The following is a 72,089-nucleotide window of genomic DNA, read 5'->3' as shown; positions in this document are numbered from 1 at the left end:
AGTTACTCCACATGTTAGTTAATAACATGTCAGGCAGGAAATCCAAAGTGTGGGATCATTTTGAGAAGGTGAAGGACGAACCCAAGGTGATATGTAAACTCATCTTCATTGGTCGACTACAAACATGACGTATCATCTGAAACATGGAAGTAGCTACATGCCCATTAGCCCACAGCGTCATTAACAGGCGGCTCGCTCAGTGTGTGACGTGCACTTGTAGATAAAATATAGGCCTATATTAATGAAGGTTCATTAGTACGGTTTTGTATTTCTCTGTAATGTAGCACAGTGTTGACAGCGTTACTGATACTATTCTTTCTCACACCTTCAACTCAAACCATTGTGTTGCCTCACCCAAAATATATCATTTAAGAATTAAACTGACATCATAAACATGCGGGCGACTAGACGACTAATGGCCCAAAATGACAACTATCAGTCAACTAGGAAAATTCTTATCAGGGCAGCCCTAGTGCGAGTAGCAGTTAGCGCCTAATAATTGTCTGCAATATAAGAAATAGAAACATTGATTTTTTAAAAAAAGGAAACCAATTAGTTGTTTATTTGAGATACCTGTCCTATTTCTCTTTTGTATATTTGCTATTGGTATTTAATAAAGAAAAAGCATTTCTTATCTGATCACTTGATGGATTTATCAGTAGAATACTTGATTAGGAAAATACTTGACAGCTGCAGCCCTACTGATAAATAACAAGTGCGTATACATCGCACAGGGACAACAGATCCTCAGAAACATCTTAAGCTAATATTAAAGACATAATACTTGAATACACATTATCTTTTTGTCATGCATGATACAGTAGTTGTGTGCAGCTTTTAAACCAGTCAGCGAGGGTCCTCCAGTGCAATTTAAAAACGTACCACGAGATCAACATATGACAGTATTTGTGAAATAAGTCATGAAACAAACTGTTGATTGGTTCATTCTGCCATGTTAATGTGACTGCAACCCCTGCATGAAAAGCAGTGTGGTGCATCCACTTCAAATCAGGTGAAATGACACAGAGCTATTATTCAGTTGTGACTGACCGTGGATATTTGAAATCAAACAGTGGGTTGTTAACAGGTTTTGAGGGCTCATGAGTGTGGTGCTTGGAATTTAAGTAGGTAAAAAGATGTATGCCAACAGCTCACAGTCTTAGATGAATACATACACACGAGCACACATTATGCATGCTCACTGCAAATAATTCAAATGGTTTAATTTTTCATATCAAGAAAATTCCTCGTGAGTATCTTGCAGGAGGTGGTCACTGTGTGTTTACAGAACAGTAACAATTCAAGGATGCAGTGGCATTAGTGTTGTTCTGATCAGTGAATACCAAGTGACAAACATTTTGGGAAAAAAAACACTTCAACACATGCTAATTAAACAAATGGAGTTTTTTTTCTCATTTTCAATTAAGCCAGTCAGTGTGCTTACTCTGTCTTTTGGTGGCCGCAGGACAGAAGGAAGCGGTTGAGGAAGGGAAGCAGAGTCTTGAATGCAGATTGAAATCCCCAAACAGAGGCAGCCCTGTGCCTCTGCAGCCAGCAACTCTTAACCTGAATTGTCTCTCAGTACAGTTTGTAGGACATTAGTTCTGCACAGAAAACTCCCAGGATAAAGCCTTAAGACAGCATGGATTGCATACACTGCCAGGAGCTAAGAATGATAGAGTGGTCTGTGTATTCACACTGTCTCTCTCACTAGTATTATATGTTTATTAGTCTGTCTCAAAGCCAGCCTTATAAAACTGGCCAAGGACCTCTCTTGTCATACAAACCATTTTTCACTCCACACCACAGCACCACTTTTATAGTGTTGCTCTGCCCTCTTAAGAAACGGTCAAAAAAATTCAAATGTGCTCGCTTTTCAGCCGTCAGCCGGCAAAAGGAATAGCTAAGCACCCGGTTGTTTGAAATATGAGGTCACTGTCGCAATATACTGCAAGTCTTCAACTCCACTTTATCACATTTTTAAAAGAATAGGTTGCAGCGGCTCCTGCAAGACTAATGTAAGACAGATGCATTGTGGGAAGACCTTTACCTTTGCTATCATTACAGTATTAATGCAGTATAGATGTCGAGAGAGGGACTTACCACTGCAGTATAAATGCAATATAGATGAAGAAGCTGGGACCTCTACCATGGTTACCTCTATAGTATTAATGCAATATAGATGCAGTGGAGAGTTTCTATCATGGTTCATGCCACTGTAGAGGTAATTAAACACACATACGGTTGAGCTTTAATCGCCTTTTCGTTACAGCTGTTGGCAATTGCTTTGGCCCTTTCAGCGTTTGAGTTACACTGAAGCTCCACTGAGGAGAAAGTGATGAAATTTTCAACAAGATCAATTGTTAAGATTGTAAAAAGTAAGAAAATAAGGCCCACGTTGAAAACATCCCTTTAAAATCGACTAAAGAAATAATCTCTGACCCGGGTCTAATGCCCATCGAAGAGCCTCAGAGCATTGTCATTCTCTAAATGAATGGCAGGGAAATGATTTATCTGCTCTACATAATCCTGATCACCCACATCATTAGTTATAATAAAATGCTAATAATGTATCATATGTCTTCAAGGGAAACTCATTTGTCAAACGTTCATTTGAATACGACAAGAATCTCTGCATATTTTCCTCGCACCTTTTGCAACGAAGGAGATTATTACTTTCAACACTGCGACGATAATCATCCCATGGTGTGAACGATTAGGACGCTTTATTCACAGGTTGCTGAAAAGTTACACTGAGTCTGTGCAGCTTCAAGGGTAACTTCAGTCATTTTCAAACTGAACCCTATTTTCTGATGTTTTTCTGTCAAAGTGATTCATGGGAACAACATTCTTGAAATTGGTCCAGTACCTTGCAAACCGCATCGGCAAAACAGACTACAGTGTAACCATTTGGGGCACTTGGCTTAGGGCTGGGTAATTAATCACAAATTAATCGACATTCAAAATCTCTCACTGACGTAATCTTGCCCATTTCGGTAATTTCATTTGTTTTCCATTCTCTTGATACCTTCCTCACTGTGTGTGTTCAGGTAGCGTCCCCCTTAAACTCGTACTACTGCCCTGAAACTCGTACTACTGCCTGTGTAGTCACGGGACTCCATCTCATCCAGTATGCGAGCTGAAAGCGACATGGAGAACTCAAACAACGAGCCTACTTATTAAATCAGCAGCTGTGGAAATGTGTAAACTGCACTGTTAAAGCAGACGAGCTGAGCATTACCTGGTAAACATTATGTTTATTCACTTTACATGGAGCTAAAAGTATTAGAGAATTGTGGTAAATGTTTGTCGAATGTGTTAACATCTGGAGAGTCGTAAGATCATAAGTCATCTTTTAGGACGAACAGAAGCTCGAGTGGGCTCTGTTGAATTTAGCAACATGCTAACGTAGCAAGGCAAGCTAATTGCTAATGCACCTGGTAATAAAAAAAACAATCAATGCTTTGAGATGGCTGTCAGAGATGATAGAGGTAATATCACGTCATCCTGTCTAAATGTTTCATGTTTTATTGCCCAAAATGTTCTCGAAAAGAGGATTAACATACCGTTGTATGCCCGAAGGTATCATGGGGGCTAAGAAGAAGGTGGATAAAGATTATATTCAACATGAAAGATATGTAAATCCCCTGATCATATCAATTCCATTTAAAAGAACTAATTTCACCACAAAATTGTGAATGCTGGTGCGACTGGGCCTTCAGACTTCCCCCTCTTCCCCATTATTTTGGCACTACATTGTGAAGTGCTGCTTACAATAATTGAACATTTCCTGTTCTGCAATCAGCACAGTGGCTGAGGGTGAAAGAAGGTTACAGAAGCACAAAATAGAGACATGAGAGAACAGATAACAGCTGCTAAAATGTCCTCCAAGACCCTGGAAGACTTTACAAAAGATAATGTGTTGCTGCATACAGTAGAATCGCCCGGTTACGGACAAGTACCACCTGAACGCGGTGCATGTGGTTTACCGGCCTTAAAAACAGACGTAGAAAACCCAGGTGCTGCAGCTTCAGTCTGTGTCAAGCAAATTCCACGGTATCATCCAGCCACTGGCTTCCCATCTTAAACCACTCATGGAAAATGAACAGGCGTGATAGGATATATATTGCTGCTCCCCACTGTTGTCAGTTTGGCTGAATGTACAGCCATGTTATCTATTACCTCCTATAAATTCCAATTATCTCCCTCGTCAGATAAGATCACACACGCACATACGCCCACATGTCAGCGTGGCAACACGCACAGAGCAGGAGGCAACAAAAATTCAGTGATAGCAATAAAATAATCCTGTCCTTGAATCTAATCTCTACCGCCTCAACTGTAGACAAATTCCACACCAGTGTAATTAAAGCTGATTTGGCATGATTTACACGCTATGGGCAAGATAAAATAAACATGATTAGGTTAGACAAATACTGAGGTCAATATTTTTTAAGGCTTGGAAATTAATAATACATTTCGTATGATAAACACTTGCACCACGGGCTCCAAGCATGGAATGCTAAACAGTTAGGTTGCTGTGCCAAGCAAGGATCTGGGGCCCCCTGCTGTTATCAACACAACCTCTTTGTTAATTGCACAAAATATGCCTCTTAAGGCACTTGTTATGCCTCGAAAAAGGGGCATAATGTGCTTTGAATTTGCAAAATAAACGATTTTCTGTCACTTTGTTCCCCCTTCTCATTTTGGAACAAACATTTTCAACTGCGACACACTATTACCGTCTGTTCTTTGAAAAGCAAACAGCTGTACAGCATTTGTTGTGTATAAGTGCAGACATCACAGCCAAGCACAACTTCTGTACCTTTACATCTGAACCTTTAAACAAGTAGAAAGGAAACAGACGTGAGATGTATGGCAGACGCAAACTCCTAAACTTTGGGTAATGATGCAAAATATGCTCTGCAATTTCTGCAATCTACAAGATCTGGGACACGCTGTGTTTACAGTGATTTCCACCTGAGAAGGACTGGAACCTGAGAGAGAAAGAAAATAATGTCCCGCTCATTGTGAGCTGCTTATCGCAGGCACTCAGCAGTGTCATCCTCTAAAATTAGCTTGTGCTGGCTGAGCACTATCTGGTGAAGATAAAATAAGGGAGGGGGATCAGTTATGCTGCATTATTAATCTTGAGATGTGGAGGGAAAGAAAGAGAGGAAAAAGAAAGGGAAGGGTAGGGAGAATTGAATTGAGAGAGGGCGATGTGGTGTGAGGAAAGGACAAGATAACTTCCCTTTGAACTCCCTTTTTTACAAGCTGGGAAAAAAGAAAAACATTTAGCTAAATGAGTCTGCCACTCTCACCTGGCACAGCTGCAGATTTAGGTGGGCGGAGAGTCTGCCACTAGCTTGAGGTAAAGAAAAGTTGAGGAGATGACTGTCCCCTCTAGGCTGGTGGGAAATCACTGCAGCCGTGGACACACATATGTACAGTGGTGCTCTCTCTCTCACAGACACAGCCACACACACACACATACACATACACACCAGCATAAACATGACTGGCTGTTTTTCATTTTCTACCCCAAGAGAGATTTTGGATGGCCCCGTTGCACCCAATCCCACCTCTTACTCAGGTTGCTGCCACATTGCAGCTCTATATCTATTCTTGAGGTCAAAATTCAATTACATCACAGTATAAACGCCTCAATTCAATATAGTGTTTATTTTGTGATAAGCCACAGCCATGAAAAGTTGATGTGTGGTTGTATTATACCTTGACTAATAGCTTGGGGTCTGAGGATCAACTTTTTTCTGTTTTTTTTTCCTCCCTTCCTAACAGAGTACCTGTTATATAAAGGCATTTATCTCATTTGATATTTTGGTCATTCAGTAAATAGCTACTTATTCAGAGCAGCTATACAGGAAGTGGCTTCAAATGAGGCTGACTCAACAGACACCTAAGAGCATATAACCACGCACAGTCAATTAGTGATGCACATGCATTTGTATTCCCACTGAAAAGCATTTGCTGTGCGGCTGGGGCAAAATAAACCATGTGGGCTCGCTGCAGAAGATATGCAAAACAGTGCGCATTCATGAAAAATGTCTGTTTTTTTGTGGCGTTTTGAAACACTTATAGCATCATATTTACCGTGAGAGGCGGTGGTGTGATGCTGGTGAGGTAAAGTGACATTTTGCACTGTGAGCCATGTATGGAAATGTCATCAGAGAAAACAAGGGAGTCCATCAGTACCACATCCACAATTTATGAATTCATGCATCTGGGCAGGTCAGGGGGGAAAAAAAATGCCAGCGTGGCACTTCATCCACCAGTGATGAAAATCCAACCGTGATCCAGCAGGGTGGTTCAGGACAGGAGAGGTTTTTCAAGATAAAGCTGCTATAAAAAATGAATGACTATTTGCAACAAACACAGTGGCTCCTGAATCATTCATGGGTCATGTAATGGAAAAGGAATGAATGACACAGGAAACCCTTTACCCAAACAAACTTCCATGGAACAACAGGATTAAGGGGGCAGATGACATTGAATCCCAGCAAAACCTCTGACCAGCATGTTTATTTCTATAGTGTGTTGGCGGTGCAGTGTTGTGGTGGGCTGGATCAACGGGAGGGAGGATTATCAGCCGTGTCTGCCATAAAACATGTCTGTGATCAACATGCTTTATTTATGGGCACAAGCTAAAGATTCTAAATGTCAAGTGACTGTGTTTGCATGCACAAAATATTCTGTTTTTTTCCCTTGGTGTGAAAAAGACAATGAGTCTCATCTACTGATACATGCATTAGGGATGGGGGAAAAAAAGGAATACAGTATAGTATCACAAAATTTTTGTGTGGCAATATCATATCATCACACAGTCCCAAGTATTGATATTTTATTAGCCTACCTATTCGCCTTTAGATTGCCTACTTGAATAATATAATCAATTGCTCCTTCAGTCCACTGGAGACATTTTGCTGCAAAAAAATAATTGAACTGAGATGAAGAGACCAAAAAGCTTTATCTTGTTAAATAAAACAGATGTTGACAAAGTTTTCCTTTGAGGACATAATTTACAGTTGAAAGAAGGTATTAAATCGCAATATATTTTCGTGCAATACTCAGCATATTGCAAAATATTTAAAATTGCTATAATATCATATCATGACTTAAGCATCTCGATAATATCATATCGTGGATCCTCTGGTGATTCCCACCCCTTATATGCATCAAAATGCATATAAGGGGTGGGGTGATGCATTGGATGTGCTGAATGTGCATATTAAGGCAGTACAGGAGGAGGCGCACATTAATAATGCTCCAGGACTGTAACATGCTCATGTTTAACCCAAACAATGTGTCATGTGACTGCAGTTGGTTCAGAATCAGATCCAGGTCGGAACATGTTCTCACCACAAACGAACTGCACCAGAGTTCATTTGTAACTGAATCGAGACCAACTCTTCAAGAAGGTCTTGGTCTGGTTGTTTTGGTGCACAGTGTGATTGCTGTGTTCACACCTGCCCAAACGAACCGCACTTAGGGGGCAAACAAACTTGAGTTCGACTGAACCGTACCAAACAGGGCAGGTGTGAAAGCACCCTCAGAATCAGTGTGTGCCTGCTACGTATCTGCAATCAGCTTACTGCCACGCCCCCATTTCTCAACACAAGGAAATATCTTTAACTAGAGGTGTATCATGAAGAAAGTGGTGAATTTGTTTCTACGCACATATTAGTGAATTTCTTTGCAGTTGGAAACATCTGATAAGCCGTTTGTTATTCTCTTTAAATGTGTTTCTAGATATTCCATCTGAACAGCTGCTTGGGGGTAAATAAGAATCTTTTATATCCCCTTTACATATACAATAGCCAATCATTATGATAGTGAGTGAATAAAAACAACTAAAACCCAACTGTTACATTTTATTGTGGAAATTCTCATATACTCCACTGTAAACTAATTGGGACAATCAGTGTTTATGGTTTAATACTTTAATTATGACAGCAGTTAATGAGGATGAATGGGCATCAGTTTCATAGTTATTTAAAACATTTGGCCTATGTATTAGTAAATTAACGTTTTTAATTTTTGCCTTTAAAGCCGTTTTTAATTATTGTGGTTTAATATGTGATGCATTTAATTAAAATGTGTGTGTTTACATTTTCCAAAGATAGCTGGTACTTCATCATTTGTTGGTTCACATGGTCTGAGGCTATTCTAAATTTGTTTGCAGAGTATGAACAAATTCAGGTGGAAAAAACATTAAAGAATCCCATATTTGTTTGTAAAATGTACAGGGTTTAAGCTTTGTGCGTAAACACTTTTTTGTTTTCATCTGTGGCTAATTCATCGGACCATACAAACACAGCCTCCCCCTTTCATTCCTTCAACCACCTTCTTGAAAAAAGTTGGCAAGTATTATTTGCTCATATCTAAGAACCTGTTGATATCCAAGTCTTTCATTTTGTTTGAAAGTAGGTGCGTTTCTCCTTCCGACCAGAAATGTGGGCTGGTCTTGTGGGCATGCATCTTTACCCAATGGCCTTGCAAACTGTTGGCTAGTTGGGCTGTGTACAACACACAGAGCTAACCATTAATGAACAAAAGGCTGTGTGTTGCAAAACTGAGCATAGCGTTAGCTCAGGCAGGACACGATGTCAAGCTCAGCTCACATCCCAGCTACATCAACTGATCTCTGATTGATGGAAGGCAGTCAGCTGATAGATCACATGATTCCTTTCTATGCAACCACTTGGTGAATCTCATTCAGGGCGCCCTATTTAAACTGCTCTGGTCTGCCTACTGTTGCTGCTTCCTCTGCGGGTTCCTCTTTGCAACGCGCCTCCACCCCAGCTCCTCGTTTTCATGCTGTGTCTGACTTATCAATGTCATTTCTGTTTGTCATTGATGCTGCTCTGTTCTGTTCCTGGGGGGGGGGGGGTCTTTGCTGCTGCTCTCCCTGCCTTAGGCTTTCCATGTAGGCGTATGGAAGGGCAGAGAGGTGTGCTCTCTCAACCTTACGCTTTCTATGTAGGTGCGTGGAAGGGCAGAGAGGTGTGCTCTTTCCACCTTGGGCTTTCTACGTAGGCGCGTGGAAGGGCAGAGAGGTGTGCTCTCTGCCTTAACGCTTTCTACACAGGTGCGTGCAAGGGCAGAGAGGTTTGCTCTTTCCGCCTTTGGCTTTCTGCGTAGGCCTATGAAAGGCAGAGAGGCCCCAGAGCAGAGCCATACCTCGTTTGCGCATGGAGGGGCAGAGAGGTGTGCTCTCTCCATTTTAAGCTTCCTGTGTAGGCCTAGGAAAAGCAGAGAGGACCCAGAGCACCATACCACCAAATATAATACTGGAAAAGGAAACAAAGTTCTTTTGGGTAAAGTGGTCCTCACTGAACTGCGGTAAAAAAAAAACCAAAACAAACAAAAAAAAAAAAAACAGCTGAGATGTATATTCTAAATGCGCTATATACATGTCTAAAGAATATTTGGAAAACCTGAATAATACCAGCATATCATTGAGAAAAAAGGACAATTAACAGAATATGCTGGATGTGACTCATATCAATTTCAGAATATTGTCATATTCACAATAATAGTGGAATATTAGTGTGCATGTAAACACAGTCACTGTTTTGTGTGCAAATTACAGGCAATAGTGACCTGAAACTCTCCTCCAAAAAGGAATTAAAGGTTTGCAATGCACCATGATAAAAAATTGAGTTAAATCATGTCCATGATGTCATTACAGTTTGCTTTTCCACATGTACGATTAATGCCGAGGTGGTTTGTTCCGTTACTCCTCAAGGTCCTGCTTTATGTTAGCTACACTGTAGATACGAACTACTATCTGTTTTGAGGATTCATATGAATTAGTCTCTTAAAACTAAAAGGCTCTGATTACCGTGTGGCTGTGATATTTGTGTCTTCTTTTATCAGCTGAGAATTTTCCACGTCTCTTTAGCTTTAGCTTCTCCCCTAAAGCCTATTATAGCGTTGATGATTTTGTGCATTCTTTTATATATTCTTATATTATCTCTTGATTTGATCCATTTTCTACGCTTTGTTCGCACCTTTTTTCTGAAAGCTATTAAAATCAATTTCACCTGATGTGAAAAAAGTGAGGGAGAAGTAATATGGTCATTACACAGATAACTTTCTGCCTCTAACTTTCTTTAAGGCAAGTCACTGAAATGGTTCAGTGCATAAACCTCAGCCAAAAAGAAATTGCTTTCTTGTTCAGAAACTGAAAGGATATAATTCAACTGACCAAAAGCCTAAATGCAAGAGATTAGATCACCATAAAGATCCCTGCCTCAAAGAGATGAACACCTCCCTGCCAACACCGAGGACACAGAAAAGCCCGAGATCTGTCTAAATCGCTCTCTCAATTATCATAGCAGAAAAGCTACAGGAGGACTCAAGGTCCTTGGATGATAAAGATGTCACAGTAAGAGTAGCTCAAGTCACCAAGTGCAATGAATTGAATTTTATTCATGACAGTGGTGCTGGAACATACAGTAAAAGACTATCAAAGTCATGTCAAGTACACAAATGTAGGTCTAACTTCCAGTACCACACACCCTCAGTTACAGTGCAGGAGGACAGTGCCACACATAAAGCAATAGATGATGCATTTCTGGGTCCAGTTTATTGTTTGTTGTGTTTTTCACTACTCCTGTCGTCAGATACTTATCACATGACTTCACACTGAGCCATTTCTTGTATGGCAACAACAGCAGACATAAGGTGTCTGAGAGTTTCGCACTATAAATAGTCTTTTATGACGCATAATTTCCTGATGAGTAAATATAGCTGTGTTCACTCTCCACCACAATGTCATTCTTGATTCTACTACCAGATGAAGTGAGGAATTTTCTTGTCTAAATAAAGTGGCTTTAATTAAATGACACAAAAATCTAAACAATCATGTATCACATTGTATGATGTCGTAAATCAGAGTCTGACAGTGGAAACATATGTCAAACATGTGGGAACAAATCTGGTTAATAATCAGCTTAACCTACCAACAATTACATGCTCATATTTAATATTTAATATCAGATTATTGTTAATTAGCATTTCTGAAATATCCAACATGTTAACATGCTAAATGACAGTTTGTTAATATCCAACAGCTGTTAAAAATCATGTCGATTATGTGAGGCACTTTAAAGACCCTTCACACCCCACACAGGTGTTTTCACTTACTGTGCTTGATTAGACCTCGTGCCAGGACTGTGGGGCTGTGTGCCGTCCTTGATTGACATCTGCTTCGTTCATTAATGCAGAACAACCAGAGGAGACTCCAGGAAGTCACTGCACCGCAGGAACTAACCAGGGAAGCTGTTTCCTCCTACTTTCAGTCATTTATGATTAATGAACAGATGAATAAGAACATTTACTTACAATGTTGAACTATTCCTTTAAGTTGTGTGATTCGGGCTGCCCCCCGATAGTCACCAAACGTTAGTCGATCAGAAAGGTCATTAGTCGGCAAGATTTCATTGGTCGTTTAGTCACAGAAAACAAACATGAAACGCTAGTAGGAGCTGCACCTTGCCAAAATAAATCCAAACCTATATGACTGGACCATGTGGGAATTTAATTTGAAAGGACAGCAACAGGAAGTGGCCACGCTCAGCAGTCAGACAGGAGTCATGTTACAAACCAGTCACAGCCGACAGAAATCTTTTGCTTCTTCTGTAAATATTCAGTCTGATAAATATGGAAAAGTTGATCATGTTAGTGCAGGGCTACCCAGAGCTTTACATCTGTCCCACAGACGACAGGCCTACACACTTAGAAACAGCGCCTGGAGGAAGATCAGCTCTGTACTCAGGATTTCAGGTAAACAGACTATACGTAGGTGGTTAAAGATGCAGCATTTGTATGGCCTCAAATTTCCAGGGCTGGTACCTGCAGTTATTCCACAGGCTAGTTAATAACATGTCGGGCAGGAAATCCAAAGTGTGGGATCATTTTGAGAAGGTGAAGGACGAACCCAAGGTGATATACAACCATGACGTATCATCTGAAACATGGAAGTAGCTACATGCCCATTAGCCCACAGCGTCATTAACAGGCAGCTTGCTCAGTGTGTGACGTGCACTTGTAGATAAAATATAGGCCTATATTAATGAAGGTTCATTAGTACGGTTTTGTATTTCTCTGTAATGTAGCACAGTGTTAACAATGTTACTGATACTATTCTCTCTCACACCTTCAACTCAAACCATTGTGTTGCCCCGCTCAAAATATATCATTTAAATAGTAAATTTATATCGTAAACATGCAGGTGACTAGTCGACTAATGGCCCTAAATGATGACTACTGGTCGACGAGGAAAATTCTTGGTTGGGGGCAGCCCTAGTCATTAGTATGTCCAGTGGTCGAATTGTTAATTTTTAACAAGGGGGATGCAATACAGACAAAAACATTTTAGAGTATAAATAAGAGTAGTTCAGAAATAGCTGTGAAAATTAATCTTAGAGTCACTCTTATCCTATAGACATTTCCTTAGCCAGTTACAATTTGTCCTTACCTGTGAAGCCTTGGGCTTATAATTGGTGCTGCTGTCAGGTCCCTGTCCTGATACCTGCCTGGTTTCTCCCTGTCCCTCTTCTATCTATTGCAATGATATAGATAATAAATGTGCAAAGCAAAATTTATAAATACACAGTCACTTTTGTGCTCTAGATATTTTCTCTCAGCCAGTTATAATCTCTCCTGTGAAGACCCTGCATGATCATCCTTGCTAGCCTCTGGTCCACTGTCTCCTCCCTGACCCTGCTCTTTCTATTGTGGCAATAAATATTTAAAAAATATGTGCAAAGCAATAGTGAGCACAAGTTCTTATTAAGGAGGAGTGGGTTTTTTTCCTAGAATGAAACTAGCTAGCAAGCGATTTAACGTAAGTAACAATAACATTAGAATTCTTGTTAACTAGCTTAACTTGATATATTGGCATCTATTAATTAGTCATCATTTAGCTAACATTATCTACATGCAACAGCATTACTCAACTTACACGGTTTGTTTGGAAGAAACTGTGCAAGGTTTTTTGCTTCTTGCTGGCTGGTTTGCTGAACATAGTTAACACAGAGGTACTGCCCAGCGGCACACCTCTCATCTGTGTGCGCGATTGATAACAACATGACAGCGTGTGTCTGCCACCTGGCGCTGCCTACACATGGTGTGTTTAAAGACAGCTCGGAAAAGCATGTTACCACATGTTAAAAACGAATTGAACAGTTGTAACGGCTGTAAAAAGTGCGGGGGACGGAGGGCACAGACACGGGAAGTGCGGGGGACATGTCCCCTGTGTCCCTCTCTCAAATTATGTCTGTGCACACACAGATTATAGATTAACAAGGGGGATGGTTTTTGGTCAAGGTTAACAAAGGGGATGCTTTTTGGTCAATTTTCTAACAAAGGGGATGGCATCCCCCCTCATCCCCCCTCAATTTGACCACTGCGTATGTCCCAACTGTATGCATACTCAATGTAGCAGTACAGGGCAGCTACAGCACATACTGACAGTAAAACAACTTTAATCTGAGCTTGACTGTTTTTATCAAATATGGTGTTTCAGATCTAAGAACAGCAAAGTTGTCTATGCAATTTTTATCCAAACAAAAATTTGGTTTTCTGGTGTGCGAGCAATATTACTGTCACTGACTGTCTAACCACGGATAGATCAGAGCACCTCTGGTTGTGACACAAGATGCAGTCTGAGAGATAAAATATAGCACTGTAATGTATGATAACAGTGAATGTAGCATCAAATGAGAAGTTACCGATAAAGGGCATCTGTCACTCTCTCTCAAACACACACACACACACACACACACACACACACACACACTGTAACATACCACACACAAGCTCCTTTTTAAGATGAAGCTTTAATCCAAAGGGTTTTGACATCTCCGGCTGCAGAGAAAAAATATGCCGTTATATGATGTTGGACTTTGTTTATTTCTCATTTCAAATACAAGGTGGCTTTTTCCTTTTAGCAGCAGAGGGGAGAAAATCAATAGGCAGAATAATGATGCTGTTGTCTGTGCTGCTTCCACGCCTTTACATTCACTGTCATCAATTTACGACACAGCCTTTAGACCTCAACCTCGGTTTTTATTCATCTGCTCTCTTATTTATTTGTAACAGCTGCAGGTGTGGGGGCGAGGGAACGTGTGTGTGTGTGTGTGTGTGTGTGTGTGTGTGTGTGTACGTGTATGAGGTGGAAGAAGCAGGAGATGGCAAGAACATGAAGAAACTATTAGAAAATTAGAGAGGAGGAGGAGTAGGAAAAACGAGAGGAGGTGTGTGAGAGAGAGAGAGAGAGAGGAAGTGAGAGATCACAGAATATAAAGCGTCTTATGAGGTGAGATTTTCTGACAGACCTTTTGAACGCGCTACATAACTGAAGCTACAAGCAGGAAGAAAAAGCAGGAAGGCTTTGGTTCAAGAGGTTGGCTAGTGGTCCTCCTGCTTGCCAGCCTGTATAATGATGGGAAAAGAGGAAATGTTCTTACTCCGAGCCGAAGATAAAAGGATTTGTAAGGGTATGTAAGTACAGAAGAGGAGTCGAGAGAGCGATCAATAATTAATTTACTTTCAACAGTCAAGGGCAATTAACACGCTTTTTTGCCCATTACCCGCCTAAAAGGCCCGACTCTGTGGCTCTAGCCCATAATCTCGCTGACCATTGTCACAATCGAGGATTACACAGCTAACAAATCGATGCACACACACGCACAGGCACAGAAAACACACCCGCTCCCCTAAACACTGGAGACTTGGATTAGCAGCAGTTTTGTATAGTTACAAATGTCGAACATGCAGGATTTTGTTGCATTAACCTCCGTCTCGAAGAACAGGACGGCTGAGCGGCTCGCTGCTTGTTTGCACAAACAATGAAGGGCCTCTGTGATCCATCACAAAAATGCAATTGCTAAAATGTAATAGCCTATCAATATCTGATGTGGCCTGAATATTTAGAGCAGAATGCGGAGAGTCACTGCGGTGTGACCGTATGTGTCCAAGTACAAACACATTTTTGGGGGGCTGAATGGACTTTTTGCATGGATACTGGCTGCAGGGTGTGTTGGAGTCTGAGAGAGCTTCCCTTTCAGGATAATGAATCTGGGCCAGCCAGTGGATGTTTCACTCTGTCTCTTCTTTATTTACACTGACTCCCTATATGTTCCTACCGCTGCCTCCCCTACTGAAAAGGTCTACACATTCAAGTATGTAGTTTCATTTCAACACTGCTGGAGATCCACATGAAACACAGGGGTGGGGGGTCCACTTAATTTTTATGCATCAATATTTTATCAAAAAAAAGTCTTCTGCTACTTTGATGTTTTTTTATTACGGGGGCACGAATGAATCACTCCACCCAAACTCTATGCCTATGTCAAGGGCGTAGACAAATGCACATTAAAAGGGGGTTTGGGGTCCTCCCCCAGGAAATTTAGAGTATGTTACACTTCAATGCATCAATTTTTGCTGTATCTGCATTCATTTTTGGTGGTAATATCTTTCATTTTGTCAAAATAAAAGTGCCCCCCATATCATCTTGTTTTTATTGAGGGGGACAAATGCACAAACGGGGGGTTTGGGTTCCTCCCCGAGAATATCAAACATCTAATTTCCTGCATTCTGGTTAACTTTAATGCATCAATTTAGGTGGAAATGTCTTCAGTTTTGTCAAAATAAAAGTGCTGAACTACCTTCATGTTTTGCACATGTCTACATAAATCTGAATCTACTCCTATGTCAAGGGCACTGGTTTCATGTCAACACTGACGGGGACACATATGAAATAACGGGTTTGGGGTCTTCCCCTAGGATTTTCTTTTTTTTTTTTTTTTTTTTGCATCAAAACACTTAATTTCCTGCATTCTGGTGAATTTTTATGCATCGATTTTTGCCTTTTTTGCATTAATTTAAGGTGGAAATGTCTTCTGTTTCATCAAAATAAATGCTACTTTAATGTTTTTATTGGGCGGTACACGAATGTATTTGTTGTATTCCTGCCCCCCAAAATATAAGCTTATATTTCATTTAAACTTGTGGTTTTTTTATCACTGTATAATAAAGATGGATGACATGATGACCCCCTGGTGGCTGGCTGCAGTATAGGTCATAATCCCATTTGCAGATCACAGCACTGGTAAATGTTTATCTGTAAAAACAAACTTCCTGCCGACCTCTGCACCCTTCTGTGTGTCAGCTCTGGTAGTTAGAAGCTACGCTCCTCCAAGTGGTTACTTTGTAATGTACTGTGGGTTTTAACAGATCTGGGGGAAAATGCATTCTCCTACTCTGCAGCTTGGACGTGGAACAAGCTCCAAAAAGATCTTAAATTAGAAACACTTATATCCATCGATGAATTTATGGGCATCATAAAGAATGTGGTGACAGAGACATGTGCTTGTTTTTCTGCAAAGGCCACTAATGTTTGAAAAGTCATTGTTTTATTGTGGAGTTTTGTATTATATGTTGAATTTGCTGCATTTTAAATGTGTTTTGATTGGCTGCTACCTCAGCCAGGTCTCTCTTGTGAAAGAGATTTTCACTCTCAATGGGACTTTGTGGTTAAATAAAGGTTAAATGAAACATAAATAATAATTCTTATCACGCTGGTCTGTTCAAGTGTTCGTTTTACTTAGAAGTTTTGTTTTAATTAGTTATTTGATGGCATAAAAAGGGGGTTTGATGTCATGATTGACAGCTGTGTGAGCCAATCAATGTGCTAACGATCCATGGTGCTGTCCGTGGCTGGTCAGACGGATGTTTGGGTGGGAACATGATACCACAGATATTGCTACTGCGCAGACTCTAGCTCCAAATTATGTAATGAGGACAAGATGGCTGTAGCCGTATCCAGGATATTTTGGCTTCAGTTTTGTACAGTGGGAGTAAGCAAAGATGCATCATCCATCTTTATTCACGGTCTAGGGGGAGGACACATATGTTATATGAAACAGGGTAATTTTGAGCATTAAGTACCTGAATTTCCTGCATTCTGGTGAATTTTTCTGCATCATTTTTTACCTTTTCTGCATCAATTTATGGTGGAAATGTATTTAAGTTTAGCAAAATAAATGTCCTCTCCTAGTTTCATGTTATTATTGGGGTTGGGGGGCCAAACGCACACGTCCTAATTATAGAGGGGAATGTGTCCCCCCCAAGTCATCTATGTACATGATAACTGTGTGTGTGCTGAATTACAATACTCCATAAGTCAATTATGTCCTATACTCTGAAGTATTAGTCCTCTGAGATCGTCATCATAAGCTCTCACAGCCAGTGAATGATTTTCTAGATACAGATCTCCACTCCACTCACTCTGCTGCGTTCATCAGCATTTCTCATATAGAATATGTTGCCAGGGAAACACCATTTACGCATGATGAGCTGACCTCAGAGTCAAGATCAAACTCTGCCTAAGAAGCATATTTCAGCAGCTCAGTATTACCTGATGTAAATGTGGTGCAGATTTTTTTTTTTAAACTGGGTCAGAAAACCCAACTTGTCCAGGGAGGCAGACTCAGAGATGGATGATACCCAAAGCTTTGGGGAATAGATTTAACATAGACCAGATTCTGGAGCTGTGACACCAGTGATTACTGCTGAACCGACAGGAGGGAAAGCTCATTTAACTAAGTAACTGCCAGGGGATCTTTTTCCTGCCCAAACTGAGCATGTGTACTGAAACCGACGAAGGGGAATGAGATGCTTTTTTTTTTTTTTTTCCCAAAAACAACTTACTCGCTATGTTACACACATACGCATTGCCGTTTCACCAGATGGGTCAGAGCACAAAGCTGCCAAGAGCAGGTAGGAGTTCATTGTCTTGCTCAAGGACAAATCAGCATGGATGGAAACATTGCTCAGAATATGGAAGAATCTCTGTTTATTTCTCCGGTATAATAAAGACCTGAGGTTGTTTGTTTTCTAACTACTTTCTACCCATTTTACAAAGTCTCATTCCTTCCCTCGGAGACTAATCAGATTTTGTTAGTGTTAATTACTGGCTGTTATTCAGAGGGACATTTCTTATTACTAGTGGCTCTTTTTCAGCAGGCATACAAAAATCAGTGCTATCGCATTTCATTACAGTACTTAATGCATATGAAAAAAGGCAAAAGCAAACTGTAAGACCGATTTTGTGGATACACTTGGTTAATGATATGAGTAAAAGTCTGCACTGCAGAGGAAATTAAAGACTGATTTCTAACATTTAAGATGATTTGTGGGTAAAATATCTGAACTAATTAAAGGATTTAAAGACAGACTCAATGAAGAAGCTTCTTACACTCTTTATTGAGTCGAGATCTATAGAGGCTTGGCCCTGGGCTGCTGACGTGTTGAAGGCTGACTCATAGTATTTTTTTCCGCACTTTGTACTTCACCAGTGTGCGATTTATTTTTTCTTTTGTCATGTAAGTTGTAGCATGATGTTTGTCTGCAGCCTGCTGATTATGATGCTGCTTTCTTGGCCTGCTCTCGAGACAAATGTATTTTTAAATCAATAGGACTGCCTGGGCAAGCAGTGGAAGCATACATAAAAAATAAAGCAGCTCTCCAACACAAAATCACTTATAGGGAGCAATACTGCAGTTATTTTGAATCTAGTGGACCTCACAATGAGCTGAACAGACAAAGGTTGGTATTGAAAAATCCAGGAAAGTATCGGAAGTAAACAACACGCTGTTACGGTGGCTCCCTACATACAATACGTGCATGTTTGCTGTCCTCAGAGGTTTCTCCTTTTACCACTTTCGATGTTACATCACCTTTAGAGATGCCCAAATAAAAACCATTTTATTGATCCCAGTACCTGACCTTGTGTATCAGCCGATAAAGTATCGATTTTGATACTGCTGCCCGGAAACAAAAAGACATCCTGTATGGATGTGAATTGATCGCTATCATTGTTGTACGGCATGACTCAGGCTGAACCTTTATAAAACATGTGGACCAGTGGATTTGTTCTTTTCGCGACAACCCAACACTAATGGAGTACAACAGCAAAAGGGCGGCCATGTCACATTCCATTCGGTACAGTAAACCCTATTTCCACCAAACACTTTCAGTATGGTACCTTTGGAACCAACAGTAACCCTTCAGACATGGTACCTAGACCCTAGAGTTTCCACCGCACACAGTACTCTTTCATGCGGGTGGGGTTGTTGTCACTCACTGCTCCGTCCAACATTCACTGTATTTCCTCATCAGCAGTGACACCGTTGAAAGTCTTGTTTATCGTCCACAGAACAAGGCTGAATGCCGACATTTTCATAACAAAACTGAGCAGGCACAGTGAGAGTCTCTCTCCATGGGATATTTAAAAATAGAAGGTTTATACATTTAGTCCTTCTTAGGAAAACTCAGGGTTTGACGTTGATTAGCTGAGTCGATTTAGAAAATCGGCAATCTTTGCTGCAGTGACTGTCAGCAGGCAGCAGTGCGTCGCAAGATGGCAGAAGACACAAAGCAGTCATCAGATTCAGGTATGAAGTTTCATGATGAGCCACACAGACGAATTGAAAATTAAGTTCAACAGCATTACAATGCATTGTATTCTAACTCACATTGATTTGCCATGCTGTGTAGTTATTAATCAATTTCCCTTTTTAGCAGATTTCAATTACATGAATGATAATTTATGTTTATCAACTCTACGCAGAAGAAAGACTTAATTACACTTAATTGCAGCTGTTTCTTGGTGCGTGACAGCCGTGTAGGCGCACAAGCAGCTGTCCGCATGTAAGCACCAAAGAGGGACGGCCGTCGAGGACAAGCATACTGTACTCTCACGCTACAACTCAGTGAACTGCCATATAGATTAGCTTACAGTGGCTGTTCACTTCATTGAGCAAAGTCATTTTGCAAGCACAGATACACTTAGTCCATCTTTGTGGTGCAGGGCACAGGCAGCTGACTAACACTACTGCCAGGCTCTGGATTAAAGACATATTAGTGTTTGCTGTTTTACAGTCTGTTCACAGAGGAGGCTGAGATATCTGTGAAAGAACACGGCTAATTTTACCCTACTTCACACATTAGGTTTATTTGTGATTAAAAAAAATATTCAGGGTCTGTGATTAACCATTACTGTACTGCTGACACACACAAACAACAAGAACTATTGTGGCATCTTCGACAAAATTAACAATGAAGTGCGACACTAAGAAGTGCTTGAATGAACTGAGATCTCAGAGCACGAGACACGGGCAGCACCGACAGCAGCACCAGAAGCTGAGCCTTGTTTGGGTAGCAAAATGCCTTCTGCATACTTGAACATGGCTCTGTTTGAAGCAATTATGAGTGTAAATATGAGCCACACATCCCAGTGCTGGCTGCTTTTAGCCCTGCAGCCTTTCCATTTCCAATGAGTCAAGAAAAAGTTCAATTTATTTGCGAAGCCTTTGCTATCAAATAAGTCTGCCACAAAGTGGTTTACAGAACAAAGCACATCAGTGCAGATTAAAACGAGACAAACACGGGGAAGAAGAAGCAAAGTGCACATTTGGGGCGAGGTTCACAGGCTTTACATCGTTTCAAATCATCTGCTTTAATACCAAAATCAATTCACAGTAACAGATGTAACAAACCACATGAATGTTGTTTTGATAGAGTAACTGTGACAAATATTTGTTATGCCATGTCTATTTTAGTTTTGAAATGTAGATGTCACTAGGAATACCTGTAAAGTCGCCTGGCTTTTCTTCTTCTAGAAATCCTCAATGATATTGCTGCTCGGCCAAGCGGTCACAAATGTCCATACATGACATCTCAAGTATAAGATGCAAGATGTGACTATCCTGACATGCACACCAGTAGCTGAATGCTTCCTCAATTAAAATTTTGACTATTAACATTGTTATGTAAAGGTCCAGTGTGTCTGATTTAGGGGGGTATACTGGCATAAATGGAATACAATATAATAAGTCTGTTTTCTTTGGTGTATAATCACCAAAAAACAAGAATCATCCAGTTTTCGCTACCTTAAAAAGAGCAGTTTATGTCTACATGGGGTGTCGGTCCTCATCCACGGAGTTCGCCATGTTTCTACAGCAGCCCAGAAAGGACAAAGCAAACACTGGCTCTACATAGGGCCATTTGTGTTTTCGCATCAGCCACTGTAGTTAGCAGCCCCTCCACGACCAACAAAGGGAGAAAAACACTGATTATTATTTATTTTATTTTTTTTAAACATGGAAGTGCTGTATTCTATTTTTCTACTGGTTTAAAATCACCAGGGTTCTCATTTATAAAACAGTGTGTAGGATCCATACTAAAAATGTAAGGACAGACAAAGCCCAAAAATGACGTGCCAAAAATATTCCACAGTTTCGACAACCAGGCTTCCACCTCACCATCTGCGTCTCCAATTTCCTGTCTCCGAAATGTTCATAAGCACAGGTCAAAGTTTCTCCCGTCAACTCTGTTTATACAGATCACAACTTTTCTATGGGAAGTGGCGTACGCCTCTTTCAGGCCTCATTTTGTGTGTATGCAATGTTTACAGATGAGACCCCAGGTCCATCTGTTTTGGAGAGGAGGAGACTTCTGCGGATAATTTAGCTCCTGGTAAAAACTTCCTGAACCTCCGGATCTTAAGTTATCAGAGGGAAAAGGTGTGCACACATTAGCAGGTGCTGGGCTAGCAGCCTTACTCTGATGAGCCGAACGTCAGAGAAACACCGATTTGTGATGTAAAACTGCTTTATGCAGTGTTTTTATCAGTTTAAGTTATTTGTTTTTGGGGTTAGGAGACCTCTGCGGATAAAATGGCTCACAGTAAAAACCTCCTGAACATCTGGACCAATTTATCAGAGAAAAATAGATGAGCACACGTTAGCAGTCGTTGCAGACAGGACAAACAACACTGGAGAAACACTGATTTATAATATAAAACTGCTTAATTCCATATTATTACTAGTTTAAATCACCAAGTCTGTTTGTTTTAAGAGGAAGAGACCTCTGCAGATAATTTGGCACGTCATAAAAACCTGAAACCTGAACTATGGACACTGAAAGAACATCAGAATTTTAGCAGGTTGCAATCTGCAAACTTCGTCGCTAGATGCCTCAAAATCCCCTTAAATTTTACACACTGTTCCTTTAAATAAACCATGATTCAGAACTCCATATTCTCAGTTTATTAGCATATAATTCAGATTTGGGGACTGTCTGAGTCATATGTCAAAGGTCACCAGATGTCATACTGCAGATGTTGTATTAACAAAACACGGTGCTGTTGACTGCCAAGTAGCAGAATGATTATGTGGTATATAAGCATATTTATGAGACTAATTGATGAAGCGAAACATGAATACATAATCAAAATATTGCATGACAGTGACAAATAGTAGTAATCCATGTTCATGTGAAAATATAACAATATATCTCATACAAATGCCCATGTACTACTTCTACCAGAGGAGAGACAGAACTCCATGCAGCTTCTTTCTGCTTGTTGCACTGATCTGAAAGCTTTACCACATGCAGTGTGAAGCCCAAAGCTTGTGTGTGTGTGCACACACAAACGTGTCTGTGTGATATGAAGGCTCCCTATATACTATTAAATGAGTGGATTCCTCCCTCTGGTTCAGACAGAAAGGTGACAAGATCATTATTGACTCTAGGACACGGTCAGCAGCGCCGTGGATAATAGCCTACCTACTGAGCCTAGCTTAAGACTCCACAGAGGCAGCTGCTGGTGAGGTACTGCCAACGAGAAATAGTTAAGTGACACGTCCATCACGAGGCACAGAGGGAATCAGCACCTCCTGCAGATTCAAAGAACTATCTGCAACCTCTTACGCCGCAGCCTAGTCCGGAGTGGTGTCATGTCACTGGGTTTATAGCTCCTGCACTTGTGCATAGGAGGTGGTACAAAAACATCAGTCAAGTAGAGGGTGCACGGCTTGACTCTCCCTGTCCCCTTTTGTGCACCGTACAGGGGCTGGTGAGCAGGAGGTTGACAGTTGCCTCAGGCGATAGGGGGGGAATTGTAATGTGGATTTTTTTTTTTTTTTTTTTTTGGGGGGGGGGGGGGTAGTATATAAATAAATAAGACACACAGCTGCTATTTACAGATATCTTCTTTCCCTAGTGTGTGCAACAGACACAGTCACTGGAATCCCAATTTCCTCCACCAAAACGTTTGTGGAGGACTGGAAGAGTGGAGGCTCGAGTCAAGTGTGTAGCTATACTGCCTCCCTGTGGACGGTTTGTGAAAAGAAAAGAAAACCACTGGCACAACCACACAAGGATGTACACTGTTTCATGAATTATTATCTACACCAGCAAAGGTGAGTTGAGATATCTGAACTGACAGATGCTCAGAGTGCAGTAAGGGCCTGTTCTTTATTTCTCAGAGGAGGGGGTGGCTAGGAAGTGTCATGATTGAAAGTTAAAATTTAATTGCTGAAAAATCCTGAAGAAAAATGTTTTATTAAATCTTCTCATGCATGCTTTTAAGTGCAAATAGTATACTGTCAGCAAAATTTTAAATAAGACATGTAAAATAAAGTCATTTTGATCAAATGTCAGTATTTTAAGCTTAGATTTGGTTACATTTTTTTTCTGATGGAAAAGTTCATCCCACATCATGTGTTCAAGGACCATCAGGGATTTGAAAATCCAACAATAATTTTATGATTTCTTAACAATTTCGTGTAACAATACATGGTGTTTTTGGCAGTTTTTAAAGACAATATGCCTTCTGAACCTGCTGCTTTAAAGATCAGTGGTAAAATAATAACAAAATACAGCCGTTTAAAGTTTTATGCCCCTCTCCTAGGCCAAGATAAAAACACAAGTCTCTCCCCAGTGCTTAAAACAATATTTGACATGCCTCCACCTCTTTGCACCACCCCCTCCACTCTCATAAATAACAAACAGTCCCTAAAGGAATTGTTCTCCAAGTCTGCTGGGAGAGAAACTGCAGAGAGGCCTGACTTCAACCACACAATATGTCTAAATTCAAAATGCAGACTGTGAACAGTGGCATAATGAAGTTACACTGGGCCCCAGTGCACACTGTTATGTGATGGGCCCTGGTGCAAACCATTGTGCAGGTATTGTCTTGACACAAATAGAGACTTGACATTAGACAACATCAGCATACATATTAAATCATCACTGCATAGCTGACACACATATCAGAGCAAGTAAGAAATGAATCATTTAACTGAATGGTTTTCATAGTGTATTTACAGTTCTTACAATACATACTTATAAGCATATCATTTTGTTTTAGATAGCTACTGACTATTTAAAAAATAAAAAATAAAACCATGACACAGACCAGATCGCTTTTAATGACATATGCAGCTTTTAGTCAGGTCTTTTAGAGTATTTTGATTTTTCTTAGGAATTAGTGTTATTATAAATTATTATTATCTCCCTTTTTCCAAGAATAATGATAATAGTACCGTCTTATTTTATTTTATTTTATTTATTTTTTCCTGCTTGTATTTATATATGTAATACTTTATCATCTTATACGATATTTTATGTTTGTCATGTATGATGTATCCTAAGCACGTTGAGTTTACACTTATCGTGTGAAATATGCTTTATAAATAAAGTTGATTTGACATGACAGTCTATCATTTATCTTTGAACACAGGTATATGTCCAAGGTGGCAATCTGAATCACTTGCAAGGGCCTGCCCTCTCTACGGGCCCCTCCACCCAAGGGGCCCCAGGGCAACCGCTATATTTACGCCCTGAGCATGAGCCATGCAGGCCTTGTCGCCCAACACCAGTGCCCATAATGTTCTTGTGGTCAGAGAAGAAACAGTACTTTACTCAAGTAGTAGCCTACAAGTTGTGTAAAAAATCTACTTGGATGAAAGTATGTAGGTCATATGAAAATTGAAGAACATATTTAGGCAAATACTGTGCATTAACATGTCAACATACAGCCTCCATATCACACCACAGTCCTTATGTTCAAATCAACACCTCCTTGTCTGCAGACACTTTGCAGCCTGTGCGCACAACTGATTATAATGATACCAGAAAAGAGGACAACACTCAGAACATAACACAAACGTGACAGCAGTAAATAAAAAGGACACCACAGCGGGTGCATGATTAAGCCACACGCTTCTTATATAATTAAGAGCAGAAAGCATCACCAAAGCAAACAAGAGAGTCTAACGATGAAAACTCCTCAGCAGCAGCAGCCACAAACACACACATATGAAACACATGAGAGCTGCAGTTTGTGTACAACGCTTGTGCACGCACGCACACACACACACACACACACACACACACACACACACACACACACAAACACAGTCCTCTGGAGAGTTAACAACCATCACAATTAGTGTGTTATTGTACTCACCTGTCTGAAGGGCTTTCTGTGAGTCTGGTGCACCGTGAAGTCCTCCAGTGTGCTCCAGGTTCAACCCACGACTTCATTACCGGTCCGTAGGCTAATAACCGGTCCACTCATCCTCTCTGTCCCACTGAGGCCTGGAAAGTTTACACACATGTTGGGCTGAGTGAAGCTCTGCGGTCACGACGTCGCAGATAAACAGTTATAAACATGAGAGAGGCCTCACACACCTTTCTGAAGGCTGAAGCTCCTCTGTGACCGGAGAAACCACCATGACGGTTTTAGCAATTAGCATGTTAGCCACACCCCTGATGCACCTGTTAATCACGGGTGTGTTATTTCAATAGTAGGTCACTTAGCATGCTCGCCCGCCAGGTGGAGCACTAGAGGTCGAGAAATATACTGTCAGAAACTGAGTACAATATCCATAACTATGTTTTCATTAGTGTAAAATCACCTGAAAATAAGAATTGTCCTGTTTATCCATTCAGTAATACCTACATACCGAAGTCAAGATGGCGCCTGTTCATTCCAATCCAGGCTTTTACCTTTAGCAAACAGTATGACGTTTTGGTGGGCGGAGCTTAGCTGGAGGTAAATCACATACTTCCCTTAGTATACTTCTATGTACTATACTATGTGTACTACTCATTGGGGTAGTGCGCAAATTTTCAACCAAACACAGCCATTGTTCACTCACCAGAAATGACTACAGCAAATTAGCTAGTTAGAAAACTAGTATGCGTGTTATCGTTGGCACTACCAAATCATTGCAGACTCCTAAATTAACCCAATAAACATACTGCTGGCTTATACCCGACAACAGTATAGTGGTGCTTAGTGCAAAAAACACATGTACAATGCAGCGACGTTCACAGTCGCACAGTCCTCGGCCGCCATTTCCAGTTTGAAAAGTGGTCCCTCCCCTTCAGCTACGTAGCCAAGATGGCGACCATTGAGGGCGAGAAGTGTCCATAGTTCCACACTCAGCTTCTTGACCATTTTGAGTGCACCATCCAGGTACTCATAGTGCACTGCATTTTTCCATACTTCTCAGTGTGAACGCGCTTATGTACTCAAAATATTAAGTGTAAGTACAGAGGTACACGATATGAGACACAGCACAACTCTCCACAGACATTAACTAGTGCTAGCTAGCAAGTTATGATGGCTTGACAACAGATAAAGGAGAACATGATGAAAGTGGTGCGTTCAGAAATATTCAGTCGGAGTGCCGGAGCGTACTCTGGCACAAACTGGACCGTTCGTAAATTCAGAGCGCTTTCTGAATATACCATTCCGTTATCCAGAGTTCTGCACTCTCAGCACTCTGTATTAATATTCTCAGAATATTTGTGGATACGGCCCCTGCCGCATACGCCAAAACAGTTTGTAGCTTCCAGGTTTACTTCCGAGGTATGCGGCCCACTGAATATGAGCAGTAGTGTTTCTCCTATTGTGATGACATCACAGATTTGGAAAACGCTTTTCTTGGCTTCAGGAAAGTTTTACCGCGATCAATCACATATTCATAGTAGAAAGAGTCATAATCGACCTTGTTTGCAGTTTGAGGTGTCCGGTAAACAGTTTTACAGACATCTCTTTCATAATGGTGGCAATGGGGAAAGTGGCCACTGGGATAAATTGGCTGCAAGGCTGAGTTGCTTTTCTGGGGGCCTGAGCAGGTTCTCTTCATGGATATATAAAGAGACCTGGATACAGCAGATTCATTTTTGAAACAAGATATTCAACAATCACATGAGGTCATGAGTATGTGGTCTTGTATAACTTCACCCTGCAAGATATTGAAATGATCAGCTGACCAAACAGCAAAAATGTCCATTAGGGGTCAACACTGCGACCAATCTCTTTCTCCAAGGTCACAGTGGCAATAATACAGCCAGCATTAAAGCTTATGTAAGCTCCAACATGCCTGTCAGCCCCGTATGGTTCACATAATTCACTTAGTATGCACATATGGGAGGAAAACATCATATACAGCATATCCTACGATTGCTTGTGAGCATGTGCTTTTGATCCATGCAACATCCAATGTAAACAGACATCAAAGTATTCTTTGATAAGATGGGCAGTAAACCCAAGCCTCTCACTGTAAAGTCACACATAGCAGCATTAAGTGTGACTTTACAGCAAGACGTGTTAGCAGCATTAGCTAAAAGCTAAGTGGGAAGTGACATACTCATTTACCCATTCCTCTGCTTCAACCCAGTTCTGTCCCAGTAGTGGGACCTGATTATTACAATTCTCTGAGACTTCCTGCTCTACTTAAACCCACCTGGGCCTGCTGCAACGTCAACAAGCTGCTTACATATTAATGAATTCATAGGCTAATTTTAAGCCTTAATACACACAATATCCGATTTTACTTTGGTAGAATTTTAATGGAGATTGACATGCTCCTTTACTTATGAAGGATCTGAGTAATACTTCTACCTCTGGCTAAAAGCCCAGATAAGCTGAGGAGTGCGTGCACCTTAAAGCAGCCACATGAGAACTAAATGTTTTTCTTGCATTTGCTTATCTTTTGCAACCTAAAGAGAAGTATCACATTCATGTTGCCCGTCATTTACAGGTGTCAGCTCTGGTTAGCGCTTCCATCTGTCAGGACATCAGGGTCATCAAATCCACACACCTCAGATGTCAGCTCTTAACACTAAAAGGTGTTAATTGGTGAAAAGGGGCCAAGACAGGAAGGGAAGATTTTTGCATAAATCAATACATACAGACGCTGCCAGTAGTGGATTGTGATCAGTCTGCATCATCGTCTTATTTAAAGCTTTGAAGTGGCAGGTAGATGCAAAGACAAGCGTGTGTAGGGTGAAATAAGAACTAATGCAACATGTAGTCAGAGTGTAAAACAACTGGCATCTGTTTTTACATCTCCTTGATGCTACAGCTGAAATATATTCTTGTAGGAGCCATTACATCATGAGAGAAACTAATCAAATTATCCATCAGAAGATGTTATTACATTATCAGACAGTTAATTACATTAACATATTTTATCACATTTTGTACTCATCTAGAGGGGTGTATAAATCTGAAACATAATTGCTTCATGTAACACGTACACACGCACACTGTGATACAATAAATGGACAAATAATCTCACTGACCTGTAGCAGGAGGGCGTCTCGTCTGAAAACAACTGAGGCCTGAAGGAAGTACTGTACCTGCAGTAAGTTAATTTACATTAGCTTATGTTACAGGCAAGGTTACCCACACTATGTTGGATTGCTTTTACGGTTGGCCATCTGTTAACGAGATACCCAGCACCACATAATCTTTACACATGCAGAACTAATGATAAATATAAGATATGGGATTTTACTGACCTTTAAGAAAACAGGATGTGTGTGCATCAATAAAAAACATTGAAACATCTAAAAATTTGTCTCAAGTTTGTTACTGAAAAAAGTCAAATAAATCTAAATACTGTTTTTAAGGGCTAGGTTAGATCTTCTAAAGTAGGGTTGAATGAGGTGCTTATCCATAGATTATTACATAAAGTAGATACATCACGACCCCGGCACGGAGAAGCAGGCTGGGGTCCAACAGGAAAGCTAAGCAATGTACTGCTGTGGAGTGGTCAAAACATGTTTTAGTCACCTAAAAATATCAATATTGGTTGAAGTGTATGTTATATTTTGAATAGTTTTAATGCTTTACCTGACAGTAGGACAGCCCCGCTGTCAGGGGGGGTCAAAGGATGAGATGAACTCAGCCTAAGGTCAAGAGGGGGCCCATGAGAAGGTCTATGGTTGACCTTTCAATGGGATCAAATACAACAATTTACTCACTGACTTATGTCACTGGAAAAAACAATGAGAAGATGCACCCAAGGAGTAATTTTTAGCAAATATAACCTGCTGAATTTGGCTCACTTTTAAAGCTACATGAAAGACACAGGTAACATATTAAACTAGAGGACTGAAGTCATCTATTGGTATCTTGTCGGAAAGGTGGCCAAATAAATCGCTACGCTAAACTTTGGCGTGGAAAAAAGGAAAACTGTGTTTTCAGATATTTCTGCATATAGGGGTCCCTAAACAGTCTTGAAATTGAGTTTGACTGGAAAACTGAGAGTAGACAGTCATTAACTCTTTACACTATTACAGTTCTGCACACAATTTGACTAATATTTAATTAAAGTACCCCTCCAGTTTGAATGAATAAATGAAGGGAAAGAAATAATTTGTTCCCTCCTGATTTGATCCTATGATTTAATACCTTGCACTTATGTACTCAATGTCTTCTCAACTTTTCTCTAATTATTTTCACAATCCATTTTACATTATAATGTTGTCCCCTGCTCATGTTATATATTCTTGTCAAAGCACACAGGACACACAGGAGCTGCTGGTCTACCACTGCCTCGATCAGTTATTTTGTTTGTGTTATTGTCTGACTAACAGTTTAGTTCAGATTCACCAGGGACACACGATAACACAAACAAACTAACCAATTGAGGCAGTGGTAGACCAGCAGGTCCCTTGTTCAGCAAGCTAAAATTACCATTTTTGTCAATGGAGTCTGGTGGCCCTGATGAGAGCATGCATGGAAGATCGAAGCCGTTCCCATTGGAGAGGGCCGTCTGACGAAAAGGTAAAGTGGTGAAATTATTGTCAGTAGAGCAGACACTTAAACTGTTACAGATTATTTTTGGTGGGGCTATTTTTAAGTGGTGTAAACACATTTTCTGTTTTGTTGCTGACCCCATCCACAGCTTGGTTTCCATGTTGGTACTCCTGCCACCTCTCCAAACTGGGGTTGTGCAGACAGATATCTACTGTAGGTAACACACGGACTATGGATAAATACCTCATACAACCCCACTTCAAAAATTCTGAACTATCCCTTTAAGTGTTTGATATTGTACCATGATTGACAATTTCTTTGTTGCCTCTTGTGTTGTCTCCGCTGACGAAAATAGCATCTACAATTTTATGTTCCCATCTACAACAGATTCTTTCTGAGGTCTGCAGAGTTGGAGTAAACGTTCAAAAGTGGCAAATAACAAAGTGTGAATTACAGACAGCAACACAACTAAAAAGGCTTTCAACAGAGGCTGTTTGTTGTGTTTTGCATCGCGAGGTAAACCCTTAACCTTACAAACCTCTCGAGACATTTCTGCGGCTCTCTCTTCTAATTTCCTCTGAGTTGTCTCTGGTGTGAAAATGTGCCTTGATTGATCGTGTCAATTACAGAGAGGCTAATTTCAAAGGAACAGGAAGGGCTGCGTGGCTATTGCTCTCAAGTAAGCAGTCAATGGATGTCATAGATTACTTTAAGCCCCTTTAAGTCCAACTGCAATTTGTCCAGCCTAATAAAGGTGGAGACCAGCTGAGACATAAATTACTGTAGCTGCAACAGAAATCCCTTTATCTCCCTTAAACTGCTAAGAAGCAAACAGACAAAAAATCAGATTACAAACGTACCACATACTGACAGTGTAACAAAGAGAGAAAGTACAGTAGATAGTGTTAGTGATGATCATTGTTTCAAACAGCCTCCAGAAAACGTGATTAACGCAGAACATGATTTCCACCTCCCATTACTCAACACAAGCTGAGAGTAAGTATTAAAGGAGTGATGGAGAGCTACTTGCAGATGCTTTGAGATATTATAAATTGCTGAGAAGCCTATTATTAGCATACATACAGAGCGTTCATAAAGCTGCGATGTAAGATTTAATGGTGTATTAATAACAGGCTCGTCTCATGTTTTCAGCTTTGAGTGTAATTATTCTCTGCTTGTAAATGCCATGACGATGATGGAAATATCCTCAAGCTTTTTTTTTTTCAAAGATAAGCATCTTTCTATAATCTTATCAGGTATAAATTGGGCTACTCAAATGATAACTTCATTTTTTCCCCCAAAATGGAACCTAGTTTTCCATGTTTTGTGCCTAAAAGACTACTAATATCATTTAAAAAAAAAAAAAACTGGTCCAATATTTAGTGAGACAAAACTGGCTGCAATTTGATCCCAGCAGGCAATTAAACACTGTCGATATACGTCCACTAAATGTGCTTGTTTTGGAGTCCGGTCTCTCTCCAAGGTCGTTGAAATCTGGCACTTAGGCAGTGCTTGCAACACAGATTTTCACCCATGAAAGGGGCGTTTGTGTTCCGCAAGATTCTAATGCCAAACCCTGTTCTTTTTTCCTAAACCTAGCCATGTATGTATGCTAGCGCCAGCATGCTAACACACTCACATTGGTAACGCTAACACTGAAGTTTATAAGGTGTAACGTTTGTCATGTTCACCATCCTAGTTTAGCATGTTAGCATGCTAATCATAAACAGTGGTAACAGTCTGTTTTCATGCACTGAGTGTACATATACTACTATATACTATACTGTACATACACTAATTAAAAGTAATGCTCTCCAATTCATATATAACCCACATAATCATATGCCAGTAATTTGGAATGAAGTAGTATAAAGAGCGAAAGGCCACGTAAGGAGGTAGGTTGGGGTGGTGGATCAGTCAAACCCCCCCCCTCCACAAGAGACCACTTTTCAGGACTGTGTGAAACCAAGTGAAGTTATTTTACAACCCACAACTTTTAAGTTGTTGAAAAGCGGTGCTTGGTCAGTGACTCCGGCGTCAACAATGAAAAGTTGTCCTTTAATGTCAGCATGATGCACGGCCAGCTGCTGTTATAGTTTAATGGCGCCGGGCAACATCGGGGGGATATGTTGCTGGACCAGTTGGGAACCACTGCTCTAAACCACCATTAAATGGAAAAAATGGCACGCCATTATGATTTAACAATCAAAAATAATCAGTTCATGATTCAAACTTAATTTTTAATTTTATTTATATAACTCCTTTGTACATCAAAATATAGGACAGGGTGTTACATTCAAGGCACAGTTCAATCCCTCCAAACCTTTACTTTTTTTTTGTGTTTGCCACATACAAAACAATATCCGGAGTGGACTATGTACACTTCATCAAAGCAGTAGATCAGTACCAAACAAGTAAACTTTTTGACTAAACATTTTACACTGTAACATGGCTTGTGCACTTGTACGGGAAAAAAGACATACCAAACAATATCTACATTTGAAAAATATCATCCTCACTATTAAGACAGACTGAGATGCAAAATGCTGCTTTTATCACTGACATCTTTCTGTGCTCTTAAACTCAAAACTCGAGATTCATAAGAGGTTAAAGTATATCAAGAGCTCAGGTATGAATGGCTCACTTTTGTTCTTGTGATAAATCTGAGGCACATAGTTACGATGCTTCCTGATCCATTTTAAAAGGAAATTTGTGTTTTGCTTGACTGGTAGACTTTCAAATCTTGACGAAGCACCACACTATATTATTTCTTCCTATATTGCACAAGCTGCTTCACGAGAAAGAAAACAGCTCACTTTTAGATATTCTATTTGATACAACAGCAATAAAGTGACTTTTAAATAATCTGTCAAACTGAAAAACAACTGCACAAAGATGTCAAAACCTCTATGACTCTTTTGAATTTAAGTTTTTTAATCCACCTGTTAGTGCTGTTCATGTTCAGAAGATGTGCGGTGAGTTGCAATGTATGGTTAAAAACTCCACTGTGCAACTAAAAGTGCAATAAATCAACACATTAATATTGTAAACTGACTCTGTCACATTACAGGACTAACAAAGAGCTACAGCTGATACCCAAGTCGAAAATGTTTTACTTTAAGTCCTTTAAGAAAATAACTGACAAACACTTAAGTGAAGGATAAAGAACAACAAATTCTCCAACAATATGCAGCTGCATTTGAAACTGAGATATGGGCATCAAAACATCTTTTGCTCATCTTCAGCCCACCAACACACAAAATAAAGTTCAGACAACAGTGCTACATTTCAGCTGCACATCCTCTCACTGTAAACAAAAGCTTTGGTGAAGAGGCAACAAATAGAAACAAACAGAAAGGAAACAGCTTTATCTCCACTTCAAATGTTTGTTAGTGGGTAAACATGTCAGTTACATTCATGGAAACATTACAGAACAGAAAAAGGCATGATGGGTGATTCCGGTGTTCAGGCAACAAACTTGTTCTTGGTTGTGGAGCCGCTCTTTGTGGCCGTGTCTGCATGTGACTGGTATCCGATGATCACTTTTGGTGGGACGCCTAATCTGTCTTTGTACACACGCCTAAAGAAAAGGCAAAAAGAACAAACACATTAGCAGATAAACACAGAAAACCACTTCTTAATGTGCCTATAAATGACAACTGAAAGACAGACTGGCCTATAACGTACATAATCCTCCCCAGTGTTATCTCTATTAATGTATCCTGCTGCAGCAAAGTAATTCTCCGAGGTCGTCCAGTGATCCTGTATCTTTAACATATTTTGCCCCAGAGGGATTTTCTTTACAAAGGAGAGAAAAGCTGAAACATGATACTGGGGATTTAAAAGCTAAATGCATATCTAACACTGTACTAGTGAGTAAAATAAAAGTAGGGACGGTAGAGGAGGTACCAGCACACCAATGTAACTGGGCTAGAGAGTCGCATAAAGGTCCAGGGGCTGAGATCAACGCAAAAAGAGTCAATCTGCCTGTGTCTGCATCTGTTCTGTGAAGCAGTTATGTCAGTAGCACTGATGGTAGTCAAGGACTGAAACGTTTGCTGCTGTTTTTATTCACTATATCATTTTTTTTTGCACTTTGAGCACTTTTTTCACACAGACATTTAGATAAATTGACTATTTTTGCATTGACTGCAGCTCATTCAAAACTCCACAGCTCTGCTATTAACCAGAACCAAGAGGAGAGTGCACATCAGGCCAGTCTGAGCTGGACCAAGCGACACTACTAACTTGTTAACCATTTGCCTCCAAGAACACTGCAAGCATCTGCTGCTGGTTTACTGGAGGTTCACAGCAACAGCTGAAAGAAGATCAGGGATGCAGCCTTTGACTTTAACGAGCACTGACTTCCTGATACAAGTCTGAAACTGTTTATATTTACACTTCACGCTGCTGCACCTCTTTTAAAATCTTACTTGAATTTATAATTTATAGTTTTACAACTCTGATTTTGTGTTCATTCTGTCTGTCTTCATGTGCATCACTCAGTGCTTATGCTGCGCTTATTGTAAAGCACTTTGTATGAAAGATTCTATATAAACAGAATTTATTATTATTAATATTACTGATCTCGGCCTGTGGACCTATTTGTTGCTTTCCAGCCCAGTTACACTGGTGTGCGTGTGTGTATATCTCCTCTGCCGTCCTTTCTTGTTTGTCTCTTGTTCTGACACACCCAAGACAAACTTGGTAGGCACAGTTTCACAGCAGCCTTAAGACTTTAAAATACAAGTAACTCATTTAAAACTATCTGGGACTATAAAACTATTTTCCAAGTTAGAAAAAACAGAAGAAGAGCCTTACACAATCTTTTAAATGTTTAAAAATGGTTCTATATCAGGGCTTCCATTGACACTTCTGACTGTGCCGAGTCAAAGCATGTCACACCGATTTGCGTTTGACAGTTTCAGCATGCCACGCCACGTCCAAAATGAAACATCTCTGGCGTCAGGCCAAAAGTACACCCAACCGCCTCCAAGAGGATAGTGGTGACGTCTTGCCAAACACAGCTATCCCCTGACACCTCTTCTCCCCTGTTTCCCCATCAAACAAGCCTGTGTTGCAACACTAAACTCATGTCTGTTCAGGAAACCAGAGAGAAAAATGGTTTTAAAATCCTCTGTGTCTTCAGCTCTCAGTACTTTTGTAGCCTTTAACTGAATCTCTGTAGTTTGGAGTTTAGTTTCTCCCCTGCGTCCCTGTTTGTACTCTTAGATGTCTGCTTTGACTGTTTCATGTTTGCTTTCAGCTGTATAGAAGTCGTGTTGAGCTACTGCTGATAAAAAGTCAACGTCCTTATTTTGCTGTTTCAAATTAACACTTTTAAATAACAGAAGACCTTTTTTTTGAAGAATTTAAAGGATGTGTTCATTACTGAATAGGCAGGACTTTGTTAGCAGCTACTCTTTTATAAAAACAAGTCTACTAATACCAGCCACAGCAAGATGTTAGATGAAGAGCTGCAGTCAACAGGCTCACCTGCATATCTGCCGTGCTGTGTCATGGAAAACCACTTGCAGCAAAATAATGTGGGACCTTTAGCTGTGTATCAGCCTGCTGCTTTAAAATGTCATTGACTCAAGACAAGCATGTTATCAGTTAAAGACACACCGTCAAGTGGGAAGCCCTGTTGTAATGGAGACACAAATCTTTGCCACTCTGGTCTGCGGTGCCAATTCAAACCAAGTAAAGCCATGTCAGCCCATGTATGGAAAAATTTGGGGGGCATTTGGGTTTTACGTGCACTATCAATTCAGTGAGAAAAGATTTCCTTCAGTTGACCTAATGTACCGATTCTTTTTAACATGTTAAACATGTTAACATGTTACATGTTAAACATGTTTTTAACATGTTTTGTCATCAGTGATCGTGGCATCTTCAGGTTACCCTATTTGTGTGATGGCATCTTTGTTTTCGTAGTCCGTGGTCCATATTGCTATTTTATCTCCTTTGGCTCGCACGTTGATCACGGCACCGCACACATCGTCACTGTAGTCACCAAAAGCTTCGCCCACAAGACACAAAAGCTGCAGGAGAAGCAGACATTTTTACTGGGGAGCAGTTAGAAGCTGATCGGCTTTTTTTTTTTTCAAGGCAGACATTTTGACTTGTCACAGAAGGAAATGCACAGATGTCACTAATAACATTAATGAGGGCTTCTTCCTCTATCAACCTGAAACCAAAGCAGCAAAATAAAATTCCACAACTGTGCTTCTCTTGCTGTGATGTGAGAAAATGGATTGCTTGAAACAGGCCTAAAGATACAGCTTATAATGGGATAGTTAAAGTCACCAATATTCAACAGGACTGAACATACCGTCTCCAACCAGAACCGATCCAGGTCTGCTCTACGCTGCTGCTTGGACAGAGTTATCAGCCAGCGGCCACCTCGTCGATTCCGTGCATCCTCCCACATGGGCTCAATCCCATCCTGTATCCACATAAAGGTCAAAGGTCAGAAATACCAAAAAATCCAAATATATCCATAGATCCATCACTAATAGTACAGAAAGTGGTTAAGTTTTATCGTTGTTCCTCTAAAAGCATAATTTAAGATGTAATTTAGTGTGGCATTACATTCTGCAAAACAAGATGTGGCTGATATTTGCATATTAGTTTCTGTTATGGATAACTATCAACACTCCTGCCAGTACTATATCACCAGTACTAGTTCATTGTAAAGTTTGCTATCATATATCAGACTATAACTGCTGTGATGTGACCGCTGTCATATGTATATGAATACACTTAATTGACTTCTTCTGTCTCAAAACTACCAATTTCATCCATATGTGCCACTGTTTAATTTGGCCGTTCTCCCCCTTGTTAAGACATCCCGTTGGGCTTTTCTTGATGCTGAAGTAAAAAATCCTTACAAGAATGATGATGCTAGGAGTCACTGTAGTGTATATTTAGGTATATTTCTTTTAAAATCGAAAGCTTAAAAACTGATTCACTGAGGGCTCTAACCTGCAAGTTGCAGTTAGACAATTAATGCAGTCACTGTATATAGACTATGTCACTTGATAAAAGAGACACGCTCTAGATTCAGATTTGTGCAGACTTGTGGCCAGCTTTGACATCTTGATATACAGTTCTGTCTGTTTGATCACATTCTCAGTTTTTAGCTGGAGAAGCATTTTGTGGCTATAATCCAGACAGAACATGGATGTGATAAAAAGGTAGAAACATTGATGTATTCGAGTCAAACCAGGAGGAAAAAAAAACCCCAACCATCCCATATAAACCGCGCAAATGAGAATGGGTTGTGTGGTTCCTATTAGATAAATAAAATACCTATGATTTTAGATTGAAGGGGTCAACTACTGCACAGAAGAAACAATCAAATATGCATTCCCAATTTGTCTAAAAACAGGAAATAAATAAAGTCCAATTATTTTTTGAGAAAATTATTTAAAAGAAAAAAATATTTCAGAGTTAAAGCCGTCAAATATGCTAAATATGCTAATATGCTGTATTGCTGCAAATCCTCATTATCAGTGAGTAAAACCTAAGTAGCAACCATCTTCATCTGATAGCTATAATTCTGCTCCATACTGCAGCACAAGATGACACATTTCCATCTTGTTTCTGTCACATTTATGACAGATAAGATCCAGTTTCAGTCTTGACTGATGCTCATAACCAACTCTTTTTTTCATAAGCTCTTTGTGGCCACCAGAGAAGATAAAGTGAAGTTCAGTGAAGTGCAGCCTGACTTTCTGCTACTAACTGAAATAAACTGTTTTGATTCCCCTCACCAAATGGGTACATGTATAACTGATGATGGAGAGTCACGTCAAGTCTGCAAAACTCACTCACATGAATGAAATACCCATCAAGCCATGTCACTTCATGTTTAATACTCTTGGTTCCTTTGTAATGAGATGGCACTAAATGGACCAGAATCACAATACACTAAAGCCCCATTTCTACCGAACACTTTCATTATAGTACCTTTGGAACCAAAAGTGACCCTTCAGACATGGTACCTAGACCCTAACGTTTCCACCACAAACAGTACTCTTAAATTTGGGCGGGGTTGTTGTCAGTCATTGCTCCGTCTGGTTCTCGCTGTATTTCCTCATCATTGGTAACACACAGAAAGGTCTGCACCTCGTTTATCGCCCAAAGATTGAAGTCACACACCGACATTTTCAGAACAAAAAATATCAAGCTGGAGAGAGAGAGAGAGAGAGTCTCTCCCGATGGGATATTTAAAACTAGCAGAAGTCGTCAACTCCTACATTTTGTAACATTACAAGTAAACGTCACCGGCAGTCGGCCCAGTGAATTAAGTTATTTTTTCTCTGTCTATAGCTGATGTGAGAGGCAACAAAACATCCTTTCATTTTAAAGTCATAGTTTACTAATATATTTAAAACTCTCCACAGTATAAACAGTGGTTTCATGAGTTTCAAAACCAGCCAAAACTCAGCCCTGAGCAATCGTGACCATTCTCTATTAACCAATCAACAGACTGCAGTGTTCATAGCTCCATCTTTTAGTACCAGATCTGTGTGCTAGGTACGCCAACAGAGGGGGGACCAAAAATGGGGACAGTACAGAACGGTTGGTACCATCCACAACTTTTCATAGTAGAAACGGGGGAAAAAAGCGTACCGAACTCAACTGAACTGAACCATACTGCTTGGTGGAAATGAGACTTAAGGAAATTTTTTGTTTTGGTTCTGAAGATAGACCTGAACTACAGATGGCTTTAGAGAGAGCATAGATAACGCTGTAACCTCTGGCACAGCTTTTTGGTCATGGCTGAGTGGGAGCTTCCACCTGACAAACACAGAAAAGAACGCAGGTGGACCCGCCCTTTAATGGATATGTTGTTCAATGATAAAAGCACACTTACCTTAAACAGCGAGTAGTCACAGCCGGACATCAAATTACTTGATAGCTGAATGTGGTTGTATAATCTGGGAAGGATGGACAATATTTTATGTTCAACAGAAATATGGTGTAATATGAATTTTAACTTCAGGCATTTCAAATAACTGATAACTGATCATCGAGCAAATGTATCCAGTGTCACAGTTTATTGACTGGAACAGGTGTTAAGAGTACAACATGAACAAGAAAACTACATTTTAAGAGTTATTTTCCAGAATGTTACATTGCTTTTTGGTGGAGGAACACAGGTTAGTAAATTAAGATGATTAATATGGTCTCCAATATCAGCTAATTGAGGATGTTGTGTCCTTGCATTCAAATTTAACTTCTCCTCCATAATAGCTGAACCAAGTCTGTAGCAAATTGTTTTATGAATAAATAGGTTTGATTTAGTAGAAATAATATTATCCTTACGCCCAGAAGTCTTCCACAGTGTCAAATTTTGAGATGAGACGCAGGTTGGCTCGCCATGTTTTGCTTTTGTCGTTCTTGAAAAACCAAAGAGCCCACCTGCAAATCAAAAGACGAGTTACTACAGACAAACTGCACGTGTTCCCTCATTAGTCACGTTGCTCATTAACAACTCCTTTCAATGGAAGAGATGCACAAAAATCCACAAAACTATTGTACCTGATATTGAGATGAGACATAAACCTGCTCGACTCTGTTGTGATAAAAAGAAAACAGAGATAAACAGAGCTTTGTTCTTACTTGTTTTGTAATGGATGCTTGATGTAGGATTCAGGACTCAACGCCTTTGGAATGGTTGTTACACATTTTTCCTTTTCAGGATTAGTAGGGACTGAGGTTGACACCTAAAAAAAAAAAAGTTCAAAGATGCATTTAAAAATACAACAAAGAAATGTCAAAAAAGAACATTTTTACAACTGCCATGTTTCTTATCTGCCATCTGTGATGATGGCTGCTGGCACTGTTGCGCTGTTGCGCTGTTATAGCCTATTTGAACCTTTGTATTTTTATTGTCATAGCTTTGATACTTTAAAGAGTGTGCAAAAGGTGTGTGTGAGTGGATCGTCGACTGGGGGTATTTTTATTTGGGGAGTTTTAATAGTTAAAAAAAAGCTAACTCATTTTCAAAACTCATACATGTTATTCCTGTGGTTTAAAACAGTCCAAAAATATCAGTAAACATGAACAACTTTATCCAAAATCCAAAGAGCAGAGTGATTAAACTCAAATTTTGTCATCAAGCATTAGAGCTGCCCCACAGACAATGCATGGTTAAAGATGTTATAGATGACACAGAGCACCCAAGGCAATGTTCTCAGTATATGGGTACATTTTCTGTTTCAGGACTAAGAGCATCTCGGCTTAAAAAAGAAAATTATTTTGTAGGTCCACTAAGTCAGGCATTCACGGTTTAGGGACCAGCTCCAGACTTCATACCTGATGACATCACAAGAGTGAGACTTACTTCTGGTTTCTGGCTTTGAGAGAGTAGCTCATGTTCACAAGTACTGATTGAACTTTCCAAGACCATAGAAATAACATATTGGAATTCTTCATTCAGGCAGTGAGGGAGGACTACATGACACAGCACCCTGCGACAAGAATGTATGTTTTATTTTAGTGTTACACTGTTCCTATTCCTATTCATTTTTGTGTATTTTTTGGCACTTCAAATGAATTTCCTTCCCTGAATAATAAAGTTAAAGTCGATATGATTTTTAACACCTGTCCCTGAGACTAATATCACAATTAAACAATAAACATTTTACCCTGTTTACCCTGCATTTGTATTGAGGGCTTTGGCAGCTAATGTCATGAACAAAAATAAAAAGATTATATTTACGCATATAACCACTAAATGTAACAGGAGCAACTTAGAATCCATGAACCAACAAGCTCAAATTTAGTTCGTATCCTAGGGTGTCTGGGTACCTTTCCAAGATAACTTTTAAACAAATTTAAGACTTATTTTTGGACAAATCATCTTGTTCTAATTCAAGCTGCACTTCACTGCAGTGAAGTATACAAGTAAGAAGTATATATGTGGTCCTGTGCAGAGGCAGGATTTATGTAAGAATATAGAGTGAGTTAAGCAAATCTAAATTTTGCAAACAGGTAAGTGCACACAGAATAAAAAGACAATATTATATTCAGTGGAAGGTTTAAAGATTTGTAACATCAGAAATGTGGACTGTTATGCAGAAGAGCCAGACTCACTGTGACAAAAACAAGTAAAAAACTGATTGATGAAATTAGATGTTTATGGCAATTAAGACCAAATTCAAAAGGGACAGTTTGAATTTTGGCATGTCCACAGTTTGGCGAAGCAGGCAGGATTCTGACACAGAGGCTAAGCAATGTACTACTGTGGACGCTAGTCAGCTAAAATTCATATTTTAGCCACTTAAATAAAGACCCACTTTAAGTGGACCACTTTACCTTCCTGTCAGACAGCCCATTCTGACAGGAAGGCTGTGAACGGCTTCAATTCCTTATCAAAGCCACCAGATTTAGTTCTAAAACACAGTGATTTCGCATTGCTGAACACAGTAGTTGCTGGTCTACCACTGCCTCGATCAGTTAGTTAGTTTCTTGTATGATTTTGGTGAATCTGAACTAATCCATTTAATCACCAAAATCACACAATAACTTTTCAAGGCAGTGGTAGACTAGCAGCCCCTGTACTCAGCAATGGTAATCACTGTTTTTCTCAATGGAGACTGGCTTTGAAAAGAGCACTTCATTTACCTGTAGGAAACTGACATTAAGGTAAAGCAGTGGAAACACTCTAGATATGGCATACACTTAAAACAGATATTTAATTTTTTAACTGGTCCATCTATGTCCCAACCCCCACCTTTGGTCATAAGCTTATGGGTAGGGTAGTTTATGGGCATAGGTTGTGACCAAAAGAATGAGACCGTGGTTACAAGCAACCGAAATTAGTTTCCTCCGTGGGGTGTCTGGGCTCAGCCTTAGAGACAGGGTGAGGAGCACAGACATCTGGAGGGAGCTCAGAGTAGAGCTGCTGCTCCTTCACGTTGAAAAGGGGTCAGTTGAGGTGGTTTGGTGTTCCAGGCACCCAGAATGCACTGGAGGGATTACATATTTCATTTGGCCTGGGAACACCTTGGAGTCCCCCAGGAGGAGTTGGAAAGCACTTGCTGAGGAGAGGGACGTCTGGGGTGCTTTGCTTGGCCTGCTGCCCTCGAGACCCGGTCTTGGATAAGTGGATGAAAATGGAAGGATTTTTTTTCTCTAGGTGGCTAAAACTCGTTTTGTCGCTGACCCCTCTACAGCAGTACATTGCTCAGCCTCCATGTGAGACTCCAGCCTGCTTCTCTAAACTGGGGGTGTGCAAACTGTACAGTCTACTGTTTGTAATACACTGACTATAGAGAAATACACACAAACAGACTTCAAACAATCTGAACTTTCCGTTTAAGACAATTTAGTAACTTTTAAGGCCTAATATGTGGAAAAATTAATACTTTTTAAGGACCTGTAGATGCTCTGATATTACCCACAGTGAATAACATCAACTCCAGATGCAGTTAAATGTCCTCGTGCAGTGAAACCTCTTCACAAACAGTAGCATTTATGGCAAATTCGTCGTTTAACATCGTATAACAGGTGTTTTGGTAACCTGCCAAACCCCTGACTTGTCGCTATAGTAAGGTAAAATAATCGTAATATTGTATTCATAATGCCCGTTAGAAACGTTTATCTGTCTGTTTAAGATCCTATCCGACGGTTGACTGGGAACCGTTAGCGGCGCGTGCGTTCATTCATCCAACATCAGAGTTGATCTCAGCGGACCGACCGAGTTATCCACCCGGTCTACACTGTGTCTTCACTGGGCATCTTTCCCCCGCTCTGACACATATTACCAGCAGTGGTTGTGATTTGTTCGAAGGTTAGCGGTTGGAGTAATCTAAAATAAAAGGCGACTACCGTCAGAGTTAATCTAGAGTGCTGCTAATTAATATTTTTTGGCTAGCGAGTTGTGTTACCTGTCAGAGGTAGTAACAGGAAGTTCAAACAGTGACCGAGCCTGACAAGTCTCTGAGCCGTCCTTGTCTTTTAACGTCGGTGTTTAAACAGTAGTTAAACGCACAGCTTGTGGAGTTACATGTGAAGCTCAGTGACTTTACTACAAGTGTGTTGCGGTGCACTCACCACCAGCGCGGTCGCCATCTTCTGGAAATCACTCTCAGATTTTTTTGGCGTGTGGGGGTAAAATAGCTGATTGGGCCATCTGGTGCTCTCTTGGCGCATGCGCAGGAGAATGGACAGGAGAACAGGTTGTCCAGATTCCAGACCGTGGGAAACAATGTCGTCTTCCTCCTGTTATTGATGATTGATAATGGGTAGAGTATAAACAATAAAGTAACATGGTTAGTAGTAAACAATTGTCCTTAAAAGGAATAGATCTGATCAATTGAATTATTCCAATGGAAAATTAAGCAATAAATGTACTTTAAGTAAAGGTGTACCTGTGATCATCATCCTTAACTTTCTTTTGTGGCATACAGAACAACAATCGAATATAGCTCCTGTGATTGAACCTCAGAAATGAGCCATTAAAATAATACATAAAGTTGGTTGTCATGAATCTACTAATCAATATGTAATGTTTCTAGCATCCTACACCTTAAAATTTCCAGACATTGTGTATTAAAAAACATTGGAAATACTTTTTCCAGTTGTGAACAAAGTCCTTTCTGTCTGTGTTTAAAAAAGAAAAAAATCACTGAGAAATAGAAATTATAATTCAAGAGTGGTGTTTATTTATGAAGTATGTAAAGTGAGAATCAGTTTAAAATACAAATGTGTTTCAGTTTTGGGAGTCAAGTTATGAAATTAACTATGTGCTGATTCAAAATTGTGTTGCCCTCTGTTGAGTTTTTAAAAAGTCTTGCAATGTTAAATAATTACAGATTCAGCTTATTCCTTCTCCGGTTATTGAGTGTGAGAAAATTTGTGTAAATAAATCTTTGTGAATGATGTGTGTATTTTATTGTAGTCTATTTTGTGATTGTTTTGAATCGATTCATTCATTCATAAAACAGCATTTTTTCAGGATGATATGATCAGGCAGGGGTCCCCAAAGCCTATTCAGCAAGAGAAATATGGGCTCTCCATAATCTAACTGATTCATCACAGTCTTTTAGCAGCATTGCCACTTTGTTACTGTCATTACAAATGTCACTGTGTTACATGTTGTCTGGATGACCTGCAATGCCAGGAGATTGTGGTACGATGTACATATGTGTACAGATTTCTCAAACAACATACCTCTTATTTCTTACATCTATATGTATATATTGTGAGATATTGTAGTAATAATGCACATTTTTTGCATACTTCTTATTTCTATTTTCTTCTAATTTCTCCATGCCTGTATGCACCCTAAGAGCAACTGTAACATGTCCCAATATCACCCTGGGGATCAATTATGTATTTTCTTAATTCTGAGATCAGGTTACTTACATAGCCCTTGATTAAAATGACAGTCTAAACCAGGGGTCGTAGATTTTTACTATCAAAAGAGCCATTTTTGACCAAAAATAATAAGGAGCCACAGAAAATATTTGAACCCTATAATGAAGGAAACACAGCATATTAAGTTTAAATTAGCCAATCAACACCACTAATAAGTCTCAATGAGCATGCATTAATATATTTTACTACAAGGTGGCTCCTCTGCAGTGGGCTGTTAGTTATTATTTGGAACTTTAACTCTGCAGAGTTGGTGGTGAAAGCTAATGGAGCTGTCCAGTAAACAAGAGGTGGAGGTTTGGTAGGAAAAGATGTTTGAAGCACACTTTGGTTGATGAAATGTTTAAAGGCCACAGGGAGCCACTGAAGAAGCGCGAAGGAGCCGCATGCAGCTGAAGAGCCACAGGTTGCCTACCCCTGGTCTAAAAGATCGTCTCAGTGGACATGAACCATGCCCTCAAACAGCAAACGTCACTTCTTTAAATGTTTAAACTTAAAAGGCACGAAACATGCCACACAACCTGTGGCAGTATAATTTGGCAAAACATTCATAATTTGTGTAACTGATTGTCTGATTGCACATACAATGTTATGTACGTAAGATGGAAGTCGTTAAGAGTGCAGGCACCTTGATGCTTATTGTACTGCACTTTGAGGTTATATGGCAAAAACACACAGTGAACCCAGCATCATTCTCAGTCTGTTTATCACCCCTGTTGGAGCACGCTATAGGCTTTGTTTACTGTGGCCATAAATTTCATACATATATTTTACAACGTGCAGGCTTAGTGGAAACGAGCTGTGATAAACCATGTTCCTGTGGGTGATAAACAGTCATGAGGTACACATGAACAGCAGATACATCATGTGTGATTAATATTATCTTTTACTCAGGATGAAGCCTGTGGTCCTATCAGGCTGCGGTATGCTCTCTCAGAAACTGTGATGACCTTACAAAGAAATCAATGTTTAGGTACATTTTCTGACTTTTTAAATATTACCGTATGTAAAACAAGTTCTTATGTGTGTATTTTATTGTGAGATTCAGCACAAAGGAAGTTTTTTTCTGTGTAAATTGTGTTACATAATGAGTACTTAGTATGAATGTGGGGCTGTGTACTGTAACTGTTAAGTAGCATGAATAACTGCTGTTTTCACACTATGAACTCTCAGAGGAGTGACTAAATCAAGCTGAAAGACTCATTGTTGACTAGTCTTAGTAAGAGCAGCAGCCACATGACTTTATGTATGAATGTAATATTTTCTTTTACATCACATCAGTCTGTAAGTGAGCATCAAAAGGAAACGCAGAGAATAAATTAATTTTCAAAAAAATTGTCGTGTGTTCGTGTTGTTAATACTGAAAGCAAAACAAGTGCAGAGAAAATAAGTGCTGCAACTATGGAAGGAGACTGTTTAAAGGCCGGATGTGAAGGACGTCTGTGTTTCAGGCACTTCAGAAGGTCAGCACTGTGCGGATACTGCAGTGAGGAAACAATACAATTAGGTTCAGATACTAAAAAAAACTAGAGTCAACAGAGCAGCAGAAAATAAAAAGTCAAAGCAACACTTTTTTTATCCACTGAGTGCATAAATTAACAGTCCGCACCTCTTCCCAGCGTGCATGAGGTCAAATCCCTCGTTGATCTTGTCAAACGGCAGAGTGTGGGTCACAAACTCATCCACCTTCAGCTTCTTATTCATGTAGTCTTCCACCAGTTTAGGAACGCTCTCCACACTCTTCCACCCTGGAGGTGAAAATCAAAACCACTTTCATCACTGGGATTTTCATTTAGCCAAAATTAAACAAAATAGAGCTAATGTTTCACCAAAAGGCCTCGAGCAAGGCAATTATTCCCCAACTAAAAAAATAAATAATAAATGGCGGATCAAACTTTATTTGGTAGAACAACAAAAATACCTGAAGTTATAATAAAACTACAGAAGATTACATGCTGAACTTTTTTTTTTTTTTTTTTGAGTCAAATTGTAGAAAGGAAACTTCAGCGCCAGTTAATTATGGTGGACAAAAAGTGGCTTCAGCATTAATAAATAAAATGTATAAACAAATATCAGAATGAATAAATAGATACATAAATAAATATGGAAATATATTAATTAGTAAATAATATATAAAAATATATAAAAGAATAAATAAATGCTAAATACAGAAAAAAATGCATAAAGACCTTCTGCCTCATTAATATACAGACAGAAATACATAAATTGATAAATGCAGGTGAACAAAAATTAAATACATTTAGGACATTTAATTATTTATATCTCATCAACTATTTTTTTTCATTAATGCATTCATTTATTTCAGCATTTACTATTTTTTTTTTCAATTTATTTCTGTATTTATTTCCGTAATTACAATTTTTTTTTCTGTATTTATTTGTTGTTCATTTATTTCTGTATTTATTTTCATATTTATATTGATCCCTGTTATTTACACACTTAATTATTTATTTCCATATTTATTCATTCCTGTATTAATTTATAAATTCATTCATTCATTTATCAATTTATTGATTTATACTTTAGTCATTTTTCATCCTCAATATTTGAAACTAAGTTTAACCCTAAACATTTCGCCTGATAAAGTGCATGCTAAAAAAATGCTAATTACCCGTAAAATATGCAACAGACTTTGAACTCGCAGAAAGCTTGAACAGCAGCCAGACCATATTACATTCATCATACCAAGTAATTATCTAACACAGTCAGTCACCTCCAAAGGCGGTGCCCCTCCACACTCGGCCTGTCACCAGCTGGAACGGTCTGGTTGAGATTTCCTGACCAGCTCCAGCTACGCCGATGATGACACTCTCACCCCAGCCTTTGTGGCACGCCTCCAGAGCAGATCTCTGAAACAAGGAAATGGAAAATGGTCATTTTTTATGAGTTGCCAACTTATGAAAACGGTTTCATAAACATGTGTAACCTGTGGAGTACAGTGAAGACTATGTACATCTACAGACCAACTGGGATAACAGATTAACACAGTTTATTTATTACAATGTTTGATATGCGTCTCACCATGATTTGCACATTTCCAATGCACTCAAACGAATAGTCCACGCCCCCGTCAGTCATCTCCACCAGCACCTCCTGGATGGGCCTGCTGTGGTCTTTCGGGTTCACAAACTCAGTGGCTCCAAACTCCTTGGCTTTGTCGAACTTTGCAGGGTTGATGTCCACACCAATGATCCTGGTTGCCCCAGCAACCTTGCAGCCCATAATAACAGCCAAGCCAACAGCTCCGAGGCCAAATACAGCGCATGTGGACCCAGGCTCAACCTGAGTGTGCATGACGAAGAATAGCAATGTGAGAATTCAAATATCACTGAATAAGTTTGCATGTAACAAATCTACTCTATGTTTTGGCTCATCACATTTAATTATACACATATCAGAGCTGGGTTTTGTTGCATGTTATATTGCGCTTTACTGCAATTTCTATTTTTCAATGTATGCAAGTGCTAGGGATCAAAAAAGGTGACAACTCTCATGTCTGTAGGGTCTGATGTCATGCTTTCTGTTCACATTCCAATAAAGGATTTTTAATTTTCTAATTAATTGTGAACACGTCAAAAACAGACTCTTTTTTGTTGAAAATTATGTCACCATGAAAATATGCAAAACAACAACAACTTGGAAGCAGATCCCCTTGGCAACAAATCACATTCACATAAAATCTGCATCATTAATAAGGCTGACCCATTTTAGAGTCTCTGCTCATTGTATCCTTTGGGCGACACAAGCTTGTTCTGCGTAACGAGCTTTAAACAATAAAATGTGACAACAGTTATCTGTCTTAAACTCAATAATACAAACTCATGCACAAATGCTTTTGTAGTGTGGTCTACTGTCTGTGACACCCACCTTGGCGGTGTTGAGAGCAGCGCCATAACCTGTAGAAATGCCACATCCAAGAAGGCACACTTTATCCATGGGAGCCTTGTCGTTCACCTTAGCCAGAGAGATGTCGGCCACTACGGTGTACTCCGAGAAGGTGCTGGTCCCCATGAAGTGAAACACTTGCTTTCCCTTGCAAGTGAAGCGCGAGGTCTTGTCGGGGAGCAGACCCTGGCCCTGGGTTACTCTGCAGGGTGGAAGCACAGAGAAACATTCTTTCTTTTCATGTATGTATGATGAAACTCAATGGCTCTGTACTTCAATGCAGGGCTTGGCTGGTTGGTTGCCCTGAGGTGATGCACCTGGGGCTGTGAGTTCAACTATTCTGCGATGAAAAATTCAGTTTTATAACTAAAACCAGACAATCTTCACCAAGTCAGTGTTGCATTAATGAGTCAGACAGCATTACCTGATTTTCTGGCAAAGGTTGGTCTTGGGATTTTTGCAGAATTTGCATTCACCACACTGAGGCACATACAGCGGGATGACAGTATCACCTTGATGAGAAAGAATTTTGAATAATTATAAGTCAAAGAAAGACACGGATTTCCAGCAAATGTCAATATGATGCCTGGCAGCTCTTTACCTGGCTTGAATTTGGTGACACCCTCACCAACGCTCTCAACCGTTCCAGCACCCTCGTGTCCCAAGATGACAGGGAAAAGTCCCTCGGGGTCACTGCCGCTCAGAGTGTAGGCATCTGTATGACACACCCCCGTTGCAAAGAGCTGAGAGGCACAGTGTCATTTAAAATTTATGTCAGATTAAGCTGCTAGATGCAACACAAGAACATAAAAGACTTAAGGCCTGATATTAACATGATCTTAATTATATAATGTCTAGGTTAAAGGGATAGTTTGGATCTTTTGAAGTGGGGGTTGTCTGAGGTCTTTATCCACCGTCAGTGTATTACATACAGTCGAGGTCATTCAGCATGCAATGGAAGCTAAGGACAGGTCAGCAACGAAACATATTTTATCTACCTAAAAAAAAAAAAAAAACAGTATCAGACTGAGTGTTCACAATACTTGGAATACTTTTACTGCTTTGCCCTGCCGCAGTCAGCAATTTCCGACAGGAAACTGAAGCCATTATATCACTCTCGTCAAAGCCAGACTCCATTGAGAAAAACAGTTGTTTAACACTGCTGAACATAGGAGCTGCTGGTCCACCGCCGCTTTGATCTGTCATTTTATTTGTGTTACTGTGTAAGTTCGGCTTTTAAAAGGGTTTGTTTGGATTCACCAAAATTACACAATAACAAAAACAAACTTACTGACAGAGGCATAAGTAGATTAGCAGCTCCCGTGTTGGGTGAGCTAAAATTACTGTTTATGTCAATGGAGTCTGGCGGCTTTGACGAGAACATAGATGGGGAGATGAAGCAGTTAACAGCTTCCCCATCAAAACAGGCTGTCTGTGGCATGGTAAAGTGGTGAAAATATATTTAATATAACATACATTTAAACTGTTGATGGATCTTTTAGGTGGGTAAATACATTTTACTGCAGCAGTACATAGCTTAGCTTCTGTGTCAATACTCATGTCTGCTTCCCATAGACTGTAAAAATTATGGACGTAGCCACCGTGATGGTACCCATGGGTTTGTGGACTGCCGTTTTGAAGCCTCGAGTTTGGCATCTTGGATCTTGGATTCTGGAGCCAGACATGCAAATATTTGGACGAGAGGGTGGAGCTGTGGAAGAGTGACGGGGAGCCAGAGGACGCTACATATGTCCATCAACACCAGCAATCTGACTGAACACTAATAAAGTTAACTTCCATAATTTGAGATAACCTTTATAGAGAAGTATTAAAGTAACCTTAGTGACGTTAGCATATTGCATACATGTCTGCATCTGGGACATACTACATATAAGAGGAGTAATACTAACCTTGTAATGTTATTGAAGCGTTAGCTAAAGATAACGTACTGCTATGTTACAGTACGTTATGTTGCTGCTTCCCCAAACTGAGGGCATGCCAATAGACATCTACTGTGTGTAAATCAGACTATGGAGAAGTGCCTCATTCAACTCCACTTCAGAAGATCCAGACTAAATTAGCGATCAGTGTGATTCCTCCAAGGTAGGGTGGTCTCTTTAAAATACAAAAGCTAGACACATGAGGTGCATTCATGTGAGCCATGCAAGGGTTCTGTTCAGGGCTGGAAAATAACTTTTTTGTCCACCTGCCGATGTGGGGGGTGGAGTCCAAAATCTAGTAGCCACTCTGTAGATTACCACTGGTTACCTGGCGCTGGATCTGTTTACCTTGATGCGGACTTCATGGGCCATGGGTGGTGCTACCTCCACCTCCTCGATGGTCAGAGGCTTCCCAGGTTCCCAGGCAACAGCTGCCTTGCACTTAATGACCTAAGGAGAAAGTACAGTATTTTTTTTCAGTAACTGAGTGACTGCAGCCATGACAGAGGCTCTACAGTGTGTGTGACAGGTCGAGTTAGCTGCAGTGTACTTGAGTGTACTCTCATGTACTACCTCTGTTGCACTGACTGTCTCCTTTAACACATTGACCCAGTGTAGCTTCTCAGCTACTTCACATCTCTGTTGCTAACCGAGTGAGAGGTGACTGAAACTTACTGCCATCAAAACACCTTTCCACGGTTGCCTAACTACTCAGAATATCTGTGGGGTCAAGCATTGCAGCAACATGCAGCTGACCAGTGGCGACTGACTGACCAAAGATCCCTGTTAAGTAACGTTAATGAAACAGTGATTCTTTCTACTTGTTCATTCAACCTACGTGAGCGCGTGCACGTCCGCTGACAGAATGTCTCTTTTTTTACGCTACAAACGACAGTTATGCAACTTATAAAGTCACAGTTAAAATGGTAATCATGCATTTTAAAATGTGCATAGCGCATTTTGTGGGAAATATACTCACTTTTCCAGCTGTCTCCATGTTGCTTCCTTCCGCACGAGAGGGAGGGGCGAGAGGCGCGCGGCCGTAAAGGAGTTACCGCCGGGACCAATCAGAGACGAGCACGCGCGACGAAAGCATGGCGCAGGCGCAGTGGAGAAAACAGTTTCACTAACGGTTTATAAAAAAACCCCTCATGATCCTGTTTCTGGACACATAACATGGACTAAAGGACAAGTCTGTCCAAATAATTATTTATTACAGACAAAGAGATGTTCTGCCTTTCACTTTTATTGTGTGTTGCCCCTTGTGGTATTGTTTTGGTACCAATATTTTATATTTGACTTGTATATTATAGTAGTTGATGCTTGTACTTGTTATTGAAAATAATTTGAAACAAGTACATTTATATACACAGATCTTAATTTGCCAAATTGCACCTTTAATTCATTCTTTTTGGTGGATGTTTTCGGTTTACTTTAGTCTCTTGAACATGTAAAACAAGAATAGAGAATTCACCATACAACAATGATAAGCAGCTATTTGTCTGAAGATTTTAAAAATGCTGTTTTGTTTATGTCCTTATTGTTCAATCTCAGTCTGTCTTTTATCTTTCTGACAATATGTAGTTTCTATTATGTCTGTAACATTTATTTTTGTTCAACAAAGTACCACAATAACAGTTGGAAAATATATCAAAATATTTTTCTTTCTTTCATTTAGGGTAGGGGTGGACAACCTTTACTGATAAAAGTGACATTATTGGCCAAATAAAATTTAAAAAAAAAAATCTGTCTAAAGCTGCAAAACATATTTAGATAAAAGGTAACACCCTATAAAGACTAAATTAGCCCCTCAAAATTAGGAACAGGTCTAAATGAGCATTCATTAATATGATTTACTACGAGGTGGCTACTCTGCAATTTACTATTTATAATTATTTAGTACTTGAGCTTTGCAGTGTTGCTGCTGAAAGCAAATGAATCTGTTCACACACTATTAAACCCTCTTTTTTTCTCCAAAACATTTCCTTTTTTGGATTTTGAATCTATAGCGAGCCTTGATAGAGAGACTCAGGGCTAGCCACTGCTAAAATTTAGAGGATAAGGAACCAGGTCGTAGACATATGATGCCCGTTGAGACATTTTTTAATTCAATGTATAGGCTACATGTTTTTATAATGGTAGAATGTAATAATCACTTTAGGCCTACAACAATGACAAATGAAAATCTGGATGTTAAAAAATAAACATGATTCACTTCCAGATAATTTTATGTCAAAGCCACAGGGAGCCACTGCAGAGCAGCATCTGGCTTTGGAGCCCCAGGTTGCCTACCCCTGGTGTAAGGCACATGAACCAACATTAGGCTTTTGATTTAAGTTTTACAGTAAGTGTAACTCAACATCACCAATTCATTAGAATTTCTCACTATACTATATGTGGGTTGGTGATGGTATTGATTTGTATAAAAAAGTACAAATGAGCTTAATTTTGTTGATGTTAATACAGATGATAATTAATATTTTGTTGAATAACCTTGTTTAAAAAAAGAACCTAAAATGATATCTACTGCTTTTCCCTCATATTGTCATAATCTATGAATATTTATATACTTTTCATTTTTACAAGTCTAACTATGGGACACAAAATGTCTCATAATTCACTGAAACCAGTATACAGATGTCCACTATAGGTTTTCAAGTTTCCACTTTGTACGATGATTGGCTTTCAAACTGTACCTCCGCAGCAGATGTATGTGAAACCTTGTGGTGTCAGTGTGGAGTTCTGCACAGTAATGGCCAAACCTCACAATGAATCAACAAGTAGTAGTAAGACACATGCAGGGAGAAATATTTTCTAGCTACGTTTAGACACCTGGATAAACCTTTTTTTCTTATTCCCCACCTCCCCTCACCTCTTCTCCTACTAAGACCTAAAAAAATAAAACAGAGACACAGCTACACTACAAAGCACCTTTTAATCAAGGCCTTCAACAAAAATGTGGCAACATTCTGCTCAAGATTTTACAATTTATGGGTATTAAAATGTTTTAACTAACAGCATATAAATTCTGATTTCCCCACATATTTTCCCGAATTGCCACATCAGAGGAGATGAATACACAGAGGTTTGTGAATGTTCAAAGGGACAGAGTAACTCTCCCTGACAGGCTGAAAGGTCCCTGTTATGTAACACACAGGCATACATGAGAACCTTTTAAATAAAAATCATCCATCATATTTCAAAACTGGTACAAAAATAGAACAAAAAAGGGAAAATCCATTCAAGTTCTCTGAACAGAGGCAATGTCCATACTCTGAGTCCAACAGGCCAGGCAGTGGCACAGCCTTCTTGCTTGTGTAGCACAGGACAGGCAGGAGACCATCACACCACACCATTGCTGTCAGATCATCTCCCACCTGCAATGAAGAGCCGAAAAAAGTGTTACCTTCACACCAGGGAAGACAAGTATAATTTGAGAATGCAAACACTGAAAAAAGGGCAAACCTCTGAATCCTCGTCCTCCTCCACCTCTCCCTCTGAAACCTCCTCCTCCACCTCGTCCACCTCCAAATCCTCCGCCGCGGCCGCCTCCAAATCCTCCACCGCGGCCCCCTCGGAAACCGCCTGAAACAATAACAGAATTAATCAAACCACTCGTACAAGCCGTGCTCTGAACAGACACAAAGGAAGCACACTTTAAAGCCACAGCAAGTCTGACTGACAGATAATCACAGCATGAGCGTCCAAGTGGGAAAAACTGTGTCGGGAGCTGCACATTCATCAACAATAGGAGACAGGATTAATTAAAATGAGACACAGTTTGGATGCCTCACCTCCACGACCACCGCCTCTTCCTCCACCTCTACCACCTCGGCCTCCTCTTGGTGGACCCTTCTCTCCTGGCGGCCTGGGGAGGAATCTCTGCAGCGGGAGGAGCTTCATTGGATCTATATAAAACTAAAAGACATTGCAAATTACAAAACAGTGTAACACACAAAGGCACTGAAATGCTTTTCAGTATGCAAATGCACTACTTTAAAATGTAAAAACAAATTTTATACCTTCTGCATTTTCTTAAATGAAGATGCCTTCATGTTTTCAGACAGTTTGACTGAAAAATACTGCAAAGATAAGTTAAGGAATTAACAAGATGTTGAGCACCAACAATGATATCTAAGCCAGCATGGGAAGCTGATCTTTGCTCTTTTTTCCACCACAGGTTGTTTCAGAGGGTCAGAGGCTGAAATAAGTACAACAGAAAGGATACAAAGTCCCGGAGCTGGCCGAAAATCTCATCCACCTTCCCGATCTGCTCCTTGTTTTCCAGGTACACTGGGGCGTTGAAGTAGGGAACTTTGTTTTCCTCTGTTGTACACTTGCACACAATGTCGTCTTCACATGGATGCATAAACTCTCCCAGTGCTGCACAGAAATAATGAACAAGTGTTAGCTGGAGGCAAAAACTGTACCCAGGCCCAGTATCAACATCCGCCTTTGGTCGACTTTATGAGCCCTTTATATGACTTCCAAAAGTTTGCAACTGTTGAGATATGGAAGATTGCCAAGTGTTTTACAGCTTTCAGAAAACGCTAAGATGACTGCATGACTGCAGAGTCACTTGCAAGAGTTTCTTGCTTTCCGGGAACTTCACAACTGCATCATTCTGTCCAAACGCTGATGTTGACACACACGATATTTAAAAGTTGAAAACTAATTATGGCAACTTTCTGATGACATCGACTCTCATGATTCAGGTGATGTCATTCAAAGTGTGTGATGGCTTAGTGTTTAGTGCTAAGAGCTAATACCAGTGCTGTACCTGACAGTTTGGGACATTTACAGGCTGTCAGCTTCTGCAACATCTTTTCAGCAGTTCTGGTTTTATGATCTTACCGACGACATATTCTGGAGGACCGTAGTCTTGTTGTCTATTAAAACCGCCTCTGCCGCCACCACGTCCAAATCCACCACCTCTTCCTCCTCCTCCTCCTCCTCCTCTGAATCCTCCACCTCGGTTAAATCCACCTCCTCTGCCTCCTCGTCCACCACCTCCTCTGTAAGACATTTTTCTTCAAACCCTCTGTGAGAAACACAAAATGAGAGAAAACAAGTCAGAACAAAAAACATGACAAATCATAATTAGTAAAATTTAGCATGGTTGCTTGTTTGTCTCCAACCTTTATTGAATACATTAGATACATGGAGGATGCACATTCCAGATTTTCATTATAAAAGTTGTAGAAAATATATTTTGGATTATAAAATAATTGAAAAAATAAATTTTGTTGCACAACAAATAAAAAATGCGGGGAAAAGTAAGAAACATGACGAAAACAAAAACCTGCAGGGTCTGCTTAACAATGATATGAAATGTTTAAAATCAGTGGTCCCCAACTAGTGGGTCCAGGTCGATTCTGAAAGGACCGCAAGTGACTCACAAACGTGTCAAGTTTGTACAAAAGAAAATTTATTTTGAAGTACAGAGAATTTCCCGCACAGAGCTTTTATTTTGAAGTGCCAGTTCCTGCTGTTGAGTGAGCACCTAATGGACAGCTATTTAACAGAGACAGCAAACTAGCTCGAGGGCATGGCCACACACAAGTATGACACTGAATGAATTAAACTGTGTGGACCTTGTAGTAATGACTAGGCAGAAATCTGGACCCTGTGGCTGGACCAGTTGGGAGGGATGGCAGGAGAAATACCTGCACACCAGTACAACTGAGCTGGACCGCCACAAAAAAGGTTCACAGGCTGAGATCAATGCCAAAAAAATGTATTATGTATTTAGTCAGAACATTTGTGCCCAAAAAAAAAAAAAAAAGGCTGCTCACAGTGCAAAAAATTAGTGACTGATAAGTGATTAAAAAACAGCAGCAAATGTTTCAGTCCTTGACCATCATCAGTGCAGATGCACCCAAGATAAGGTTTTTTTTTAATCATTGTACAGACGCACCCAAGATAAAACTTGTCTGTTGCCTTAAGTTTCACAGCAGCCCTAAGTCTGGACCACTTGTTTCAATAATGTAATAGTTCTTGCCATTTTACAATTTTTGTGTTTTAAATTTTTAACAGTGGTCATGTTTTAAAATCAGTATCTAGAAATATATAAAAAGGACAGTGGCCTTTTAAGCCAGTGGTTCCCAATCGTTCCTGCCATGGGGTCCAAATATCTCCTTAGTCATTAGCTCAAGGTCCACACAGTTTAATATATTCAACATCATACTTGTGTTTGGCCAGTTGTGGAGCTAGTTAGCTGTCTTTGTTAAGTAGCTGTCCGTTAGTCACTCATTCCACAGCAGGAAACAGCACTTCAAAATAAAATCTCTGTGCCGGAAATTCTCTGTACTTACTTAATTAAATTTCTTTTTCACAAACTTGACATATACAAGTCACTTGAAGTCAATTCAGAACCTGCAAATAGGGATGCACCGCTCCGATATCTGGATTGAATATCGGAATCGGGGCCGATATCATCAAAATTGATGGATCAGGTATCGGAAAATGCAACCAATACGCGAGGCGACCCTTTCCCTTTAAATCTTGTTTCATTTTATCTTAAGAAAGAACTGTGTAGTAATCCATGCCTGATGCCTCGAGTCTTTTCTGTTCTACATGTAAAGGTATAGCTTTTTAGGTCAACCATGTCATTGGATCAGTATTGGCTGATACTCAAAGCCACAGCATTGGGATCGGTACCGAAACTGAAAAATCTGGATCGATGCATCTGTACCTGCAACCCACTTTTGGACCTGGACCCACCAGCTGGGAACTATTGATCTAAACATTTCAGTTTCATGCCGTCTGTTTCACAGACCCAGCTGGTTTCTTTCTTCTCCCTACATTTTTTAATTGTTGTGCAACTTTACAGTTGGAAAAGGTACTTCTTAATATAAATTATATGTCAGAAATTCACTGTCCTGAAAAACAAAGTGTGTATTCAACAAACTTGACACATTTGCGAGTCACTTACGGTCCATTCAGAGTGGATTAGCGACCCACTTTTGGACCAGGACCCAGTAGTTGGGAACTGCCGTTTTAAGCCACATTACTTTTTTTGAATAAAGCATTTTGATAAAATAATAATAAAGTAATTAAGTGCCTTGCATCAGCCGTGAAATTGGGATTGTTAAAAATGAGTATCTATCCCTGTTGACATCTTTTTAACGTGTTCTGACCCAAAAAGAAGTGGCATGAAAACAAACTACAAACCCATATATTCAATCGTTTCCTTTTCACAGTTATAAAAAAGTGCATCTATTGTTCATTTGGAAATTAAAGATACATAATAAGCTTTAACTGGGCAGTATCCATTCAACGAGCTAACTGTGAATTCAGCAGCACTACATAACTGCTAGCTAGCATGCTAGCTCACTTTCGTCATTAAAACTCCACAATTCAGCCGCATTTCCCCCACAAACCAAAACATTATGTTTTCACTTCAACATGTAACCTTCTGTAAAAGTCTGTGACATTATCTACACACACTTAAAGCACATTACTCACAAAGTTTATCGGCTTGCAGCTGCTATTTACTCCGAGTGACTTCCATGCGATGACAACACGTGTGGCTGAGGGCTGCCGTAAAGCTCTTCACCACTGTCGGGAAGTGTCGTAAAGTCATGTACGTGAAACACGATCCATTCGCGTCCTCGTATGCATATTTAGAGGAGTAGGCGGTCAGCTGATTGACTTATCCACAAGGCAAAGATAAGAGACACGGTCAGTATGAATTTACGGACTTCATTATAGAGATAATAAAATCCCAAAGTTATTTCTGTTAGACTAGCTGATGTGCGCATGTGTGAACACTGTTAATGTGATTATTTTGTTCAAATGCAGGGAATTTAATTATTAAACATCACTCAACTATGTCGACAACAGGTCAGGTAAGAAAATAATCCTCCTTTACGATACATAAGAAGTATAAACTGGTTATTATTGTATTGTGTACTGGTGTCTTTATTCTGGAAACTGGTTGAGTTTGATGTTACCCCATTTTGTGCCTCACCTATGTTTACAGTAGGACTACACTCTCATGACAGAAACAGCTGCCCCACCCAAGGCTTTTACAGTCAAGTGACTTTTCATTTGAGACGGGCTGATGAACACGATGTAACCGCCAACCAAACAACACACACATGTTTTTTATTTCTCCCTAAGGTGATTCAATGCAAAGCAGCTGTGGCATGGGAGCCTGGGAAGCCTGTGTCCATTGAGGATGTGGACGTGGCCCCGCCTAAAGAGCACGAAGTCCGCATCCAGGTCAGCTGCTCATCACAAGCTTGTCTGCCATGCAAGGAAAATATCCAAATTTGGTTGTGAATGTGGACGCTCACACAGCAAAGGTTCCAGTGTCAACAGGTGGCAGTGGTGTTAAACACACTCATGGTGTTAGATTTTATCTGGATTAACATGACTAATAGGAACAACAATTTCTTACAGTGATAAATAAACCAAGCTTCATGCAGATGTTATTTCTTGTTTTGACTTTGATCATCACACAGGCCCCTGGTGCTGACAGGAAACATATGCATTCAACTTCCTCTGTATCATTTTGCATCTTGTTGATATGAATATTACTTCCTGAGACTGTCACACGAGTCAGCACCACACCTGTTTGTGCAGGTTGTTGCCACAGGCGTGTGCCACACAGACTGGGAATACCTGTACGAGGCTGGAAAAGGGATGAAGTTCAGACCGTTCCCGTTGGTTCTCGGCCACGAAGCAGCAGGGATAGTGGAGAGTGTCGGTCCTGGAGTCACCAAATTCTCACCGGGTAAGCTGTACAGCTCACAACAAACAAGCCGACATGACCTAACATGACCTAGCATGACTTGACATTTAACTGTGGCTGATGTGGTTTGTCTGCTTTGTCTTTTATTGGCAGGCGACAAAGTTATTCCTCTTTTTCTGCCACAGTGTGGGGATTGTGATAGATGTCGGAGTCCTAAAACCAATCACTGCAGGAAGAACTGGTGATAAAAAAAAGTCATCACATGTTTACCCACACAAGTCACCAGTGCGGTCATGGCATTTCACAGAGTCATTGCTTCCTTTTTTAGGTCATACACACAAGTGGGTGTCCTGGCTGATGGCACAAGCAGGATTTCTTGCAAAGGGCAGCAGGTCTACCAGTTCCTCGGCGTCAGTTCCTTCTCCCAGTACACTGTGGTTATTGACACCTCGCTTGCGAAGATAAGAAGTGATGCACCGCTGGACAAAGTGTGTCTGCTGGGCTGTGGAGTCTCCACCGGTTATGGTGCTGCTGTTAATGCAGCCCAGGTAAGAGGATACAGATCTGCTGTGTGCACTCAGTTCAAATCATACTTTGAATTCTCACCGTCTCTGATGTGAACCTGTGCTTGTGTGCAGAGTCCTGTCTGTGCTTAGAACTACATGGATGCTATGAATTTACAAAGACGTAATTTATAAATAGTTTAGCCTATTATAACAAAATGGATTTATTATATGAAGGAAAACATCTTTGTTGCAATTTGAATTTGACATGTTTCTAAATTGCTGCCCGATGAGGTTACCAGTATGTTGCAGGGCTGTAGTTACTTATTTTCCCCACTAGATGTCAGTAAATAACACAAGCGCCACATAAGTGGACTTTCTGGGTTAAAAGAATTCATTAATCCAATATTCTGCTCCAAGTACCACACAAAGGAAGTTTTGTAGAAAAGATTAAAGGTCTGTAGAAAATATAAAGGTTTGCAGACAGTTCCCTCAAATGCAGCATAAAGAAAATGATCAAACTTGTTTTTAATATTGCGCAGACAGCATTGCTCAGTGGCAAAACAAAGTGGAAGTGTGAATAAAACTAGAATAATGGCAAAGCAGTCTTGCACGCCTGATAAGAATCAGTTCTTTCAAAATACTCCAGCTAATAGAAAATTTAAAGGATGACTACGGCATTTCTCAACTTGGACCCTATTTCCCCGTGTAAACCGGTCAACGAGACTGTTGTGAACAGCAGTGTTTAAAACTGGTCCAGTATTGAGCAAGCTGGCAACAGCCAGCAGCCACGGGATGAGCTGCAGTGGAAGCACACGGGATAGTTGAGCACCATCACTGTATGTCTGAGTGGCTCAGATTTTTATTTGAAGTTTCTGAAGTGTCTCTTTCCCTTTCACTTGATCTGTTTGTTATTGCCTCGCTAAGCAGTCCACTCTTCGTGCGTATACTCCGGCTCACATAAATACCGGTGGCGGTCAAATTCAAAAGCCTCATCCACAAGAATGAAATCAGGTGAATAATCATCCATGACACTATATGTCTTCACACTAAACTATGTCTACTGCAAAATACTTACTCTCTCCAGGACCCACACACATTTCCGCTGTTGTCTTTCTGTGACATCTTGTGATATTTCAGAGCAGACCTCCACTTAACGAGGCAATAACAAACAGACCGGATCAAGTGAAAGATAAAGAGTAACTCCAGATAATCAAGATAACAATCGGAGCCACTCGGTGGTAAAAATAACCACTTCTAATGGACATACAGTGACGATGTTTAGTTGCCCCGTGTGCCTCCACTGCAGCTCCCATAATACAGGAGCAATTAAAAAGTTGTTGTTCATATCAGTGTCTTTGATCAGTTTACACGGGAAAGAGACAGACCACGTTGAAAAATGGCGAAGTTATCCTTTAAGCAAGGGGATCGTAAAATGAAGTTTTACTCATATTTTTGATATGTAGAGCATGCGTTGTTTTTAAATCAAGCTATGCAAATCTATTACAAACAATAATTAAAGCAAATACAGCTTAAAAACATAATAAGCAAGGGCATAGGTTTCATTTCCACATTAAGGGGGGAACGACACGCAAGTGTGGAGGAGTCAAACAAGCCCTTAATTTGTATTCATCAGGTCTTATTCTCTCTGCAGCAGTTTATGGTGTAAATGCCTTTAATTTAGTCAAAATAAAAGTCCTCTGCTACTTTAATGGTTTTAATCAGGGAGACAAATGCACATGTAAATATTGAGGGAGATGTGTCCCCAAAATCTGCGCCTATGTCAAAGCTGCCTTGCATTGACATAGGTAAAAAAGAAAAGGTAAGACCTGATGCATACAAACTGTTAAGGGCTTGCTTGACTTCTCCACATTGTCAAGGGGTAGGTTTCATCTAAACATTGAATCGGGGGGTGGGGGTCTGGTGAATTTTTTGCATCAGTTTATGGTGTAAATGTCTCTAATTTTGTTAAAATAAAAGTCTTCTGCTACTTTCGTGTTTCCATCAGGGGGGACACATGCACATATTCTAAATATTGAGGAAGATGTGTCCCCTGCGTCACCCCAGAAATCTATACCTATATGTATGAGAATAAAATGGGCCAATTGAAGCGAAAAAGAAAAGGAAAAAAAAGTTTATGATGGGTTTGTTTTGAAAAAAGAAGACAAACTGCTCTGTATGAAAGTTGGCAGTGAACTTGATTAAGTGATCTCATCAGATGTCTCTCAGACAGTCGTCGGTTGACCGACTCCTAAATGGTGTGCATCCAGGTTGAAAAGGATTCCTCATGTGCCGTGTTTGGGCTCGGAGCTGTCGGACTGGCGGCCATCATGGGCTGCCAGGCTGCTGAGGCGAAAAGGATCATTGCGGTGGACGTCAACCCTGACAAGTTTGAGATAGCGAAAAAGTTTGGAGCCACTGATTGTGTCAACCCCAAAGATCATGAAAAGCCCATCCAGGAGGTGCTGGTGGAGATGACGGAAGGAGGGGTGGACTACGCTCTGGAGTGTGTTGGAAGTACAGCTATTATGGTGGGTTTCTTGATGTGTTCAGAAACATTTTAATATTTGATTCTTACAGGTGCAGTAGGACGTCTGTACAGTGTCACCACAGAGTAGGTGTGTAATGCAGTATGTGCACATTGGTTTGTTAAGAAATTACACAATCTTTCACTTACATAATTTGCTGTTGTGAAATTGTCATGTATTTACATTCTAGTTTAATCACATTGTGTACTTTTGTGTATTAAGACAACTTATGCTTTGTGTTGCTCCAGAGCGCTGCGCTTGAGTCTACAACAGACGCCTGGGGCATCTGTGTCATCGCTGGGTGGTCAGAGACAGAAGCCATGGAAGTCGTGGTTGAAAAGATCCTGATGGGACGCACCTTGAAGGGGACTTATTTTGGAGGTGAAACTAAAACAAGTTATCAGGCCATGTAAAAAATGGGCTTCTGTAATGGTTCAGCATTGTTCATTGAGGCAGGTTGCAGCAAACATCTGATATGCACTGAACATCTAACATATCTAACATCATAAAAGTATCCAAAGGAGGGGAATTCTTGGGGCCAAAAAAATGTGCGATTACAAGAAAAGATGATGAAGAGGAAGTGCCTTTCTCAGGGGCTCATGAAAGATCGCTATTTTGTAGTTCTTGAGGACTCAGTTCTATTGTCCTCTTCCATAGGCTGGAAGAGTGTGGACGATGTGCCTAAACTGGTGGATGCCTACATGAACAAAAAGCTGAAGCTGGATGAGTTTATCACCCACACCCTCCCTCTGAAAGAAATTAATGTGGCCTTTGAATATATGAGAACTGGGACAAGGTAAGACCTGATTTATCTGTGACGTGTGTGTGTGTGTGTGTGTGTGTGTGTGTGTGTGAGTGAGTGAGTGAGTGAGTGAGTGAGTTTTACATTGGGGTGGGTGGCAACAATACAGTAAAGGGGAACCCTACTTTAAGTCCCAGTGTGTAAGATTTAGGGGGATTTAGTGGCATCTAGTGGTGAGGACTGCATATTACAACCAGCTGAAACTTCTCCTGGTTAAAATTCCGTTCATTGTTCAGGAGGTTTTTACCGGGAGCTGAATCATCAGCAGAGGTCTCTTCCTCTCCAAAACAAACGGACCAGGGGCCTCATTTATAAGAGTGCTTAGGATTCATACTAAGAGTGGACATGTGCCCAAAAGCTGAAAATGGCGTGCGCCAAAAAATAATCTGATTTATAAAACCGTGCGCACGCACACTTGCACGCAATGTTCTCTTTATAAATCACAGACCTCCTGGAGTTGTGCGCACCCAGATCCGCCTCATATTCCGCCCTCTACACACCCTAGTTCAACCATAAATGGTCATGAAAATCACCTCATGAATGCGATCTGCATATAAATAAGTGGTTTCTCGTTGTGTGAGTCACGGCGACAGGTGTGAGAAACAAACCAAAAAACGGAATTTCTCCGAGACTGAGCTAGAGACCCTTTAACGGGAGGTGGAGGACTGAAGACAGATTTTATTTGGTGGCCACAGCAGCGGGATCACTAATAAAAGAAAGCTAAAAAAAAGTGGCAACACATCAACGCTGCTGATGCTGTCAGCTGTGTCTGTGGGACTGCACGGACAGTGACAGAACAAAAAAAAAAAAGTGGTCTGATCTAAAGGTAGACCAAATATTTCTACTCCTTTACCAACATGTAGTTAATGTATTGCTTTTAAATTTGAGGATGTTTGACATTGATGTGCGACATAAAGAATCACATTCATTAAAGGTGGAGGCAAAAAGGAGTATGCGCCAGTGCCATCTTGCGCAATTACGCACGAGGGTCACTGCAGTATTTATATGTTTATGGCAATTAGTCTGATCAGACACCGGGACTGAATTACAGCATGAACCAGTGGTATCCCTGTCCCAAAATACAACGTGTAATTTGAAATACAATTCAAAGATGAAAGTGTAATAGGCGAACATGTTTCGGTGCCGGTTTTGTCATGAACAGCACATGTCTAAGTAGGGCTGATGAAATGAGTGTAACAGTTGTGCTTAATGGCTGTATTTCGAGACATGATAAATGCACTGGAAATATTTAGCTAAAAAAATAAATATATTCCATGCAGTCATGCCGTCCTCTCCCCCTCCTGCGCTCACAGAGTGGACAATGAGACGTTAGAGGCAGTGCAGATTAAATGCGTATTTAGAAAGAATTTCAATTCAGGATTTGAGTTGGATTTTACAACGTTTTTATGAAACAATTATCGCTCACTTCAAGCGCAAAATAAAGCTGCTGGATTTAATTTCAATGATAACGTGAATCTAAGGTGGATATAGCGTGACATTAAATTTGTGTGAGACTTCAATAAAAATCTGACTCCACTTCTCCACCTCGCTGTCTGCGTCGCCACTTCCCAGTGTCTTCCAAAATGTGCGCACGCATGACTCAGAGTTTGCTTACAGGTGCGCACATTCTCCCGCCAAGTTTATTTTTATAAATCACAACCTTTGCGTGGGAAGTGGCGTACGCCACTTTCAAGCCCCGTTTTGTGCGTAAGCAAGCTTTATAAATGAGGCCCCAGGTGATTCATGCCAGTAAAACACTGAATAAAGCTGTTTAATGTTAAAAAAAATTGTGGTTTTGTGAGACTGGTCAGCTCAAAGGGGCTCTATCAAGAGTCAATGTTTGGCGTTGCAGTTCTGGGCTACTGTAGAAACATGGTGGTGCAACATTGACTTTTTTATAGATGAGGACCTGCTCCCTGTGTAGATCTATCTTCTTTTAAATCCCCCTTAAAAGTGCACTTTTAGAAGTGTGCTTCCACAGGGTTAATAGCCTGAACTCACTTTTATCTTAAGTCACTTTTTACAACCGGTTTATATACAAAAGCATTGTCTTAACTATTATTTTACTGATTGTTTTTTTGATTTTATTTTGTCTTATTTGACCTATTTAACACTTTCTCATGTAATGTTGTCCTGTGTTGCATAACTTTTAAACTGATTTTATTGTTATTTTTTATTATTATCTCTCATTTTTTGTTTCTGTAAAACACTTTGTAATTTTGTTTTGAGAAGCACTATAAATTAAGTTTATTATTATTACAATTATTATTATAAAAGGCTAATTTTAGGGCCGTAAATATAGGCAGTACAGGCTGTACGGTTGCACTGGGGCTCGTGAGGTAGGGGGCCCATAGAGAGAGTGTGCCTTCCAACAATGTGTTGGGTGGAAAATTGTCCCTTATGAGTGACTGCTACCTTGGAAAAATGCCCGAGTTCAAAGAAGAACTTTCATTAAATTGAAAACGGTGCCAAATTATATGCTGATTCTACATAAACTATAATAAGCTAGTAAAATTGTTCAATTAAATTATATACAGATATGCAATGATGATTGTTGGGTTATATATATCTTGATGTTATCTAATGTCAAGTCTCTGTTTATGTGACGAGACGATGTGTGCACAATAGCGTACACTGGGGCCCGTCACAACTACCTTACGCCACTGGCTCATTCTGAGGTAACAAAAACACAATGATTCTTCTTTTCAGGTGATGACACACTAACGAAAACATACCTATTACATTATATTCCATTTCTGCCAATATGTCCTCCTAAACCCTACACACTGGACCTTTAAATTAGGAATTTAAATGTTATTTACATGGCATAGGAAAGTTCAAAAAGTCTCAAAACTTGTCATGTAACAGGGTATTAAGTCTGGAGCTGCTCCATACACAGTGAATGGGAGCCAGATTTTATGGACACACACAACGTTTTTCTTTTTTATACCTTTTTTACACCCAAATGATATACTGTATATAGATTTTTTTATTGCAGTGTTCTCAGTGCTGAAACAGAAAGTGTCCCCATATGCTCAGAACACCTCCCCCTGGGTGCTGTTTGTGTCATCTACAACTTTTCCAATCCAGTGTCAATGGAGCAGTTCCAGATTTAATACTTAAAGATGTCACAAATTTGAGTTTCAGCACTCCAGCTTTTGGATTTGGGAGGGAGTTAATCATGTTTACTGATATTTTTTGAACTGTCTTAGACTATAGGAATAACATGTATGAATTGAAAATGGGCATAGCTCCCCTTTAACCTTTACATGTACAATTATATTCTTGTAATTTTTCCTCTTTCATTTTTAGCATCCGTACTGTGATCAGTCTGTCGTAAGAGGAGGCTACACCCACAGTGGCTGCCTAACAGGATGACCAATTCAGTGTTACTGTAATGATACTTTGCGTAAAACTCTTTGCTCTTTCTGCTCTTTTTCCTAAAATATATAAAAATGTTTACCTTGCTTGATTTTATAGCTCTTACATGATATAACATTATCCACTAGAGGGCAGTGTTATATCATGTAAGAGCTTTTGTGTATGTGTCCGTGTATGTCATCTAACTTTATAAAGACATTGCTTTTCTATCATGCAAAGAGTCTGTATTTTTATTCACATTAAATTCTGAGTTTGTTTCTTGTTTATCACAGATCTGAGCTAAAGGAAGAAACACTATGTTCAGTGCACTTGTGTAAAATAATGCCGGGTGTAATTCATAGATATAGACAGCATCTGCAGTAACACCAAGACAAATTCTCTCTACATCTGTCACACTTGGCAGCTCCACTGATTCTGGTCCTGATATGAATGTGAAGTGATAGTTGGAATTAAATACCCTTGTATAGAAGACGGGGTAAAAGACACAGGAGACAAATGGCTGAATCTGTCATCGGCCGCGGAGAAGTATCTGCTTCATGTGGTCAGGCTTACCAAATTTCGTCCTTGGTAATATTATATATTGATTTAATGGAGAGTCGAGGAGAAGGACTAAAATAACAGTTGCTGGCTGTCAGGACAGAAGACAAAAGGTTGTTTGGGGAATGCCTCACGGTGAGGAGCTGAAATAGCTGTCGAAGGAATTTGTTTTATTGAAGTTCCGTTCAGATCAAATGAATACCCTTGGCAGTTTCCCCCGCTTTTCCATCTTTATTTAAAATGGAAAATAAATTTGTGCTCTTCCTCTTATGTTGGTCTCCTCTGCCTGTGTGCTATCAATCACAGATTACACAGCTTTAGACCCCCTCCTCCTCCTCCTCCTCCTCGCAAAGAATCCCAAAGTAAAGAAAGTTTTCAAAAAATAGAGAGCAGAATAATACAAAGAACGGAGCAGTCGAAGGAGATAAGAGAGGAAGATCAAAAGAAAGAGTGAGACACGTTTTGACAGGTGGTAATGTGACTGGGCATCCTCAGCTATAAATGTTGGACATGCTCTCAGATTTATAAGGCTTTCTTGGGGACATATGTCTGAACGTCTGCCTCATCTATGGGAAAACCATCCAAAGTGACGACCATAAGTCTCCCACCTTTTTCCCCTCCTTTGTGTTTGAACTCTACCACCTCTGGAATTGTCACAGCTTGGTGAAACCAATCCAGGCCGGACATGCTATCTGAACTACACCCACAGCATTGTACACATTTTTCAAAGTCCTGAGCGTCCCATCTCGCCATGCTTCACTTACACCTGTGTAACTTTTCTGCAGATATCTCCTGGATACGAAACCTTGGCATCAATTGCCACGGAGTCAACTCGTGGAAGAGACAGCTAACATTTGCGAATGGGGAAACCATATTTACATTTTTATTTTGAGGTACATTTGTTTTTCCGTCTTGCTGTCATCACTGCACTGAGACAGCTCTTTCAGGCAGGAGTCTTGGAGAGATCATTGACAAACAACAGAAATGCCAGATGAGGTAAATGCCATCACACAAATAAAGGCATGTCTGGAAACAAATGCCAAAAAGGGCCACCTTGCCTTCAAGAGATTTCATCGAATTCAATAAGGTATATTCCTTTGTCAGAGACAGACAGATGATGGCACTGAATATTATGAGAACATCTGATTCAACTGGTAATTCATGACGTGGCAAATGCTTCCAGAATATCCATTAGAAACTACAAATTATTCTATGCTATCTTATGTGGTTTGCTCTTTCCAGAAATCCTGACTTGGTAACTCAAGACAGTGGTTCGCAACTGGTGGGTCGTGGTCCAAAAGTGGGTTGCGGATCCATTCTGAATGGACCACAAGTGACCTGTGTCGGCTTTGTAATATAAAGTAAAACACACTTTATATTGAAGTACAGTGAATTTCTGGCAAAGAGCATTTATTTTTATCTGTCGTTTCCTGCCATAGAGTGAGCTGCTTGACAGAGACAGCAAACTGGCTCGACAACATGGCCAAACACAAGTCTGAGGCTGAATATATTAAACTGTGTTGATCTTAAACCAGTGACTAAGGAGAAATCTGGACCACATGACTGGACCAGTTGGGAAACACTGACTCATGATAATCCACAGACCTTCTTGTCATAAAGTTACATGAAGGTACTGTTTTCTTCAAACTGTCCCTTTTAGATGCTACACCTTGAGCAAGGGATTTTTTTGTTTCTGTCCGGGGGACCTTCTTGTTAACGTAAAGGCCCTGTCACACCAAGCCAACAGTCGCTTGTCAGTCAATGTTGGGCCGTTGCTGAGTGTTCATGGCCCTCGTCAGTGCAGTGTGTCCCGCACCACTGGCCCTCGTCAGCGCTGGTCAGCTTTCTTTCGCCAATTCAGCATGTTGAACTGGCGTAGGTGACAGAGGAGCCTGTTGGTCGATGAAATCACTGACTGGCAGTTCAGCTCAGCACACAAGAAGAGAGGGAGTGAGACCAAAGCAAACTTTTTACATAAAGTAAGATTTTTTTTTCTTTATTCAAGGAACTCTTGAGCAGAAATATGTCCTGATGGTTTGTGTTATTGTTCACTGGCGCACGGTAAATGAAAGAACAAAATGCTTTGTTCTTTCAGCACTGGATTGTGGTTTTTTTTTTCGGTTTCCCTTTTTGAATGACGATTACAGCCTACCACCATCTGCTGGTGCGGAGAGTTATTTCCTCTCACGCAAGTGCAGAATGTAGGTGTCTTTGAGGAGTGTTCATGTGCAACTTGTTGGCTGAGACAATTTGGCGTGAAGTGACACAGCAGGGGGCTTTAGTCACTCCTAGTTCTCTGAAGTCGGTTTCCTGTGTCTGGACCTCAACATGTCTTTTTGTGTTAATAGTTGTTTGCAAGCCATACCTATGGTTAGCCTACAGCATAATAAGTTTTTTTCACAGACGACATTTTGACTAGGAGTGGGAGAAAAAAAATTGATACAGCGTAATATTGCGATATTTTTGTGTGACCATATTGTATCGATACCTGGCCCCCAAGTATTGATTTTTTTTTTAACAAATAAATTATTAATACTACATATACATGTTAAACCTTTGGTAGCCTACTAGAATAATTAAATAAAAAATAAATAAATTGCTTTTATTGATATGAACAGAATGAGAACTTCTTATGAGATAAAACAGATGTTGACGAAGTTTTCCTTTGAGGTCATACAGTAATGAGCAGCTAAAAAATGTAATACATGGCAATTTATCATGATACATTTTATCACAATACTGTGCATATTGCAACATGTTTTAAATCATAATGATAGTTTATCATGACTTAAGTATTGTGATAATGTTGTGTTGCGGGGCCTCTGGTGGTTTCCATCCCTGATTCTGACAGATGATATAATAAAATATAGTTGTTTCAGGTTTCTCGTCTCACTGTCATCTTGTCGTGACTGTGACATTTGACTCTGTAATACTTACAATGACAAGTCAAAATATCTGCTGTGAAAAAAACCCCATTTAATTTAGGCTACCAGATATAGGAATATTTGCTATTTTAATAAGGGCTTATTTTTATTCTTTTCCCCACACATACATGTGTAAAATGACAATACTGTGCTTTTTGAACACCTGTTGGTCTAAACAGTTGCTAAAATCACATTAACCAGTCATGAAAAGGACTGCATTAACATCTCTGTGAAGTAAGCTGGAGGGGAAAGCACATCTGAAAGAGACACAGTCAGTTAGACAGAGAGATAGAGGGATGGATATACTGTATAGCCCCAACGGCTATGGAAGAACGGCCCACTTAAGTCACTAAAGACTGCCAATGTGAGGCCCCTGCTTTATCAGCAAATCCTGGCCATTATACGGCTAATGCCAGGCATTGCCTGTGACATCCCCAGTCTTTCTCTGACACGGTTAGCTTTAGCTTCTGTGTCAGTGGAATATGCCCAGCTTCACTAGAGGACAGCACAATACAGTGCTTAGTGTTCTGGAGAGGCGACTAGTTTTCTGCTGTGGAAGTGAACTGAGCGGTAACAAATCTGACACAGTGGGGTAGTGCAGGAAAGAGAAAGTCTATTTTAACTCCAACATATTAATAGTTCTAGAAATTGAGAATGTTCTAGGCTTTATAACAACACATACTGACATTACAAATGCCCTTAAATGGTTAAGCACTAAAAACTTTAAAGGGTTACTTCTGTATTTTTCAGCATGGAACCTGTTTTTACTAATTTATTTCTGTGTCAGTGTGACTAATGGAGACAACAATTTTTGGAATTTGTCCAAAAGTGAGCAAGAGGGCTGAAGCCAGCAGCAAAACAGGCTCAATGTTACATTAAGGGGCAATTGTGCACCATCAATTTACATCCACAAAAGGTGCTTGTTTTTGCCACTGACAGGCTCAAAATATTATTTTAAGAAAAAAACAACGACTGGCCAGCCTACTCAATGTAAAACTCCATAGTACAGGCAAGCAGTCCAAAAATACATCTGAGGCACTCTGACTGCAGTTAAAAATCCTTAATTAATACATGGATAACCAACATGTTTCGCTGAGAGAGTCTTCATCAAGTTATAAAATACACTGGAAACACGTAGGCCTATGTAATTGGAGAATTCATGTGAAGGTCACGTGGCACATTTCACATGATATATTGGTATAGCCATACTACACAAAAAAACCACATGATAGAAACTGCAAATGAAGATGACATAAATGTATACTTTAAATAATCAACATATTTAGTGATGAGAAAAAAGGTTCAATGCCAAATAAATACAAAGGAAACAACAGTGATAAAGTGTCTAACTCATTTGTTAGTTATCTTGAGTTATAACGTGGCAACATTCGAGGAGAGAGGAGAGGACCCTACAGAGATAGATTTTATTGTTAAAGAGTAAGATCCTTTTTGTTTAACCAGAAACAATCCCAAAATCACTATCACCAAATCCACCAGACTCCATTTAAATAAATGGTAATTTTATTAGCATTAAACACACTTCATTCAAAGTCGACGGAAACTAAATAAAACTCACAAATACATCCTGGTTTATCTTTCCACTGTTCCAACAATCACCAACTCTGGTTTGGTTTAAATTAACCCTTAATTCACCCAGTTAGACGTGAAAATACACTGCCTCTATATGTGCTTAAATTACAGTTTTTTTTAATGGAGTGTGGTGGGTTTGCCAACAGCAATTTCTGGTTCAACAAAAAGGATCTTACTCTTAAACAAAAAGGTCCATCTCTGTAGGAATCCTTTCTATAAGTTGTCAGACACTTAAAATAATAATGTGAGCCTGTCAGTGGCAAAACCAAACACTTTTAGTGGATGTAAAGTGACAGTGCACAAATGCCCCAATGGGTTACATTGCCTGCTGCAACGGTCTCACTTAATACTGGACCTGTTTCAAAAATCGGACACAAAAACAAAGGAAAACAGGGTCCAGGTTGAAAAATACAGAAATTATCCTTTAAATATTGAAATAGCCAGTACTGAAGTTTGTTTTTACAGGACAACAGTTGCCTACTTTTACACTAATGTACAGGTGAACTGTTTCAAAAACAGTCCATCCTGATATCACATATGACAAAAACACAAATAGCAATATGGGCTACTGGTGCTTCATACATCAAATATAAAAGTCTATGGTGTCACACTTCAGAGCCCTTCTTGTAATACAAACCCCCCTAACCCTGATAATGACTGTGTCACGCTCTCCTCATTCAGCCATGCACCACCATGTGTTCCTTATTTTGTAACTTGCCAATCATATTGTATCAGTGTTTTATACTTAAGTTGCAACAGAAATAGACAACAAAGAACAGGATTAGACAGACCACACATGGCTATTACCAAAGAGACACACCAACACACACACACACATGAGAGGCTGTATGCGTGACAGCTCTAAGCTTTTGTTGTGTTTTGTCTGACAGCGGCAGTAAAGTAGTAATTGAGAGATTAACTCTAAGGTGCTATCATGGCACTCCT

At 40.0% G+C, this 72,089-nt stretch overlaps 4 protein-coding genes across 4 annotated transcripts; 1 reads left to right on the top strand and 3 right to left on the bottom strand.

Moving 5' to 3' along the window:
* Nucleotides 1-32,205: 32,205 nt before the first annotated feature.
* Nucleotides 32,206-44,888, bottom strand: LOC125894045 (eukaryotic translation initiation factor 4E-1A-like). The gene is made up of 7 exons (XM_049585152.1): nucleotides 43,013-44,888; nucleotides 39,575-39,678; nucleotides 39,278-39,373; nucleotides 38,826-38,889; nucleotides 36,276-36,389; nucleotides 35,846-35,985; nucleotides 32,206-33,521 (listed from the first exon to the last, which is right to left on the bottom strand). Exons 1-7 carry the CDS (start codon nucleotides 43,109-43,111, stop codon nucleotides 33,407-33,409), a joined length of 732 nt encoding a protein of 243 aa, XP_049441109.1. The 5' UTR covers nucleotides 43,112-44,888; the 3' UTR covers nucleotides 32,206-33,406.
* Nucleotides 44,889-45,203: 315 nt separating this feature from the next.
* LOC125894039 (alcohol dehydrogenase class-3) lies at nucleotides 45,204-51,271 on the bottom strand. The gene is made up of 9 exons (XM_049585142.1): nucleotides 51,161-51,271; nucleotides 50,530-50,631; nucleotides 48,843-48,984; nucleotides 48,666-48,753; nucleotides 48,224-48,443; nucleotides 47,378-47,638; nucleotides 47,070-47,205; nucleotides 45,945-46,083; nucleotides 45,204-45,816 (listed from the first exon to the last, which is right to left on the bottom strand). Exons 1-9 carry the CDS (start codon nucleotides 51,176-51,178, stop codon nucleotides 45,792-45,794), a joined length of 1,131 nt encoding a protein of 376 aa, XP_049441099.1. The 5' UTR covers nucleotides 51,179-51,271; the 3' UTR covers nucleotides 45,204-45,791.
* Nucleotides 51,272-53,097: 1,826 nt separating this feature from the next.
* Nucleotides 53,098-57,723, bottom strand: gar1 (GAR1 homolog, ribonucleoprotein). The gene is made up of 7 exons (XM_049585159.1): nucleotides 57,649-57,723; nucleotides 55,036-55,222; nucleotides 54,410-54,564; nucleotides 54,204-54,263; nucleotides 53,976-54,099; nucleotides 53,647-53,766; nucleotides 53,098-53,558 (listed from the first exon to the last, which is right to left on the bottom strand). Exons 2-7 carry the CDS (start codon nucleotides 55,205-55,207, stop codon nucleotides 53,548-53,550), a joined length of 642 nt encoding a protein of 213 aa, XP_049441116.1. The 5' UTR covers nucleotides 55,208-55,222; nucleotides 57,649-57,723; the 3' UTR covers nucleotides 53,098-53,547.
* Nucleotides 57,724-57,743: 20 nt separating this feature from the next.
* On the top strand, nucleotides 57,744-66,311 carry LOC125894038 (alcohol dehydrogenase class-3-like). Its single transcript, XM_049585141.1, has 10 exons — nucleotides 57,744-57,864; nucleotides 57,985-58,031; nucleotides 58,306-58,407; nucleotides 58,771-58,921; nucleotides 59,033-59,120; nucleotides 59,208-59,427; nucleotides 61,653-61,913; nucleotides 62,159-62,291; nucleotides 62,568-62,706; nucleotides 66,025-66,311. Exons 2-10 carry the CDS (start codon nucleotides 58,014-58,016, stop codon nucleotides 66,050-66,052), a joined length of 1,140 nt encoding a protein of 379 aa, XP_049441098.1. The 5' UTR covers nucleotides 57,744-57,864; nucleotides 57,985-58,013; the 3' UTR covers nucleotides 66,053-66,311.
* The last annotated feature ends 5,778 nt before the right edge of the window (nucleotides 66,312-72,089 follow it).

This window comes from Epinephelus fuscoguttatus, linkage group LG9 (assembly GCF_011397635.1).
Source record: "Epinephelus fuscoguttatus linkage group LG9, E.fuscoguttatus.final_Chr_v1".
Classification (NCBI taxonomy): domain Eukaryota; kingdom Metazoa; phylum Chordata; class Actinopteri; order Perciformes; family Serranidae; genus Epinephelus; species Epinephelus fuscoguttatus.
Note: the sequence above shows the minus strand (reverse complement) of the source record. Positions and strands in the feature narration are given on the sequence as shown.

Excerpts from the sequence above, each read along its gene's own strand:
- gar1 (XM_049585159.1), bottom strand. The coding sequence starts at position 55,207 with ATGTCTTACAGAGGAGGTGGTGGACGAGGAGGCAGAGGAGGTGGATTT. Across the intron at positions 54,100-54,203 it reads CATTTAAGAAAATGCAGAAG|TTTTATATAGATCCAATGAA; the intron begins GTATAAAATTTG and ends AATGTCTTTTAG. Across the intron at positions 53,767-53,975 it reads AAGAGGCGGTGGTCGTGGAG|GCGGTTTCCGAGGGGGCCGC; the intron begins GTGAGGCATCCA and ends TTATTGTTTCAG.
- LOC125894045 (XM_049585152.1), bottom strand. The coding sequence starts at position 43,111 with ATGCGCCAAGAGAGCACCAGATGGCCCAATCAGCTATTTTACCCCCAC. Across the intron at positions 38,890-39,277 it reads ACTGTGGAAGACTTCTGGGC|ATTATACAACCACATTCAGC; the intron begins GTAAGGATAATA and ends CATCCTTCCCAG. Across the intron at positions 36,390-38,825 it reads GTGACTACTCGCTGTTTAAG|GATGGGATTGAGCCCATGTG; the intron begins GTAAGTGTGCTT and ends ATGTGGATACAG.
- LOC125894038 (XM_049585141.1), top strand. Across the intron at positions 61,914-62,158 it reads TTGGAAGTACAGCTATTATG|AGCGCTGCGCTTGAGTCTAC; the intron begins GTGGGTTTCTTG and ends GTGTTGCTCCAG. Across the intron at positions 62,707-66,024 it reads TATATGAGAACTGGGACAAG|CATCCGTACTGTGATCAGTC; the intron begins GTAAGACCTGAT and ends TTTCATTTTTAG.
- LOC125894039 (XM_049585142.1), bottom strand. Across the intron at positions 48,754-48,842 it reads TGTCACCAAATTCAAGCCAG|GTGATACTGTCATCCCGCTG; the intron begins GTAAAGAGCTGC and ends TTTCTCATCAAG. Across the intron at positions 47,206-47,377 it reads TTGGAAATGTGCAAATCATG|AGATCTGCTCTGGAGGCGTG; the intron begins GTGAGACGCATA and ends TCCTTGTTTCAG.